Source organism: Pelobates fuscus, chromosome 9 (assembly GCF_036172605.1).
Source record: "Pelobates fuscus isolate aPelFus1 chromosome 9, aPelFus1.pri, whole genome shotgun sequence".
Classification (NCBI taxonomy): domain Eukaryota; kingdom Metazoa; phylum Chordata; class Amphibia; order Anura; family Pelobatidae; genus Pelobates; species Pelobates fuscus.
The window spans coordinates 142,300,803-142,372,891 of NC_086325.1; the positions used below are offsets into that span (position 1 = coordinate 142,300,803).

At 42.3% G+C, this 72,089-nt stretch overlaps 1 protein-coding gene across 2 annotated transcripts; it reads left to right on the forward strand.

The window, feature by feature from the left end:
• The first annotated feature begins 8,482 nt into the window (after positions 1-8,482).
• LOC134573123 (volume-regulated anion channel subunit LRRC8A) lies at positions 8,483-57,380 on the forward strand. 2 transcript variants are annotated; one of them, XM_063432630.1, is made up of 4 exons: positions 8,483-8,676; positions 10,569-10,678; positions 32,297-34,448; positions 55,735-57,380. In XM_063432630.1, the coding sequence occupies exons 3-4, from the start codon at positions 32,304-32,306 to the stop codon at positions 56,008-56,010; spliced, it is 2,421 nt and encodes an 806-aa protein (XP_063288700.1). In that variant the 5' UTR covers positions 8,483-8,676; positions 10,569-10,678; positions 32,297-32,303; the 3' UTR covers positions 56,011-57,380. The 2 variants fall into 2 exon arrangements, with proteins under 2 accessions (XP_063288700.1, XP_063288701.1); XM_063432631.1 differs by lacking the exon at positions 8,483-8,676 and adding an exon at positions 8,780-8,849.
• The last annotated feature ends 14,709 nt before the right edge of the window (positions 57,381-72,089 follow it).

The window sequence follows — 72,089 nt, forward strand, 5'->3', positions numbered from 1 at the left end:
AACATGATGGGATTGGTAAATTTGTGGGTAACTTTCGCGCAGGTTATTGTAGTACATATAGAACTGTTCCTGTACGTTTGCTGCAGCAGCACACTAGGTCACTGGGAGATATTTACTGGTTGTGTGGGGATTTACAGTTAAGATCCAGAATGGACACAGAGTGGTGGGGGGAGTGTACATTGGCCAAGGCCATTATGCCTATACACATTATTTCTGACACACACACCAACACCCATGAGTCCAGCCACACTAAGGCCAAGCGTGAAGCCCCAGTAAAAGGAAGTTTTGACCCTCACATTTACATTGATGCCATTGGGGTGCCTAGGGGGGTACCCAATGAATTTAAAGCAAGAGATGAAGTTGCTGCAGGATTTGAATCAATTTTTACCATAGTTACTGCAAACAAGAACTTAAATTGGATAAACTACATTTATTACAATCAACAGCGTTTTGTTAATTACACCAGAGATGCCCTCCAGGGATTAGCCGAACAATTGCAGGCAACATCCCAAATGGCCTTCCAAAATAGAATAGCCCTGGATATGATCCTAGCCGAAAAAGGAGGGGTATGTAAAATTTTGCCCGACACCATGACATGTTGTACCTACATCCCAGAAAACACAGGTCCTAATGGTAAAGTTACATTAGCCATAGCAAAATTAAATGACCTCTCAGAAGAATTAAAAAGGAATTCTGGGATAAAAGATCCCTGGGACAGATGGTTTAGTTGGATGACAGGTTGGAAAAAGGCTTTAATGTATATTGGTATGGCAATACTAATTTCTTTTTTTATCTTTGCTCTTCTCTTTTGTTGTGTCTTCCCCTGCCTAAGGAAAGCTCTCACGAAGACTATTGACCAAGCGGCACCCACTTTCACACTACTTGATGTTTATGACCAAGATTTCCAGGATCTCAACTCACCCTGTTTGCCGCTGCAATCCATCCCTTTTGATGATAAAGTGCAGGAATTCTAGGAAGGGACTAACTTAGGGACAGCATCTGTCAGTGAATGGTAAAGACCCCGTGTTGGAGAAGTGGTGGATTAGCTGCCATGGGATACCCATGGGTGTGAAGTGTTCGAGAGCCATACTGACGGATGAGTTAGCCTATCAGGGTCAGAACTAGGGACAGCCTTGCACTTTGCATTAACACCTAGCTAGCGGCCACAGGGTTTCTGTGCCTTTGGGTTAACACGTCTTCCTGGTACTAACTTAATAAAGTTTTATCTCTTAGAATCTAACATTTCATAGGGGGGACTGATGTAGAATTATTAAAAAACCTTATTGTACTTGTATTCAATTATTGCACTAACTCCATTTTAACCTTATACTGTGACAATCCTCCATTTTGTCCTCCTAACCTGACTTGTTCATTTTAAAACTACATTACATGACAGTATTTCTCAGCACATCTAATACAATAGACAAGGACAGTATTCTCCATAAGGATATGACTAACCCAGGAACTGTTGAATTTCCCCTAACTCGCAACATAATATAATTTAAAGGCCATGAGAACACAGTAGTAATGAAATGTTCTATTCATAAGAGACCTTGCACCTAACCACGAGATTTGACATCACCGACCGAGTAAAATGACGCTCAAGACCCCTTGTCCCCCACCCGTGTCCGGAAAAGTACCACCTCTTGGTGGGTGGACACGGAACTAACCACTTAGCTTTTGATCCAATTAATTATATTGATAGGTGGACACTAACCCAGACACTTAACAATTAATCCAATTAATGATGTTTATTCACTGATATCTTGATAATCAATGATGACGAAAATGTCTCTTAAAAGGGCCTGCGCGCCCGCTGATTCTGCACTTGCCAATAAATTTCCTCGAAGTTATTTTAACCTGAACTCCGTGTGTCAGACTGAATTACTTCAGCGTATATACGCAATTCAATTCTCTTTAATTTGGACAGGAACAGATAGACACTTAAACATTTTGGTTTACTGAAAAAGTACCATAACAACTTTATCCTAAAATTCTGTACTTCCCCCTGGAACACCCCATTGCTGCCTCTTCAAAAGCCCGGTACAGATGAGTATCGACCTGTGCAGGACTTGAGAGCAGTCAATGATGCGGTTGTTAGTATACATCCAGTTGTACCCAATCCGTATAACCTGCTTGCTTTAATTCCGGGCGGGGCAACCTATTTTACAGTCTTAGACCTCAAAGATGCCTTCTTTTGCCTCCGAATTGCCGCAGAAAGCCAATGTATCTTTGCTTTCCAATGGGAATACGCTGTGACTGGCTCAAAACGCCAGATGACTTGGACAAGACTGCCTCAAGGGTTTAAAAATTCACCTACCCTATTTGGTTCAGCTCTAAGTCAAGATCTACTGGATTTCGAGTCCATCCCAGGAGAGTGTGTACTATTACAATATGTAGACGACTTGTTGATAGCAGCAGTTACAAAGGAAATATGTCAGCAAGCAACGCACGATCTACTCCACATTCTCTGGAAGGCAGGATACAAGGTGTCTAGAAAGAAGGCTCAGTTGTGTTTGCCAACTGTCAAATATCTGGGATTCCATATCTCTGAAGGTCAAAGAATTATGGGGCCAGAGAGAAAAGAAGCTGTGTGCCAAATACCGATACCCAAGAATAGAAGACAAGTGCGAGAATTCTTGGGGGCAGCAGGCTTCTGTAGGATATGGATTCCCAGTTACGCGATACTGGCAAAACCTCTGTATGCAGCTATCAAAGGTACAGAGCACGACCCCTTCTTATGGACTCAAGAACAACAAACGGCATTTGAAGATGTGAAGAAGGCTTTGATGAGTGCCCCGGCATTAGGTCTACCTGATCACACACGACCATTCTACCTGTATGTACATGAGCAAAGAAGAATGGCTGTGGGAGTATTGACACAGTACTTGGGATCATGGCAAAGACCTGTTGCCTATATGTCTAAGCAATTGGATGCAGTGGCCAGCGGACTTCCACCTTGTCTAAGAGCCGTAGCTGCAGCCGCCCTGCTGGTAGCTGAAGCCGATAAACTCACTCTGGGTCAAGAACTTTATGTACGAGTTCCACATGCAGTACAGACGTTGTTGGATTACAAAGGAAATCATTGGTTAAGTAACAGCCGTGTGACCAAGTATCAAGCAATGTTGTGTGAAAACCCAAGAGTGCATTTAGAGACTGTAAATACCTTAAATCCAGCTACCCTTTTGCCGCAACCTACTGAAAGTCAACATGATTGTTTGGAAGTGATGGATGAAGTATTCTCAAGTAGACCAGATCTTCGTGATTTTCCCATCCAGAACCCCGATGTTCAATATTACACCGACGGCAGTAGTTATGTGAAAGAAGGGATCCGCTATGCAGGATATGCAGTAACAACAATAGACAAGGTGATAGAAGCTCGGCCACTGGCGAAAGGAACATCAGCACAAAAGGCAGAATTGATAGCACTGACACGAGCGTTACAACTGGCTGAAGGTTTAAGAGTGAACATCTACACGGACTCCAAGTATGCGTTTTTAACCACTCATGCCCACGGAGCTTTGTATAAAGAAAGAGGACTATTGAATTCAGAAGGCAAAGAAATCAAGTACGCAGCTGAAATCCTACAACTATTGGAAGCAGTGTGGGAGCCGAAGGAAGTTGGAATTATACATTGTCGAGCGCATCTGAGAGGAGATGGTGATGTAACCAAAGGAAATCGGATGGCAGATAATGCAGCTAAGCGTGCCGCTGAATCAGAAAGACAGGAATATGTGGAGCATATAGCTGCTCTTATACCAACTCCACTGTCTCAATGGACTCCAGTTTATACAGCTCAAGAAGAGGAGTGGTTAAAGACTGAACCTGGAAAGTATTTGGAGAACAAATGGTATCAGTTAGAAGATGGGAGAATAGTTATTCCAGCATCACTAGCGGTAGAAATTGTCCAAAACTATCACAACGGGACACATTCTGGGAGAGACAGCACAGAAGAATCTCTCAGAAAACATTTCTACATACCAAGATTGTCCAACTTGACTCAGGCCATTGTACGAAGATGTGTAACGTGTGCTAAAAATAATGCAAGGCAAGGACCAGTAAAGCCACCAGGAGTTCAGTTTATGGGGGGACTCCCCATGTCCGATCTACAGATTGACTATACAGTAATGCCTAAATCTGGTGGACATCGCTACCTACTAGTAGTTGTGTGCACCTATTCAGGCTGGGTAGAAGCATGTCCTACTCGTACAGAGAAAGCAGGAGAAGTTGTGAGGTTCCTGTTACGAGAAATAATACCCCGATATGGACTACCCTGCTCTATAGGATCGGACAATGGTCCAGCTTTTGTTCATCAGTGCCTACAACAACTGACTCATATGCTTGGTATAAAGTGGAGGCTTCATACGGCATATAGACCTCAGAGTTCTGGTAAGGTAGAGAGAATGAATAGAACTATTAAGAACCAGTTGGCTAAAATGTGTCAGGAAACCCAACTTAAGTGGAACGTTCTTTTGCCGATAGCTCTATTGCGAATCCGCAGTACACCTACCAGAAGGATGGGCCTCTCTCCTTTTGAAATCATGTATGGGCGACCACCTCCCGTACTTGGTAACTTAAGGGGGGATTTGAGTCAGTTGGGAGAAGGAATTACCCGGCAGCAGGTTGTAGAGTTGGGTAAGACTATGGAGGAGGTACAGAAATGGGTACAAGATAGATTACCTGTGAATATTTATCCCCCAGTTCATAGTTACCACCCAGGAGACCAAGTGTGGATTAAAGAGTGGAATAATGTACCGTTAGGGCCCAAGTGGAGAGGTCCTTATATTGTTCTTTTGTCTACCCCTACAGCGATAAAAGTGGCCGAAGTGACTCCGTGGATACATCACTCCAGGGTTAAACCAGCAGCGGTCGATTCTTGGCAAGCTACAGTAGATCCAGAGAATCCCTGCAAGATCCGGTTAAAGCGCACGACTCAGTCGGAGTGACGAGGAACCTTGTGGATTACAAATTTTATTGTTTCAGAGATTGGTAAGTGAGTGAGAAGGCCATAATAAAGCCTGTCCGCTCACCAACGTGTAGTTTAAAAGCCAGGAAAAGTCTCGAAGGGACCCCTGTGAAGACGAGCAGAACTCCATTCCCTGCAGCCCTTACATCCTGGAAGCTGAGGTGCCATCGCACGGACGAAGACTGAGGATGACGACGAAAGATGTGTTTCTGATAATGTTTTTATATGTGTATTTTTATATTCAGGAAGGTAGAGGTACCGACACTCCTAGCTGTGAGGTATGCATTAAGACTACAAGAACAGGTAACCATATTTCCCAGACCCTAATTTGGCATTCGCAATACGAGTGTAAAGGAGATGTATCAAGATGTAGATACTTAAATATAGAATATAGTGTGTGCCATTTAGGAGTAGGAGAACCTAAGTGCTTCAGTCCAGAGTATCAACCCCGTACAATTTGGTTGACTCTCAGGAATGGAGATCCTCAGGGGACCCTAATTAACAAAACGGTATTAGAATCCGTACATTCTTCGGGTGTTCTGCTATTTGATGCGTGTAAGGCGATATCAAGTGGTAGAAAGCCGTGGAATGTATGTGGGGATCTTAGATGGGAGAGAACGTGTGGGTCTAACGATAAATATATTTGTCCCAGCAGTAAAAATAAGTATGTGAGTCCTAGATGCCCAAATAGAGATTATAACTTTTGCCCATATTGGTCTTGTGTGGGGTGGGCAACTTGGGGACAGACAGCAGACAAGGACATGATTGTGACTAAGTTGCCTACCAATCCATACTGTAAGTCTATGGAATGCAATCCAGTCCATATTCTTATAAATAACCCCGACAAGTTCTTAGATAAATATGGTAATTTATTTGGGTTTCAAATATATGGGACGGGTTTAGACCCTGGGACAGTATTGTTTATAGGGATAGAGACTGATACGGTAACCTCCCAGACTCATCAGGTATACCATTCCTTCTATGAAGAAATGAGTATAGATAATAAGATCCCCCATAATGCTAAAAACCTGTTCATTGATTTAGCTGAAAGTATTGCCGGTAGTCTTAATGTTACCAACTGCTATGTGTGTGGAGGTACTAACATGGGAGACCAATGGCCTTGGGAAGCAAAGGAGGTAATGTCCGGTTCTGAGGCAGTTGACCAATTAATATCTTCACAAGCCGATTATCAGATGAGTGTTAGAGGTAAATCTGAGTGGAGATTAAAGACCTCCATCATAGGTTATGTTTGCATAGCGAGGAAAGGAATGATGTATAATACTTCTGTAGGAGAGTTAACTTGTCTAGGGCAAAAAGCTTATGATGATGATACAAAGAATACAACTTGGTGGTCGGCTTCAAATGTCTCAGAACCATCTAACCCGTTTGCAAGATATGCCAATTTAAAGGACGTATGGTTTGATTTATCCATCACATCTAGTTGGAGAGCCCCAGCAAATTTGTACTGGATCTGTGGTAAGAAAGCCTATCCGGAGTTGCCACAGGACTGGGAAGGGGCATGTGTGTTGGGTATGCTCAATACCATCCTTCTTCTTGTTACCTATCGAAACAGGTGAGACTTTAGGTGTTAAAGTGTATGATGTGAATCATAGGAAGAAAAGGGGACCCATAGAGATAGGCGCCTGGGAAGATGATGAATGGCCTCCCCAGCGTATTATAGATTACTATGGGCCAGCCACGTGGGCAGAGGATGGTACCTTTGGTTATAGAACCCCAATTTATATGCTCAACCGTATTATAAGATTACAGGCGGTGGTTGAGATTATTACTAATGAGATACCAGGATGAGGACAGCAGTGTACCAAAATAGATTAGCCTTGGATTACCTATTGGCAGTAGAGGGAGGTGTATGTGGGAAGTTTAACCTGAGCAATTGCAGTCTTCAAATAGATGACGAAGGGCAAGCAATAGCTGAGCTTACTAGCCATATGGTTAAACTAGCGCATGTGCCTACTCAGGTATGGAAAGGGTATAATCCAAGTAGTTGGTTTGGTAGCTGGTATGAGCAGTTTGGAGGGCTTAAGGCATTGGTAGGCGGAGTCCTACTGATTTTAATGTTGTGTCTACTCCTGCCATGTCTTATCCCCTTAGTAGTTAGGTCTGTGCAAAGCCTGATAGAAAATATAGCAGAGAGGAAGGCTGCAGCACAGATAATGGCAATTTATAAATATAAGGCTCTAGATCAGGGAGAACCAATGCAGGAAGATGAGTGTTGAGGCATTCACATCATAGACAAGTCTGGTCTGGTTCATGGTAACTTGCGGTGTATGCAAACCAAGGTTAAGTGATGCCTCAAGTAATTGTGAAATATCAAGAGGCATCAAAGGGGGGAATGTGGTGGAATCTTGGTAAAAATAAATTTAGTAGGCCGAGATTACCACGTGGCATGTGTACGTGCATATGCTGACGTATCGATCAGTTGGTTGCACGACGCAAGATACGATCAGTAGTGTACGGAGCATGTGCAAGAATACAGGATGTAGTATTCCCCTCCTCCATTGTGCTGGACAAGCCATGCGGTCAAGCAGGAAGTTAATTCTTATTTGTATTGATTGGTCAAGAGAATGTGCGGGTGGAGCTTAATATGGGAGGAGTTATGTGCCTATATAAGGAGCCTGCACTATTGTCCGAGGCTCAGAATTTGCTGTATTTTGGTGACATTAGTCCCTCTGAGTCCCGATCGGTGAACCGAATAAAGAATCTCTTCCTTCCTGAAGAAACCTGTGTCCATCTCTCTGTGCTTGGCTTCCGTCAGTTTCTCCGGTATCAGCAGAGCCAGCCCAAGTCAAACACAGCCTATGCCAATCAGCATCTCCTCATAGAGATGAATTGAATCCATGTATCTCTATGAGGAAAGTTTAGTGTCTGCATGCAGAGGGTGGAATGGCAGTGCTGCACATTAGGCAGTACTGACCCAGGAAGCACCTCTAGCAGCCATCTGAGGAGTGGCCAGTAGCTGTAATGTAAACACTGCATTTTATCTAAAAAGTCAATGTTTACAGCAAAAAGCCTGACGGGAATGATTCTACTCAGCAGAACAAATGCAATAAGCGGTAGTTGTTCTGGTGACTATAGTGTCCCTTTAATATCATCGCCACTGATGATTTTTTAAGAAGGAAAGCAGATGCCATAGCCAAGTTTAAAGCGTTCCTTTAACTTTAGACTACATCTTTATTATGTACTTGCCAAGACTGGCTAGATTAGCTCTGTAAAAAGTGCACCCACATAACTGGCCTTGTAATAACTCGCTCTGTGTGTGTAAACCATCACAGTACTACTATATATGATGCCACAGCTTGGCTAATTTAGCCTGAATTTAGCAATTCGGGTTTCTGTTCATATTATAGTTGGAAACTCTGTAAATGAACCTCACATGTTGTCATTTTACAGCATAATGGGACAGAAAGGAACCAAAATAATAATAATAATTATTGTGCCTTTCTTATTGAGCACTGCCAATAACAAAGATGGCGGACACTGCTGCTGTGTCTCTGAACTCCCCTCCTCCTTACATCTGTTTGTCAAAACACGCGATCCACCCTCAATGCTGCCGGCCGGATACCGGCTGAATGATCCACCTCCGGGATACCGGGCAGATCCCGGGAGGAATCGTCATTTCCTGGGTGGGAGATGGCGTCTGGTGCAGTGAGGGACAAAGAAGGAGAGGAAAATTCACCCTGAGGCTGAAAGTGCGTACCAAAAAGGGGTGGGAGTACCAAAATGGTGGGTGGGAGCACCAGCAGAGGAGGTGGTAAAGGAGGGGTAGGGCAATAAGGTTTACACGAGGGGGGGGGGGGGGATAGACCATGCCTGAAGACCACCATACAGCAGCAGATACATTGTTACAGCCCATGGAAGCAAGGTATACATACTACATATCAGTAAAAAAAAATAAAAATTATTTACATGTATTCTAACACCATGTTCTAGAATTGGAACGTATCCCCAGATTCTATGATGCTATGTTACTGCATGCATTCAGATTCCTGTACAGTTTATTAATGTCATGGGGTTTAAGTACACTGGGCAGGGAGTAGTTGGTAAGCTCTGAGTTTCTGGCCTGGGAATGTAAATATCATTTTAACAGTGCAGTCAGTTGCTGCTATGCAGAGATGTAGGCTTTCTCTGGCTTTCCAGCTGCTGTGGACTGCAACTCCCTTCATCCTGGGCCAGTAAGTTTGTGAGTGGATGGGTTTTTCCATTGTGGTTTCTCTTTAAGCCTATTCACTAAACTCCGAATTGAAGGCCAATTGGGGGAAAATGTAGGGGGAAATTAGATGATTAGGAAATATTCTTCTAACATAGCTGTGTTGTCACAGGTTGGCTATTCTTGCCAGAATTTTGCTATTTAGGTTTGTTTTTACCACAATTTGTCATGCTAAATGGATAATAATAAAGCAAATAACCCTTTGTTTGTGCCTAACGTCTTGAGATTTGGGATATGCTGTTAGGTTACAGAATGAAGATATGACATTTTTTATTGTGCCGAAGAAGTTATGCATTAATCCCAGTATTTACATGTATTATGAGGTAATACCTCTGTAAATACGCACTTCATAGCCGTAATTTATACTTTTTTTTTTTTTTTTTTGGCATATCTGCTCTTTTCGATTAAAAAAAAATAAAAATAAAAAAATATATATATATATATATTTCTGACATGCTCGACCATTAGTTGGCCAAGACACGTTGCCAACTATACCTGGCATGTTAACAGGCTATTATTTACATAGAGGCAGAGGTGCAATTTGTGTGTGAGGTGAGCTGGCAATTTGCATATTGGGTTCCTTTCTCTGCAGTTTAGTATTTAGGATTAACCCTGAAGATCCCCTAAAAACTAAAAGGATTTAATAACGAAATACCCTCCTAATTCTAAGTTTAAAAATGGCGAAGATGTATAACCTACATCATATTAATTTGAGGGAAATTTTTGGGCAGTGTTTAGAACTGATGTGATAGACAAAGGTTGTTATACACATAGACCTTCGGTGTATATACACTTCATCGGTGTTCTTCATCCTTTTAAAAAATTTTTTTACTGCAAAATAGCCATAAAATGGGATCCAAATACCTAAAACCCCCACAAAAAGTATGACGTGTTCAATATAATAATGAAAATGTATGTATTATCAAATATTCTCACTTTGGTGACTCTGGAGAAAGTGTGTGGTATTCATAAGGGTGTCCTATACACAGGGGGTTAATTTGTGATTTAAGGGTTTATCTATACTATTGTGCAGGTTTTTTTTTTATTGCATGTGTTATCTATATGATATAAGTGCCTTGCACACTGTTTAGGATTGCAATTTTGATAAAACAGGATCCTCCTTTGCAAACAGTGATAGAAATCAAGGCTTGAGGCCATGCACTTTGATTGTCTCACTACCCTGCTACTACAATACCAGCTGCTAGGGGAAGTCATTCTATAGGAACTAGTGTAGGTTTTGTTTCTTGGCTATTGCAGGTTTTGCTTTTTCCTGATATTTGTACTTTTCATCTTGGAGTAGTATGGGGTTTATGAAGTCTTTTATTACTGGATTGTTCATTATTCATGGTGGTTAATTAATTTTTTGTATTTCAGGTGTAGCTGCCTCCATGGATCGGGCATTCCGTGTACACTGCTGTAACACTAGTACCCTTCACTTGTGGCAAAAAGAGACAAACCACAGATAGCACCCGCTCCACAACAAGGTGAGTTTTGGCAAAAAGTGTTGAATTGTCTCGCATAGGACACTATAGGCACCATAACCACTTCATCTCATTGAAGTGATTATGGTACTGTTTTACTTACTTTTAATAATTAAATTAGGTGTGACTTACGGTCACTTGCAGCCCTGCACACTACAAATGATAATATGGCCAAGATGTCAAGGATAGCGGGTAGCGATTGGCTGAGAGTCTACTCATTGCCCACTATTGCTGTTATGATTTGGTATGGTGTTAGGCAGAGCAGTACCATGCTAACCCTTTTGTGTCTTAAGTGTTGTTGTTTTTTTCTTGTTTTTTTTCGAAAAGCACCTTAGACACAACAGGGTAATCCCTAAATCCTAGACTGGTTTGAGGACTAAGTTGGGAGCCACTGGTACAGGCCATAATATCCATGCAGTTCATACAATGCTTTGTTAAAGGGAAACTATGGTGTGAGGAAAGCAAACTAATTTTCCTGGCACTATAGATTCCCCTCTCTGTCAAGGCCCCCATACTCCCTTCTCCCTCCCCCTCCCCCTGTAGTGCAGAAGGGGATAATAACCCCTATTGTCACTTATCTGCATCCAGCGTCGATGTTCCTTTGGCGCTGGCTCAGCTCTGCCCACCAGTTTTTCCTCACCTCGGGGCCGCCCTTAAGACCCCTTCAGCCACTTACCTTAATCCAGTGCCGGGCTCCCCCGGTGACCTCTCCTCCCCCTGACGACGCTAGCTATTACTCACTGCTTTCCTATGAGGATCTTATTTGACGCTGGACTCTGTGAGGACGTCCAGCGTAATTTCTGTGAGATTTACTTACTGAAAATCGCAGAAGCGGCCTCTAGTGGCCCAAAGGAGTGTTTGTCAAGAGACACGCACAGAGAAGGAGTTCAAGAGATCCTCACAGTTGGGGCTGGTTTAAGAGACACACAAAAGGGGGAGGTGCAAGAGACACAAAGAAGGGGTGGGTTCAAGAGACGCACAAATAGGTAAAAGCATGGGTAAGATGGGCAAAAGTGTGTTAAGAAAGGCAAAGACACATTGTTGAGGGGGGAGGGGAGAGGGCCTGGCAAAACGCATCTGTGCCTGTGTAGCCAGAAATCTTTGCACTGGCCCTGATTGTATCTAGTAGTACACTTACATTTCTATGACTAATTCTACATTACCTGTTTGGGAATTGTAGTCTGAGAACATTGCAGCTCTTTACCCTCTGTTTCAGTAGGTCTGTGCCTGTTCTGTCACTAGTTACTGGTGTATGTTTTGATTTGTATGTTATTTTTTTTTTTTTTTTTTCGGTTTGGTTTTTGGAAAACCTGAAATAATTAGGGCAGGATTAAGTAATTGTTCTGAAACCCCAGGAAATCTCACACATTATCTGTTGTGCATTGATTTTAAGCTGTAAATTGCGATTCCCTTTAGAATTTGCAGATGAGCATGCACATCGAGAAGCTTGTTTTTATTTTGTTGTTCAAGACAAAGATTGTGCCACAAAACCCACACATTTTAGAAAAATATATCCCTGTCCAACACAACTGCTACAACTAATATCTGCAAACAAGTAGCATATACTCCATAAACAACAACCTTATTCTAACAATATTTTTGTGGTTTGTGAACTGCTGGTGGGGCATCATCATAGGAATGACAACTAAAAGAAAATTTGAAAACAAGATCCCTACAGCAATACAAGGAGCATTGCCGTAGCTCAGTCAGCTTTCATGTAGCTGGTAAGTTACCTAATGGCCCACTGCCTGCCTCTCTGCCACAGTTAATGACTTGAAGATCAGAACAGTTAAGAGGTAACACCACAGTGTTGACTTGGCTAGGAACCAGGACCTCATTGAGGTGGCGCCAGGGAGGCCTGCATGTGCTTGGGCACACAGGTATTGCAGGTCCCCAACAATTGTTGAGTTGGTGGACTGGTAAGATGGTGGCATTGCCTCCAGCAGTGGACTTGAAAGAGAATTTGCTGAATCTGCCTGGGTAATGACTAGAGACTGTTGAGCAAGGAGTTGCTCTTTTGCCATATAGATTGAGGTGTGGCCACCAGGCTAACACCCTCAACCTCCTCTCAGTGGGCTGGAGAGACTTTAGCTGATTAGGGCCACATAAAATAGGCACCCTGCTATATAACAGGGATGTCTGTACAGCCTGGCAATATGTATTATTAAGGAATATCCATGCAAAAAGATAAAACCTGATTAATACCTAGCTTTATATCTTGGTTCTGTTGCTTAGGAGCGATCTTTGAATCTCGGATCTCTCCGTAACTGGTTTATTGTGTTTTTGAATTGGTATGTGAATTAATTTGCTGATTCAGTCCTGGACTTGGGTGTATTATTAAATGTCATCGTACATCTTGATCTTGTATTTTGTCCTTAATTAAAGCCATTCTGCACTTTCATATTTTCATTTTATTTTTTGTATTTATTTGCTTTTCACATTAGTAATACAGTAATTAAAATCCATATTCATTTACATCTAAATATATGAAACCTGTGTGTGTGTGTGTGTGTATGTGAGTGAGACGAGAGAGAGAGAGAGAGAGAGAATATGAATCCCCAGCAGATTTACCCTGAATACTTAATTACTCATTGTGTCTTCATATTAAATTTCGATATTTGTAAACTGGATTTACCAGCTTAGCACTATAGAGCATTGTTATTTTGTTTTTTCATAAAACACATGAGCCATATATTTCTTACTAGTTTATGCTACAGCTTATTGGTTTTGTTTTTTTGTACGATAAAAAATATATTGTTTGACTTACTTTGCACAATTATTTTTGCTTGGAGTGGGCAGGTTCTGATAAAGTTATCTCACTAGAAAACAGCATGTGTCCCAGGTCTGGCACTTGTAGTAATTGTGATAAATTGTGACAATTTATCTAGTTTTGTTTTTTTGTTTTCTGTTTTTGCATGATCTGCAATGCAGAACATCTAAAATCAGTCGTTCTTTTTTTTTTTATTATTATATCATCCATTTGTACAGAGGCTTGCATACAAAGGTGTGATTTTGTATGCATCTTTTTTCCTAGTGAATGTATTTACTTTCCTCATATTTATATTGCTGTGTGTCAACTGTACATTGATTTTGTAATACTTACAAATCATTACTCTATAGCTGTCAGAGTAGATCAATTAGAAAAATAGAGGCATATCACCGATCCTTCGAATGGTTGAGTTCAAAGGGGAACTAGCCCTTTCCCGGATTTGTAATATTCTGTTTTCTTATCTCTGTTTTTAACAAGTATGCATTTGTGTGAAAAATAAAACCAGATCTTTAAATCCACACCTCTTTATACTGCAATTGGGTGCCTCCATCTAAGCTCCCTGTCAGTCATTGTTATAATTTGTCTTTGTACCCAGTACAGCACGTATGCGTTTATTCTCTACAAATATCTGTATAAGTAAAAAGGAGACAAAAACACACTTTTTTTTTTTTTCAATTTGGCAATATTTTTAATTTTTTTTTGCTGAGCGCTTTCAGAAAGTAGGCCGCTTCTGTCAGAGAGGTGAATCTAAGTGTGGCACCATTTTGAACCACCGTCGGAGTCCTACGTATGCCCCATCTATATTCGACTCCAGCGGTACGCAGTTGATTGGTGATCGGCGCCTAAGGACCTTCTCAATTGCAGCGTGTTTCTGGTTGAATCCTGGAAGAACGTGATATGCGATGACTCAAAATCGAGCGGGGTTTTGTTTCTCACTGCTGTCATGACGTTTTTGTCAGAGATAGAGTGGCTGCGTATGATCACGTCTCGGGTGACTGTAGATGGCGCCTGTGCAGGCTTGGTGACCCGAAAGCAGGTATTAAACGTTAGCTTTTTGGCCTGAGCATGCGGCAAGACAGTGTTTAACAGGCGCCGGAGGTAGTTCCGCTGGGCTGTCGTTGTCAGAGACCCCTCTTATCTTTGAATTAACTCTTCGGTTGTGATCTTTTGAAAGATCTAGCTTGGTGAGCATCATAGCGTGGGAGGTTTGTAGTTGGAGCACAGAATCTTTGAGGCCCTGTACCTCTTGTCTCACGTCTGTGACATCCTCCTCAGAGGCCTGTATCTGGGCTGTCACTGCCTGAACTTCGGTGCGTTGCAGGTCCACATCATCTGCGATCATCTCTCATCTCCAACATGATATTGCGGATATTATCTTCTTTCATGGCGCAATTCCGCGTTTCCCCTTCCGACGATGTTGCGGAGAGTGCAATGAGTGTTGCGGGTTCCGCCATTGTCTCTGATGGTAAATTGGAGCATATAGAGCATGCCTCCGGGTCTGGGTGTGCCGGGGCCCTCTGGGCTGTGGAGCGTTGTAGCAGGTCCCTAATAGCACGAGTGTCTTTATTCCAACCCACTTGTGGTTTTTGGGATTGCGGCCCATTGTGTCAGTGCTGCGCAGTTAATTCTCGTCAGGTAGCTGGGGAGGGCTCAATGCCTCCAGGACAGGCGTCCGTCAAGCGTGAAGGCCTTAACAGGCGAGAGAGCAGGGTAGGACCCCGATCGTCTGCAAGTTCTCCTGCCTGGCAGACTGTACAGGAAAGGCGTGTGCTGGTAGCCCGCTTCTTCAGGCTGTCTCTTTCCCAGTTTTTCTCTAAAAATCTAGATTTTTTGCGGTTTTGTGCCCAAGTCGCTGGAGCTCAGGAGAATGGCGTCCGTGCTGTTAAAGTGTCGGTCTCCGCCCCTCAATTTGACAATTTTTATTGTTTTCGGGGTACAGAAAGGAAAAGGGAGGTGATGAGGGAGGAACGTAAAAAAATCACATTGCCAACATTAGCATTTCAGTAAAAGTAGTTTCACCATATCTTTTCCATAAATACATAGGTCTCATCCAGTGGGTATCGAATGCGGAGGGATACTGTCAACTTGGAACGAGAAACATTTGAATAACGCTCGCAAATAGAGTAGACAGGGAGACAACTACTAAATGTCACCAAAAGTATGACAGCGGTATGACAGTCCATAGAGGAGGACTTAACCCTGCAATTTCTAAAAACAAAAAACAAACTGCGCTGTGTGACTTTAGTGTTCCCTTACGTAGAATGAAACTTGGGAAAGCTATAAGAATCAAAGATATAACTTTTATTGGCGTATTAATGGCTCTGTTCACTTTTTATTTCATAGTTGAAGAAAGCTTTGAAGGAGCATGTTTGAAGAAGTAGGGATTTGTGTGATCTTCAACTGTCCTAGAGGCACATCAAATGCAGGAGATAACATAATTGTAGATTATGCTAGCTTTAGTGTACCTATAATCTTAATTTTATTAATGACAGGAGGCGAGTATTTGCTTAAGTCTCTCTTTACTAGAACTCCACAGCAGCACAGAAAAACAACCAATCAGAAAAAAGTTAGGTACTATAAAACTCCCCTCCTCATGCATCATTTCCTCTTTCAAGCTGCGACAAAAACAGAACAAAAAGCAGAAAACATAATGGGGAGAAACGAAGTCCTAGATACGATGAATACAACGATGTCCACCATCCGAGAAGAACTGCCAAACCAGATAGTGTTGATGGACTGTAAACTGAAACGAGAGAAAAAACAGAACCAAGCAAGTTGATTATCCAATGAAAAGTACTCTGAATAAACATGTGTGCACCCAATGTAACAACCAAAATTACCTTAAAACGAAAATATCCCAACCCTACTTATGAAAATAAACATAGATATAAGAACAGGCGACAGGTAGCAGAGACAACAAACAGAGTTGCATACGTACCTGATTAATCCAATTTTTTAACATTAAACAAGGGTGGGAAAAGAATGGGTGGGAAATACTCGCCTCCTGTCATTAATAAAATTAAGATTATAGGTACACTAAAGCTAGCATAATCTACAATTTTATAACATGACAGGAGGCTTCGTATTTGCTGTTTCAACGCTCAGACAACAAAACCAACGCTGTTTGTTTCGCTGGTACCTATGCTCGGAGCTATCCGAGCAATCCTAAATGGACTTTCCAACTGCGATAGATGACAATACATCGATCGATGGAGACGCCAGCTGGAGAAGTATCCCAAAAACTGAAAAAACAACGTCCGTTGACAGATCCATTGTACGTGGGGATGCAACCTGTTGCCTACCAGCTGGTCCATGAGCTGACAAGCCGCCCTATTAGCCATTTCCCTGCAGTGAAAAATTTTTGAAAGTCATATGCGGACTTAGGGCCGCGATAAGACACTGCCACCATGTCTCAACTCTTGATGTGTAAGGTTGCTCCACCGATCGTGCCAGGGTCACCCGGCAACGCGGTCTTGCAGGTAGATCTTCAATCTCAAGGAATGCGCCTAAGTCCACCACCAAATCGCAATAGAACCAAGTAGGATCTTTCGTTCCCTCCTGGCCTACCCGGTGAGATGTCTCATCCGAGAATACATTTCTAATGCACACCAGAGTGTGGTCAAACTAGCCGTATCCTAAGTGATTCCAATATTCCAAGTGGACTGTGTAATCCTCGGATGCGGTAGGGGAAAGACTCCAAAAGGACGTCCATTCAGGGTTCCGAATTGAACTCGTGAGGAGGAATGGTGGTCGACTATTCTGGGAATAGTGAATCCCAGAAATGGTCAAAGGGATGGGAAATGCAAACCGGAGTGCAGATTTCCACCCATATATGTCCTTGTCTAAGCGTGAAAGATGTCTATGTAGGATTCGGGGTACACCAGGTATCCCCATAAGGTCTCGTAGGTCTCCTCGACTGAGTTAAAAAGTAGGTCGGCGCAAATCCAAAAAACAAAACGGCTCCCGTGAGGGATAAATAAAGTATAGACGGAGGATCCACCATCTCCGAACCCTGTTCACCAGGTATGCGCTCTGAGGAGACGGGGCAGTCCTGCCCTCTTATCCCAAGATCGTAATGACCGGGGGGGTCAAGACAACTGGGGTTTCCGGTCTTATCCTGTGACCCCTACGTACGGTTTGCCTTCAGACCGGATAATAGACCTTCCTTAATCTTGTTACCCGAGCAAAGCAGTGCCCGTGTGCTCCATGAAGGTCTCCGTATCTCCTGACATCTCGACATGGGAGAAACTGTCTGCGCAGTTTGTACGTAATGGTCTGGATATCCAAAACAGAAAGCAATCTCTGTATTATATGGTGCAGAATATGCCAAAAAACCTGCACTCATAATACCGGAGGACCATCCGGTAGCCGTACCATCTCCAGGAGTGTGTGTAAATAACTCCCCCCGTTATACCTCCGAGTATTTCTCGCGTGTTTTATTGCGGTCCGGCTCCAGTAGATCCATCACAGGAGATAAAATAGAGGGATCTAGTCTAAACATGTAATTCCTGCATGACAAGGCTGTCCTCTAGAACGAAGTTAATAGCGTGGATGTCAGCTCTAATTGAATGCAGGAGGGGCGCCCCTCTATGTAGACATCAATGTCTCGCACAGGCACAAGCCTGTGAGATGAACAAATGGCCGGTACTGTAGAGCGTCGAGTGTATGAGAGAGCCGCGCTCTCTACTACTGTGATCGCATATCGTGAGAGCGTCCGGCTGTTAGCCTGAGTGGGCCGCCTTGTTAGTAACCAACAACAGAGTCTACATCCGTGATCGATTCTCTCTATGAGAATGGGTCCACCCAATCTGTCCTCTGAATCCAGCCCAGTATCTGGTTGAGGACGAGTGAGGGGCTGCGCCCTCTAATAACAAATCAGTATCCGGTTCTGTATGAGAGGGTTCGCCCTCTGTTCCTGAAAGTAAATATACTCGGACCTAGGTGATGGAGGGCCGCACCCTCCTGTGGTGCAAACTAGAGTCCCCAGAGATTCAGGGTGACCAAACTGTAGGGCGCACCAATTATAAATGTCAGCATAAGGCTGAGGGCAATCTGGGAAACAACGATGGAAAAACTATCAACCGACTATCCGGATCCCGTGCGCGCGCGCGGGGTCCAGGTAGACCGTTGGTAGTCCGAGGAAAGCTGGAGACGTTCTCCGCAATCCACTAGTGTCCGGGAGGTCGGAGGAGGCCAAGTCAGGCCTCACGACGACCCGAGCGAAAAGGAAAAAGAAAGTCATGAAAAAACAAAAAGCAACAATAAACGTAGATAAGAGAAATTAAACCCATTCTATCTCGGATAGAAGGCAAGCAGCAGGCCGGAAGGTAAGAAAAGTAAGTCCCACTGGACAGGGCCAGGAGCTAACCTAACGCAGGAAAAAGCTACCGAACCTATAAGGATTCCGGGAAGCAGGTACGGAGTAGCTGGTAAAGACAAGGAAAAAACACCGCTTTCTACTGGAGGAGTCCGAGTACCGGCCCTCGTCTGTGCGAAGTTTTCCTTGGAGATGTGCCGTCGCCGGTCTGGAGTAAAACCGTGGACGTGTCCGGGGTCTTTATAAGAAACTTCGCCCTTCAGGCCTGAGGTTTAGGGCCTTCACCCTTCCCACCATATTCAGGTGGCCGTATACTGGTGCCCTCTTGAACACTATGGCAATGGTGTTTTGTCTGGACACCTGCCTATCTCCATGTCACTGGTGCGCACTGGGTTTTCCACAGTGATATTACCCATCAACCCGTCAGAAGGCATAGGCCCAGCAGGCCAAACGAATGGACACCGAAAGGTTAGCCAAGCAAATCGTCACAGACGTAGCCGGCCATTGAAGTAGGCACCGACCCAGCAGGCTATTCAATGGGGCACAGGCATAGCAGGCCGTTCTTATGGGCACGGGCATAGCAGGCCAATCTTATGGGCACAGACACAGCAGGTCAATCTTATGGGCACAGACACAGCAGGCCAATCTTATGGGCACAGACACAGCAGGCCAATCTTATGGGCACAGACACAGCAGGCCCATCTTATGGGCACAGACACAGCAGGCCAATCTTATGGGCACAGACACAGCAGGCCAATATTATGGGCACAGACATAGCAGGCCAATCTTATGGGCACAGACATAGCAGGCCAATCTTATGGGCACAGACATAGCAGGCCAATCTTATAGGCACAGACATAGCAGGCCATTCTTATGGGCACAGACATAGCAGGCCAATCTTATGGGCACAGACATAGCAGGCCAATCTTATGGGCACAGACATAGCAGGCCAATCTTATGGGCACAGACATAGCAGGCCATTCTTATGGGAACAGACATAGCAGGCCATTCTTATGGGAACAGACATAGCAGGCCGTTCTTATGGGCACAGACATAGCAGGCCGTTCTTATGGGCACAGACATAGCAGGCCGTTCTTATGGGCACAGACATAGCAGGCCGTTCTTATGGGCACAGACATAGCAGGCCGTTCTTATAGGCACAGACATAGCAGGCCGTTCTTATGGGCACAGACAAAGCAGGCCAATCAATGGGGCACAGACAAAGCGGGCCAATCCATGGGTTGTGTATTACCATAATATCATTATTAACACGTATTTATATAGCGCCTTCCAATTCCGTAGCGCTTACGGTGGGTATTGAATGAGTAACGGGGACCTCTGAGTTCGGGTAAAGGTCCCTAAAAATTGTAGATCCACAGGGCATCTGTGACATAGGACTCTTAGACAATCAACCCTATTAGACAGCGTAATGCCGTGTGAATAGCCTGGACCGGGACTGGCAGTCCCTAAATGCCCAGCAGGAAAATAGTGGTATTCCAGCTGTATCGGGTATAAGCGGAATTGTTCCAGTTACCATCATGTCCATGAGTGTAAGATCCACTGAACAATACTCACCTTAAACTGTGAGTTGGTATGCACTTGCTCACAGATCCGTTTGAAATTTCTTAGCATCTTATGGATTACCATCACCATACCACCTGAAGGGTACTGTAACCATGGACTCTTCCAGGAGTAGGATTAGACAATAGCCAACTCAATGACTCTCCCCAAGAACCCGATAAAATTGTATATTATCAGCGTAGACTGATCTCCCCTACCAGTTGGAGTCAGAGTCGGGACTGGTAACATATATATGCCATGGACAGAGAAACCATACGAGAGTAGTCTCATCTGAGGCCTCAAAGGTGGGCCGGAAAAATAAATACTGAGAAGCACATGAATCCTAGAATTAGCTGGCGCTGAATACGCCCTGTACAGAGCCTGTATAACAGTTCCAATATACCTGTAACACACAGTAAGCTGTGATATATCCTGATAGCAGAACTCGCAGTAATGACTGTCTGGGTAAAATCTGACGCAGGGTCAAGGAAAATATATAACTGCCTGATATGGGCACCTGAAAATTGCCCCAATAGAATGAAGTAGTGATTAATGTAAAAAATGGTGACATAAGTAACTGGGTGCTTTAAACACAAAGGAAGAGCAAGTACATAAAAAACCAAAACACACTATAAGAAAAAAGAAAGCCTAAGCTGTAAACCTATATAGGATATATACATAGATGTGTACTAAAAGGCAAGGTTGAGAGTCTACTAAGTTTTATTTATTGCAGGTATAAACAACAAAACCGAATGCCTTTGAGGCAGGATAGAACACAAAGTCAGGCAGCAGCCCGACTTCCATTAGGGCAACAAACCAGAAGGCAGATCTCCATAGAAGCATGCACAGCCGGGGGGGGGGGGGGTCGCGATCTAAGCGCCCCCTCCTCCACCGGTCGGACACACGCGGTGCGGAGGTGGCCGCGACATGGGGCCAAGTGAGGAAGAAGATCCGGCCGTCGGGTACTCGCGCTCGATCACGAGTGCCCCAGGGACCGGCCTGAAAGGCACGGGACTGTCGGAGGAGACTCCGCGGTCTCGGAGCCCAGGGGGTCAGAGGCGGTAAGCCCACATCTGAGGGAAGGCAAAGCCCGGGAGGTCGGAGGGGGTGAGACAGTCAGCCCCCAGCCGACCCCGGGGGGAAACTACAGCCCGCCAAGCGGGGCAGAGGCAACAGGGAAAACGCAAATATAGTATCTGGGGGGTAGCAGAGGGGGAGAAACACGGGTACAGTAAGGGTGAAAAAGCCCACCAAGACCCCCGAATCCATGCACAAACATATAAGGAATATATATATATAATAGAAGCCATAGATAGCTGACAAAACGAATACAAAGATGGCTATCAGATAAGAATGCAGGCAGATGATAATAGGGCATCTGCCATGAAAGGACAAGAACACCTTACAGAGAGGCATGCTATGTAGGAATAAAGCTACAGAAAAAATTATAAGCTCCCAGATAGATAAATACAAATTACAGCAATAAACAAATAAATCCCAAGGCCACCCACTAATATTAGCAGGAGGCAGTGGTACTCTGACCTGTACTGATGCGGAGCAGCAAAGAAAGAGGAAATGATGCATGAGGAGGGGAGTTTTATAGTACCTAACTTTTTTCTGATTGGTTGTTTTTCTGTGCTGCTGTGGAGTTCTAGTAAAGAGAGACTTAAGCAAATACGAAGCCTCCTGTCATGTTATAAAATTATGCTTTCATTTCTCTGAGCTTTTGGGTTGGGCTTATAGTTGTTGCTATGTTGTGTGTTTTTTATTTACCGCAGTTTTAAGCAACAGAGTACAGGACGACAGGGGACCTCTATGCACCATAACCTAGGCAAACAAGTTGTTTAAGTACTATGTGTCCTTTACAGGCTTCGTATGGCTTTGTACAGCCACAAGCTGTTTCAGGTATGGGAAAAAAAGCAATGATTTCACTAATCTAATCCGTGCTGTACAGAGGCTGCTATACATTTTTCAGGTAGAATCACTTGTAGAGTGTCTATTTAAAGATATAAAATCAAAACCGTAATAAGACATGTAAGCACATGTAATTAGTATGTGTAATTTGGCTCTGTGTTAGCCCTGGAAACATCTGCAAGATGTGGTGTATATTTAATTATAGCCTGGCTTGTGAGAATTTGCTACAATTTAGGAACCAGACCCATTCTCCATCATATACCTTAAGCTCTATTCATTAGAGCTTGATGCATGTGATGAAGAATATGTGGCTAATACATTTCAGCCGGCCTAGAGAGCCCTTCTGGCAGCTTGCGGGAGCCTGTGATCTGCAGCGGGTGCAGCCCCATAGGTAAACCGCACTCCGAAACTTATTGGGGGAGGGGGGAGGGGGAGGGGGGGGGGAGGCACGATGGCAGCACTCTGTCTCATCTGCAAAGCGTGGAAACAAAGAAAGATAGAGGCAGAAGTGTTCTGAACCCGTGGAAAGTAGAAACCACAAGATCCACGGGCCAGGTCACTAGAAATAATGAACATTCATGCTTCCTTAGTGGCATTACAAATGTGTGCGTGTGTGTGTATATATTTCTGAACTGGTTAGCTGAATGTTATATATTCTTTATTGTTACTGCAAGAGCATGCATATTCGTAGATATTAAGGGATACCACTTAACGATATACTTTGAGGTGTCTGACATTGTGCCATATCAACAACAAGTACTATAAGCAACTTGCATAGACACATTAAACATCACAGACAGGCCACACACCTGCATTACACAACAGGCAGCCACATAAACAAACGCAACACTACAAATGGATTACATACACACATCAAACAAAGCTCCCACCAAACACAATACCACAAACAGCACACGCACTTTACTTCACATACAGCCCTCCATCCGTAAGACCACAGACAACCCACATACACGCAATACCACAAATATCCACATAAAACACCACACACATAAGTACCACAAACAGAACACACACATAACACAACAGGAAACCCACATACACACAATACCACAAATATACTGCACACATACATGAAATGCTGCACACTTCTTCACTATAAACACTCGCATAACACCACAGGCATCCCACACACATACATAAAACCTTGCAGAGCATGTGTACACCTACATACACAAAATGTAGGCATTCATAATTATAGACAATAACACACACACACAGATTCATTCATACATGCTCACACCCATAGACACACTCACTTGTCAGTTTTTATAATTATCCCTCTCCTCCCCCAGCTTCTCAACTTATTTGGTTATAAGGAGGGAGATGTGAGATGAATAGCGTTGTCCCTGGCTGATCTTTGTGTGCATGAGGTCACACACATACACACCACATATCATGTTTACATTTTAGCAAGTGTATAGATTTTGAGAATTTATTTATAACTATGATCCCGCTCCCACCTGTAAACTAATGGTAGGAATATAGATGGCATTGACATGACTGTCGAGTGACAGAGGAGAGCAAATAGTAGTCTGTTGCTCTGTTGGGAATATGAGCAGCATGGTAGGGGGATCACTAAAAACTGGGGCTCTATATGCCCTGCCACCACTTAGCGATCGGGGCTACATATTCGTGTGTGTATGCATATCTAAATATCTGATTAATGATCTTAGCCAATCCAATGCTTTCCCATAGGAAAGCATTTTGAGTTTAGTGTGCACACGCAGAAAAATACTGCTGCACCAATCAGATGATCTCTCTGCTAAGTTCTACTTCACTATTTCGACGGAAGTGCCACTAGAGGCAGATTAACCTTGCAATGAAAACATTACTTTTCAAGCAAAATGGCAATGCATTCAGCTGCTGCGTTAAAAAGCAGGAGGGGATATGGCACCCGGACCACTTCATAGAGATGAAGTGCTCGGAGTGCCTGTAGAGTCCCTTTAATAGTTTGTCAGGTGTTTGTGTTTTTTTTTGTTTTTTTTATTAATCATTTTGTGAGCTTTGATGTTGAGCGAGTGTACTGGATCTTGTAGGTTGTATTAATTGGCCCCAGCAGCACCATTATAATATATGCATGTTTAGGTGAGTCCAGCCTTCTTGGCTTCATATGGAATAGTCTATCACTGCACATACATTTAGGTTTGATGTCGTAGAACCACTTCCTGTTGGCAGTGAGACCACAGCTGAGAAAAATTGGGACTTTTAAAATTATTATAAATTATCAAAGTCATCCTTAAATAAATTGTTCCTGGAATTTCCCATTTTAAAACATGTGAACAGGGACAGGTTTTTTTTTTTCTCTTCTTCTATTCCACAGTTTCCACCTATACATCCTTTTCTAACCCAAATTAGCCTGCAGTGCTATGTATAGTGCCCTATAACACATTATGGTTTACAAAAGGAGTGCTGACTGTCTGATGGTTCTTGGTTTGAAAGAGCTCTCTGTTTGTTTCTAGTCCCAAGTTTTTTTTTTTTTTTTTTAACAGCAAACCGCAGTGAATAGAATTTAGCTTTTTGTTCCAGGAATGTTTCTTGCGTGTGTTGGGTGTGTGTCAATGCCGAGGTGTGTTTGAACCACTTCCTCCATCACGCCCCTGTGTCACTACCCAATTTTCTAGCCTTGCCAACAGTCTGCTTCCTATGCAGATCCCTAACTCTGTACAAGTCAATGGTCCTACTCCATATCACGGGCCTTTCCCCCAACTCCTCCCCAGATCTTTTTATATATATATATATATATATATATATATATATATATATATATATATATATATATATATATATATATATATATATATATATATATCTATATATATATATATATATATATATATCTATCTTTTTATTTATTAACTCCTTTTTTTTTTGGGATTGAGGCAACATGCACTGAGCTGTCCTTTAGCTAGGTTGGGTCAGCGCAGCTCCCGAGCTGGTTGCATTGTAGTAATGAACTAATTGAAGCATCGCTTCATGCTGTTGGTTCCACCTTGCAGAGGATCTGGAGCCTCTGTGAAACAGAGTGCCACTATTGACTTACCCGACTTCATAGCATATGGTGTAATTATCCCCATAGACCATTTTCCATAATATTGCACATCACTGGAGCCGGCCTGGCTTATGTCAGCAGAAGCTGAGCAGCTTCTCAGTCTTCCAACTACGGCCAGTGTTTATATTGTCAGCCTACTGCTTTGTCATTGTTTCTATTATCTCATAACAAATGACAGAATCTGAAAAGCTCAGAGACTGCAATATAAGGCAATGTGGATGGGTTTGTACCTTTTGCCAAAACGTCATTCTCAAAGACCAGACCCTACGCAAAACATCCTTCTACGCCTACATTTTCATAAATATCCATAATCTGAACCAAGATCCTCTCCATGTGACCAAATTCTGGCTAAGGTCCGTAAGAGGTGTAGTTTGGTATTTTGAGATTCACTTGTTACCTACCTGTATTTGATCATGACATGCAGCCACTGCTGATTGTTTTGTGATTTCTTTATTTATAGATAAGTGTAGATCTAATTTAACGGATTTGAAATTTGAATCTGTGTGTCTGCATGTGTGGTTTAGGTTGCGTATATTCCACTTTGCTGGCTATCTTGGTGGAAGGTCATGTGTCATGTCTGCATATTTACTACAAGGTCGTACAATGTTTCTCTGGGGCTGGTTTCATGAGCAAGCCTCAGATTTCCATTTACTGTAAAGCAGTAAGATAAGATTTGTTATTTTATATTTGTCATAACAATGAGCCTGAAGACGCTCAATGCAAGATGTTCGCAAAGACAACCATCAAACAGTGTTGGTATTGATCTGAAAATGTTGTTGTGTTTTTTTTTTTTTTACAAATGCGGGTAAAGCTAACGAGCACAAGTTATTTATATATTACTCTTTAAGTTACAAATCATTAGGTAGAAAAGTTTACCACTAACTCAATTGATAAATTGTGCTGGAATATAATCTGTGATTCCTGGAATTCGGTCAATCGGCATGCTAGATTTAACACCAAACCTAGATTTTTGGTATCTCCTTGTGAGCAACTGAGGAAGGGGGAGTGGCCATTTTGCAACAATTCAATTCTGCCCACTCTTAATTGATGGCCCCTCACCCACCACCGATGTTTAATGGAATTGGGGGGGAGCGCCTTTTGGCTGGATCTTCTATTTATTTATTTTTATTTTATTTCTAAAGAGATTCCACTTACACACACCACGGGATAGAGGTGTGAAGTTGGTGGGTAGCTTCCATTCACTCCCTGGTGTAAGCAAATGTTGGGGTACGGTAATCCATTTTCGTAGGTCCTAAAATCTCAGGATTAATGTATTGATTTTGTGTGTGTGTGTGTTTTTATTTTTATTTTTTTCTTTCTTTCAATTATTGATGTATTTTTCAATAAAACTGCATTAAAGTGACATTCTAAGCATCAAAACAACTTTAGATTAAGAAAGCACTTTTAGTGTATAGATCATGCCCCTGCCGTCTCAATATTCTGCCCTTGAGGAGTTATTATTATTATTATTATTATTATTATTATTGCCATTTACTCACTGCCAGTAGATTCCTTAGTGCTTTACAATATTATAAGGGGGGGGGGGGGGGGGATTTAACTATGAATAGGACAATTACAAGAAAACTTAAAGGAACGATAGGTTAAAGAGGACCATGCTCAAACAAGCTAAATCACTTTGGTTTTTGTTTATGCAGCCCTAGCCACACCTCCATTGGCAGTGAATTGAGCAGTGAGACGCCATGATATGTACACCAAAACCACTTCATTAAGCTAAGGTTGTGTTTGTGCTGAGTGTGTTTCATGAAATCAAGAATAAATATCAGTTCACTTCCTATACCAAGCATTTAGACACACAAAAGATGGCTCCTTCCTTTGCATGTTTGGTTTAGACTATTTATGAAGGTGATAAACTGCTATCTCTTTTAATTTGTGTGTGACTGTTTCACTAGCACAATTAGTAGGTTAAATTTCAATACAATGGGGGGGGTATGTGTAAAACTTGCTCTATTCTGAAAAATGATCTAAAGCGGTGTTTCTCAACTGTTTACAGTGAAGTACCCCCTACAGGTATAAAAAAATAAAATAGAAAATTCCCAAGTACCCACATTGAGAAATTTCTATTGATTTCAATTTCAAATGAAACCTGTAGATATTGATATTTATGTTAATCCCACATTGGAGAACGAGCCTGATCAAAGGTAGTAAAGAATTTGTTAAAATGTATTTTGTTTTTAAAACTAAATATGACATAATGTGAATATTGTGTATGTATGGAGGCGTGTGTGAACTATTAATCTTAAGTATAAAAGTCACAAAATTAAATTCTAATACAGAGAAACCATCAAAAGCATGCAAATGTATATAGCCATGAATGCGTATACATGTGGGTTCCATGATTTATTTTTTCTCAATTTTTTTTTTTCAATGGCACCACAGAGGACACAGACGTACACACAAACAAATAGCTTTGCGGCAAAATATAGACTAAATCTGTTAACAGAACCTCTTTATTTACAAAAAAATGTTTTGTTTTTTTTCGTATTTGAAAATAAAACATCCTCAATTTCTTGAGTACTTGGCATTTTTGTGTGAAACCAAATTCTATCACCATGGCTCAAGCTACCCTATAATACCTTGATTAGGGTCAAAATTTACCAAGATGACAGGAGTCCTTCCGTCATATGCAATTCGAGCCGAAATACCAGCGGTATTTCTCAGGTAGATCGCAAAGGCTTTTCCGGTGTAAACTGCTTGTCTGGTGACTTAAATACTGCAGATCTCAGCTATGCGGTGTGCTGGGATTCCACTTCACTTGTTGGGTGAGTGTGACCAGGCTTATGGCCGCAGTAAATGGCAGAAATACAGGAATTCTCCAGGAGCTCGTTCCATGTGCAGCCTTCCAGCATGGTGGTCAGAACCCGCCCCCACATTAACTTACTGTATTTTAAACACCCTGAACTAAATTTGTCCCTGTATATGCAAATATTGGGTGGCAGGCAAAAAGCTGAGCCCTCTTACGTCACATCTATAACCAGCCAAGGTCAATGTGAAGCTGGCCTCACCAAGAAAATTGTCCTTCTTAGACCCCTGGGACCCAACTCGTGGGCGGACTAAGAAGATGACATCACAATGCCAGTCTACCAGAGACTACCAGAGAGAGTTTAAAATGGGGCAGTGCATGCATCTGTCATGCCAGAGTTTGACAGCTCTCCAATTTGGCAGCTCCGGGAGACTGCCTAACTTCCCTAATTAGACACCCATCTTTGCGTTGAGCGTTGGTGATGGCAGGGCCAGTGTGGACTATTTTGAGCTGCAGTTGTATCTGCTTCTGGGGTATACCCTGCTTTTGGTGTGCGTAACCCCTTGGAAACGCTTGCCACAAGTTGAGAAAACAGCGTCTAAAGTACTTGAAATGTGCAGTCGCCATGGAAACCAGTGGAATTGTCCAGCACATTGCTTTTGTATCTCCTCTGCTTTTCAGAAAAGACACTTTATATACACAACTCTCTCACTGTGACTTTACATGTGTACTTTCCATACAAAATACATTGTGGAAGTGAACTGATTTTCTTGCAGAGACTCTGATGCAAAGTAAGGAAAGATTGCGGTGTTTCTCTGTTTCTGTTTAGGTTGTTGTGTGGGACCCTTTTTCTGTGTATGTCCTCACGTCTCTGGATCAGATCCTGACTGTGCCTGGCTTACAGCACTGAAACTTTTACGAGCCTCAGGACAAACGTTCTACCAGCAGTAGTATTGTTTCTAAACACAAAGCCAGCTCTGTTTATGATTTATTTATTTTTCCACTCTGAACTATTTTTTTTTACCAGTTTCCATTAAGTGAATAATATTTTTTGTTGATTCTAGATGCAGTATCTTTTATCTGATTTCATTCTGCATGCGTCTTTGTTTTCATTTTGTATGTTTGTGGTTAGAGCGGGGCTGTCTTGTTGTTTTACCTCTGTTATGTAGTTGCTTTTCTCTGTCTCTGTCTCTGTCTCCGTCTCCGTCTCCGTCTCTCGCTCGCTCTCTTTCTCTCTCTCTCTCTCTTCCTCTCTCTTAATAAATGTCTAGTTCTTCTGAAACTTGACCTTGTGTTTGTCTCCTTAATGGAATGAATCAGCAGGAAGTATGTGTGGTGTGTGTGGGCTGTGTATTTATTAGCTAGGCATGCTATACATCTATACCATGGACTAATAGAATCCGATTTCTGACATTGGAGCAAATACTGATACTGCTATATATACCTAGTGGCTAAAAAACAGAAAATGTGTTCATGTTCCTGCTTAATTTTTACAGATTGGAGCTGTGGTTACATTTGTGTAAAACAAAAGGAAATCGTTGTATCTGCATTAGATTTAATTTTATTGTTGTCGATGTTGGTGTTTTGTGTGAACTTCTAACACACTGGCCTGGTAATGGTTAGATCAGAACTGTCTTAATACTCTTCAGCAGGCCACTAAGCGCTCTAGTCCAGGAAAATCAGAAAGTACATTGCTACATAGATCACAGTTGTCCCCTTTAATAACATATTATTTAAAGTAAATTAAAAAAATGTGTACCATTTCTTTAATGACCTGGGTGAGTAGCCTGCACATCTTAAAGTTTTAACTTCTGGGTTCCTCTCTCTATTGTTAAAAAAAAAAAAAATTGCTGTGGCAAACGTTCCTATGCCACAAGCTCCTGGAGGAGCCTACTAGCTAGAAATAAATAAAAATGAGACAGCGCTAGGTAACTAGAAAGCAGCAACCTATTAAAAGGGGATCCCTCAGACCCTTTAGAGCTAGATAAATAAAAACAATATGGCTAGCCAATACTAGCTAGCCTCCTGCCCAAGGACTGTGGGCCATATCCAAAGACCCTGTTCGGGAGTTAAACCTCCCCAGCCACCATTAGCAGTTTTCCCTGGGTGCCCTTGGTTCGACACTTTCCCTTCATTCAAATGGAACCGAACGCTGGCTCTGTGGCAGCTGTTTGCTTAAAGAAACCCACAAATTGTCCTCAGCGGTACTTAGCCGCAATCGTTATGGAACTAAAATTGGCATGAGGACTTCAGGGGTTCCCGGTCAACTCAAGCGGGACTTGGCTGCGAATGTATGGAACTGTTTTTGGCGTTAGGTGAACATGGGGCTCCTGAACAACTTGGTCTGGGATTTTGAACGACTTTGCAACCAGCCAGGAGAGCGCTTTTTGGAGGGAAGGTGCCTGAGACTAAGGGGCACAATCGCTACCGAAGAGCCAGGTGGAGCACCCTATATTTCGGAGCTCCCAAAAGTTTACCTGCCAAGCACCAAATGCCCTGGAACTGTTTTTGGCATAGGCGTTTCCGCTACACTGCATGGATTTGAGGGCTATTTGGAGAACGTAAGCGCTCAGATCAGGGCTATTTGGGGATGTATTATTTGTGGGGTTATTTCATGTTTTTAGTGTTTTTTTATTTATTTTATTTTTTATGTTCGCCTCTCTGTTCCTGGGAGATAATTAGCTTACCGGTCCTTAATGCAGTTATCTCCCAGGCACCGTGATTTATGGGAGGGGCTTGTCTTGCATTGAATGGAGACCCTTTGCTGGGGGCTGTGTATAATAGCAGGCAACTTGGCTGTAATAAACTGGTTACTTTACACCCTTCACTCAGTCTCGACTAATGTTTGGGTGTACCAGCTATACTTTAATCACTAGAAGCTGGATCCTTGTCTCTGTTCCAGGGTGGGAAGCGACGACGAGACCCCGGCCAAGCTGCGTGAGAGGCGCTTCATAGATATTCTCATGATGAGCAAGGTAATGCCTTATTCTCACCGACGTCGCTAGCGATGACTGTGGGAAGTAATGAAACTTGAAGGCAATAGCTGTCAGGTTTTATCAACCTGAGAAATTACCATAAAACAAAGTAATTCCTACTTAAACTTATATCTTTTACTGCACTGGAATTGTAATGAAATTCCTACACAGTCTTTTGGAGCATTTCATAAATTAATAAACTTGCTTGATACACTATTATATTTATTGATATCCTACATTTTTTTCGCACATGTAGGTGATATTTGTAAGGAAATTGAAGGTCATTTTTGGAATTCAATTTCCCTAAAACACAAAATGTTTATGGTCATAATGGCCACAGAGGAAGTACAGTTACCTAGCTAATTCTGGATATCTATACAAGAAATAGGTTTAAAGGATGCTGTTGCAGGTAGGATAGAAGCCCCTAGGTGTGACCATAATCATTCTATCCCCCTTCTGGCTAATATAATAATGCCATTCATTTTTAGCCATGATGGGCCATGGTGTTTCTTAATCAGATGACAACCCGGACTGGAGGGGAATGTAACTGATACCTGACAGGTTAAATTTGCGTTTTAAAATAGATTTAGCACAGTTGTTATTTTGGGTGCTGCCGTCTCGCTCATAGGCAATTCTCCACCTGGGATATCATTTCCATCCATCTGATTTTGCTTGGTGGAATTGCTAATTAAATGCCTGTGTGCTCCATATGTCTCCTACACCTCCCGCAGAAACCCACAGCCTCACGTTTATTTGTATGAGTAAACAATGCACACACTTTGTGGAATAAATTGTCTCTAAACATCCTGAGTGAAGGATCTTTGTTCCTTTATTAACACTATGCTTTTGTAATTCTATCTGACTAATTTATTTTGCATTATTCTGTGTTAGATGCATGTTTAGAAACTTGCTGCTTGGAGAGTGTCTTCACGGAGTCTCCAGTGTTTGTGTGAAGGGAATTTGCAAGTATCATCATATTTCTCGCTGCGGGACCTTTTGTCTTTGTCTACATTCCTCTGGGTGTATTTTGTTTTTTGTTGTTTAGTTTATAAATTCTTGCGATTATATATATTTTTAATAATCTATTTTTAGCTTTATTGTATTATTAGTTACATCCTTTTCCTGCTATTTCCCCCAACTCTCCCTCATTTTTCACATTTCACATCTGCCTGCACTATTTTTTTACTTACCCATTCTTAGTGGAATTGGTTTCAGGAGCACATTCTGATGTGTGTTATATTTGCTTTATTTCAGGTGAGCCATGATTCCAGTCACGGAACTGCGATACTTTGCTGATACCCAACCGGCTTATCGTATCCTGAAGCCATGGTGGGATGTCTTTACAGACTATATCTCCATTGTCATGCTAATGATAGCGGTGTTCGGAGGCACCCTTCAAGTCACGCAAGACAAGATGATTTGCCTCCCTTGCAAGTGGGTGACTAAAGACGGCTGCTACGATTCATCTGAGGCCTGGACCCCCATTGATTCCCAATATCCTAACTCCAGCATTACACCTGCATTTGAGCCCACAGGCATTAAATATGATTTGGACAGACATCAGTACAACTATGTGGATGCTGTCTGCTATGAGAACAGATTACACTGGTTTGCCAAGTACTTTCCCTACCTCGTATTGCTGCACACTTTAATATTTTTGGCTTGCAGCAACTTCTGGTTCAAATTTCCCCGTACCAGCTCTAAGCTAGAACATTTTGTATCCATACTTCTAAAGTGTTTTGACTCCCCATGGACTACACGAGCTCTGTCTGAAACTGTTGTCGAGGAGAGTGACCCCAAACCTACAGCTGGCAAAATGAATGGTTCTATGGACAAGAAGTCATCTACTGCCAGTGAAGACGTGGAGGCCAACCTCCCCATGCTCCAGAGAAGCAAATCTAGAGTGGAGCAGGGAATTGTGGACAGATCGGAGACGGGTGTTCTTGACAAAAAAGAGGGAGAGCAGGCAAAGGCATTATTTGAGAAGGTAAAAAAGTTCAGAACACACGTGGAAGAAGGTGATATAGTATACAGACTGTACATGCGTCAGACAATTATTAAAGTCATTAAGTTTATAGGAATTCTCTGTTACACTGTTTACTATGTTAACAGTATTACTTTTGATTTGGATTGCAAGGTCGACATTCAGAGTCTCACTGGGTATCAAATGTACAGATGTGCTCACCCACTAGCAACACTCTTCAAAATCCTGGCTTCTTTCTACATTAGTTTAGTAGGCTTCTATGGCTTGGTATCTGTGTACACACTGTGGTGGATGCTGAGACGCTCCTTGAAAAAATATTCCTTTGAGTCTATCAGAGAAGAGAGCAGTTACAGTGACATTCCAGATGTAAAGAATGACTTTGCTTTCATGTTGCATCTCATTGATCAGTATGATCCATTGTACTCCAAACGCTTTGCTGTCTTCTTGTCCGAGGTCAGTGAGAACAAGCTTCGTCAGCTGAATCTCAACCATGAATGGACGTTGGAAAAGCTTCGTCAACGCATTACCAAAAATTCTCAGGACAAGCTAGAGCTTCATCTCTTCATGCTCAGTGGAATACCTGACACTGTATTTGACCTGGTTGAGCTGGAGGTGCTAAAACTGGAGCTCATTCCAGATGTCACAATCCCTCCAAGTATTGCCCAGCTCACTGACTTGAAAGAGCTGTGGCTGTACCACACAGCTGCTAGAATTGAGGCTCCAGCCTTGGCCTTCCTTAGAGAGAATCTAAAATCGTTGCACATCAAATTCACGGATATCAAAGAGATCCCGTTGTGGATTTATAGCTTAAAAACGCTCGAAGAGCTGCATTTGACAGGTAATTTAAGCGCAGAGAACAACAGGTACATTGTTATTGATGGCCTCCGTGAATTAAAAAGGCTAAAAGTGCTGAGGCTGAAGAGCAACCTCACAAAGTTACCCCAAGTGGTGACTGATGTGGGTGTTCACCTTCAAAAGCTGTCCATTAACAATGAGGGTACCAAGTTGCTGGTCCTCAACAGCCTTAAAAAGATGGTGCATCTAACAGAGCTGGAGTTAGTACGATGTGACCTGGAGAGGATCCCCCATGCTATTTTTAGCCTCCACAATCTACAGGAGATTGACTTGAAGGATAATAATTTGAATACCATTGAGGAGATTATAAGCTTACAGCACCTTCACCGTCTCACCTGTTTGAAGCTCTGGTATAATCACATTTCCTACATACCCATTCACATTGGCAGTCTGATCAGCCTAGAGCGGCTGTATCTAAATCGCAACAAGATAGACAAAATTCCAGCCCAGCTGTGCTATTGTCGCCGGCTCCGGTATTTGGACCTGAGCCACAATGACCTAAGTAACATCCCACCTGAAATAGGACAACTGCAGAACCTTCAGTACTTTGCCGTCACTGCCAATCACGTGAGTGTACAAAGTGTTTTGTGCTTTTTGTTGTTGTTTTGTTTTGTTTGTTTTGTTTTTGGAGGGAGGAGGGGGGATTGTTTTACTAAAAGCAGTTACAGATTAAAACCTGTAGTAACTTTAACCCATTTACTTTTATAGAGCTGCAACTTCTGTGAATGTCAAACATAATATTCTTTGTTGTTTAAGCTACGAAACATTCTTTATATAGAGTCTTCTAATTGTGGAACTAAGGGATTGGCTTTATGTCTTTCACAAAATCTTTTTTGTAATTTTTTTTTGTATAGAATATTTTTAAGTAGAATTGGTGAATGTGCTTAGAGCTTATAAACAAGTTAACCCCTTAAGGACACATGACGTGTGACATGTCATGATTCCCTTTTATTCCAGAAGTTTGGTCCTTAAGGGGTTAAAGGGACACTCCAGGCACCCAGACCACTTCTGCTCATTGGAGTGGTCTGGGTGCCAACTCCCAATACCCTTAACCCTGCAAGTGTAATTATTGCAGTTTTTTATAAACTGCAATAATTACCTTGCAGGGTTAAGTCCTCCCCTAGTGGCGGTCTACTAGACAGCCACTAGAGGTCACTTCCTGCATCATAGCACAGATTATCTGTGCTAGAGCGTCGCTGGACGTCCTCATGCTGTGTGAGGACCTCCAGCGTCGCTCTATTCCCCATAGGGAAGCATTGAAATTCATTTTCAATGCTTTCCTATGGGGTGCGCCAATGCGCATGCACGGCATTGCCGTGCATGCGCATTGGAACTCCTCGGCCGGTGGGCAGGATCAGTCTCGCCCACCGGCCGACGGAGGAAGAAGGTGGAGCAGCGGGGGAGGAGCAGGCAGCGACGTGGGACATGTCGCTGCCTGGGGTAAGTGACTGACTGAAGGGGTTTTCACCCCTTCAGCAACTGGGGATTGGGGGGTGGGAGGGAGAGGGGCCCTCCAGTGCCAGGAAAACGGATTGTTTTCCTGGCACTGGAGTTTCCCTTTAAGTAAAAAAAAAAAAAAAAAATCAGCATTAGTGTGTTTACTGCACCATCTGGAAGCATATTTGTTGATATTTTATTAAGTTAGATGATCTGCTATAAAAAGACTCTTAAATAATTAATGAATATGTACTTTATTTTGCTCATCACAAAGCAATTATGCACATTCTCCTTCCTGTAAGAGTGTAGATGTAAAATTCAATTTTTATATACCTTTAAAAAAAAATATTTAATTATTGCTTTTCTTGTGACTTTGCAAATGTGGCTCAGCAAACACATGTTGTGTTTATATTTGTTTTGCTTTGAAAGTTATCTTTCTTTTCAGACATGGAATGTGAACCCTGAGGCTTTGTGGCTACAGGGCGTGGGTTTAGTTGACTATGGTCATACCAAGTGACAATGGGAGATATCCTAGCTTACCAGACTACTGAACTTACAACAATGGTTTAACCCTTTCCTTGCCATACATGCTCTTTACCTCGACAATCTAGCTAGCAGTAACTTTGTTGGAAAATGTCTATCTATGTATGCACTATTTAGCTACCTACAACATTTAAACCACTGACTGGTGTACTGAATACTATTGATTATATTGTTAAAAAGGCACGTGTCAAGGGGACGGATATATGAGGCTGCAAGTGAACAGTCAGTTCTTGGACTTCATGTTTTAGAAGCCAGAAAAGTGAAAAGATCTAAATGACTTTGATAAATCCATGATGGCTAGATGACGGAGTCAAAGCATCTGCAAAATGGCAAGTCTTGTGGGGTGTTCCTAGTATGCAGTGGTTAGTATGTACCAAAAGTGGTGCTTGGACAACATGTGTCAGGATCATGGGCGCCCAAGGTTCATTGATGCACGTGAGGAGCAAAGGCTAGCCGGCAGGTCAGATCACACAGAAGAGCTTACTGTAGCTCAAATTGCTGAAAATAACACTTTAGTGTTAGGAATACAAATATGTATTCCTAACACTAATGTGTTCCTCTGCCCCCTTGACTATGGATGTCTTCATGCAGAGTGTGAGGACGTGCAACATCGTTTCAAGGAGTCAAACTCCATTAAACTTCAGGAAGTGCCTTTAGTGGTTTTACATTGTATGACTAAGAGGGACGGGGACACTGCACCCAGACCACTTCAATGAGATAAAGCGGTTTGGGTACCTATCGTGTCCCTTTAATACTGGCCATGAAAGATATTTACAAGATAGAAATACAATAAACAAGTGAAAGTGGCGCTAATTACAATAATAGTGACCTAATTATACACAGCAGCACCTATCAGTGTATTGGCTCTTAAAACACAGACCTACAAACCAAACAAAAAATATAAGTGCGCTAAAACTTAAAGTGCCAATTTTCTCACAATATAAACAAAGTGAGAGTAGTGCAAAACTTGTTCACTCTTTACAAAGTGCAATGTGCATATACACTAATAGTGTGACAAAGTGCAAAATGCAAAAAACACTTGAAGTGATCCAGTATACACAAATAGAATAGAGTTCACTTACTCTAGTTACATATCTGAAGTGAACCTCAATTCCAAATGGTAGTACATGGCAAAATAAAATACAAAACATATATAGTGAAGTGTGCCTTTAAATAGAAATAATTTGAAGTGTGTTTAAAATTGTTCACTCACAAGCAGAGAGCAGATAAGCCTGCTCTACTTCAAACAGCCCCAATATGAAAGGATGTCCTCTCTAGCCAATAAGGTAAAACGATTTTGTGACGGAACGCTAGCACTCCGACTGAGTACTTCCGCCAATCGATGCGCCTAGTGCTCGCTGAGGACTCCAAGCACTCCAACCGACACCATCGGCACTGCAGACCCGACTTCCAGCGATACAGCTGCGCCGGGGTCTCACCGTCTCCACCCACCCTGGATCCACGACCAGGATCCAGATCCCAGTGGGTGAACCTCTCCTAAATCCAGAGAGCGTAGCAGGAACAAATCAAGCTATTGCAAGAGCTTACTCTGGGGAGTAAGTGATTATAGCAATCCCCTGAGTGTAGGTATCCCTTCCCCCAAACATGAGCCAAGGCTTCAAGAAAGGTACAAGATGATCTGACTTTAATTAACATACACAGACTTTTATGCAAGTCCCCATGCAAGGGGACATCCCACAGGGAGGGACAACATGTAACCAATCACGTACAGTAAAACAGAAGGCACACCCAGCACACACACACATAAAATCCTCCCCTCTGCCTGTGATATAATTACTGAACACAATGGGTTAATGTAATTTATCACAGGCAGGAAAAATTTACTTTTTACAGCATATTCATAACTTCTAAAATATAAATCACATTCACATAAAAAAAAAAAAAAAAAAAAAATAATCTATATATATATATATATATATATATATATATATATATATATTCACAATCAATCCATTCAGGGGAACAACATATCAAAAAATGGCATGAATCAGACCAGGGTTTCTGAAGTTAGTAAAGTATCTTTTGGGGCCTGGCTGGCAGCATGGCTATCTGGCCCAAACCGGTTTTACAGAGCCCTCTATCCTGGAGACAATGGGGAAAATAATCCAATTATATCCAGGGATAGAGGCAGACTCCATTGAGCACATGTTACCAGTAAAACACAAAAGGATACAAAAATACATACCGTATATACTCGAGTATAAGCCGACCCGAATATAAGCCGAGGCCCCTAATTTTACCCCAAAAAACTGGGAAAACTTATTGTCTCGAGTATAAGACTAGGGTGGAAAATGCAGCAGCTACTGGTAAATTTCTAAATAAAATTAGATCCTAAAAAAATTATATTAATTTAAGATTTATTTACAGTGTGTGTGTATATAATGAATGCAGTGTGTGTGTATGAATGCAGTGTGTGTGTATGAATGCAGTGTGTGTGTATGAATGCAGTGTGTGTGTATGAATGCAGTGTGTGTGTATGAATGCAGTGTGTGTGTATGAATGCAGTGTGTGTATGAATGCAGTGTGTGTATGAATGCAGTGTGTGTATGAATGCAGTGTGTGTATGAATGCAGTGTGTGTGTATAATGAGTGCAGTGCGTGTATATGAGTGCAGTGCGTGTATGAGTGCAGTGCGTGTATATGAGTGCAGTGCGTGTATATGAGTGCAGTGTGTGTATAATGAGTGCAGTGCAGTGTGTGTATGAGTGCAGTGTGTATGCAGTGTGTGTATAATGAATGCAGTGTGTGTATAATGAATGCAGAGTGTGTGTATAATGAATGCAGAGTGTGTGTATAATGAATGCAGAGTGTGTGTATAATGAATGCAGAGTGTGTATATAATGAATGCAGTGTGTGTATGAATGCAGTGTGTATATAATGAATGGAGTGCAGTGTGTGTATATGAGTGCAGTGTGTGTGTATGAGTGCAGTGTGTGTATGAGTGCAGTGTGTGTGTATGAGTGCAGTGTGTGTGTATGAGTGCAGTGTGTGTGTATGAGTGCAGTGTGTGTATGAGTGCAGTGTGTGTGTATGAGTGCAGTGTGTGTGTATGAGTGCAGTGTGTGTCTATGAGTGCAGTGTGTGTGTGTATGAGTGCAGTGTGTGTGTGTATGAGTGCAGTGTGTGTGTGTATGAGTGCAGTGTGTGTGTGTATGAGTGCAGTGTGTGTGTGTATGGGTGCAGTGTGTGTGTATGGGTGCAGTGTGTGTGTATGAGTGCAGTGTGTGTATATGAGTGCAGTGTGTGTATATAATGAATGCAGTGCAGTGTGTGTATGAGTGCAGTGTGAATGCAGTGTGTGTATGTATGAATGCAGTGTGTGTATATAATGAATGCAGTGCATGTATGAGTGTGTGTATGAATGCAGTGTGTGTATGAGTGTGTGTATGCAGTGTGTGTGAGTGCAGAGCATTGGTGGGGGTGGGCATTTTATTAATTATTATTATTTAATTATTATTGTAATATATATATTTTTTTAATGTTGTTATTATTTTTTTTTTTATTATTATTTTTTTTTTTTTTCGTCCCCCCTCCCTGCTTGTTAGCTGGCCAGGGAGGGGGGCTCTCACTCCCTGGTGGTCCAGTGGATGGGCTGTAGGAGGGGGGCTGTCAGGAAGCTGTAACTTACCTTCACCGCAGCTCCTGTCAGCTCCCTTCTCTCTCCTCCGTCCGTGCAGCTCCCAGGTCAGCTTCCTCTGCAACTCTCGCGGCCGTGCGGAGCGTTGCCACGGTAAACCGTGGCAACGCTCTGACCCCGCGGCTCTCGCGAGAGTTGCAGAGGAAGCTGACCTGGGAGCTGCACGGACGGAGGAGAGAGAAGGGAGCTGACAGGAGCTGCGGTGAAGGTAAGTTACAGCTTCCTGACAGCCCCCGGTCCTTGTCTGTATTATGGCAATGAAAATTACCATAATACAGACAACTGACTCGAGTATAAGACGAGTGAGTGTTTTTCAGCACAAAAAATGTGCTGAAAAACTCGTCTTATACTCGAGTATATACGGTAACTCCTATCATACTGAATTGAACGGGCCAAATCTCCCAGGGTCCATAGTCACAGGGCAAGAGACGGGCAAGCAGTCCTCTACAGGCCCAAGTGGCGAAGGGCACTTCGTCACAGATTTATTCCACAATCTTAAAACAGCAAACATTAAAAATCACCGGATCCTTGTTGGAACTGTCCTTGTATGAGTTTGTGCAGCCACCGGTTAGGACAAACAGTACGTGCACGCTCAAGTTCGGCAATGTCCACAGGATACTTCCGGGAGGCGGGAAGGACGTGATGACGTCACGTAGCGAGTAAGATGACGCGTTTCGCCGAGAGATCGGCTTCTTCAGACCTGACTCATATCTTCTATACTAGTCTTTTATACCACCCCCGAGGGCGTGGTGTGATATACAGGTGGCTCCTTATTGGCTAAAATTCACAAGTTATTTGCATATACACAAAGGACATTACAAAACCAACTTGTATTCATCTAATGTATTTAAAGGAACACTGTAGTCACCTAAATTACTTTAGCTAAATAAATCAGATTTAGTGTATAGATCATTCCCCTGCAATTTCACTGCTCAATTCACTGTCATTTAGGAGTTAAATCACGTTGTTTCTGTTTATGCAGCCCTAGCCACACCTCCCCCGGCTATGATTGACAGAGCCTGCATGAAAAAACTGATGTAATTTACCTTAAACAATTGTATCTCAATCTCTAAATCGAACTTTAATCAGGAGGCTCTTGCAGGGTCTAGCAAGCTATTAACATAGCAGGGGATAAGAAAATCTTAATTAAACAGAACTTGCAATAAAGAAAGCCTAAATAGGGCTCTCTTTCCAGGAAGTGTTTATGGAAGGCTGTGCAAGTCACATGCAGGGAGGTGTGACTAGGGTTCATAAACAAAGGGATTTAACTCCTAAATGGCAGAGGAGTGAGCAGTGAGGCTGCAGGGGCATGTTCTATTCACCAAAACTGCTTCATTAAGCTAAAGTTGTTCAGGTGACTATAGTGTCTCTTTAAATACCTTTTATAGGCTATTCCTCATATCCATATATACATACCCTTATGGATTTTATTTATAAGCTGAACTAAAAATTATACACAGTGGTGTCCTAATACAGCAACACCTACATTTAAAGGTGTAGTAATCCACATTAGAAAGACCATAACAACTATGTTACAGATAGCATAATAAATGTGTATACATTCAAAAATTGCTTAAAATTATACATTGTATTATAAACATTCTGAAAAGGGATATACCCAATTAAAAATGGGCTAAAAAGACAGACATTAAGGTACCGTAAAAGTACAATAATCCTCATTAGAAACACCATAACAGCTACATTCAGGAGAGCATAGTAAATATATATATTCATTCAAAGGTTACACAATACATTATACACATTCTGGACAAGAATATACCCAATTTAGAGTGGGAGAAAAAAAAAAAAAAATATATATATATATATATATATATATATCCTGCTCAGGGGAAAAAAGATTTAAAAAAAAACATAACTATAAAATAATAAAATACCATAAAACACACATTTTATAAAAAATTAAAAAGATCAAATTCTATATTGAGTCCTCTTGGCTCCAGAGTATCTAACTTGTAAACCCATCTCATCTCTTCTCTTCCAATCTCGTTAATATGGTTCCCTCCTCGCCAGGACTTGTTAACTATTTTAATCCCCAGAAAAGTCAAACCTTCTGGGTTTTGGTTGTGGTATTTTTTTAAATGGGCTGACACGCTATGATTCTCATAACCTTTCCTAATATTATTTACATGTTCATAGATTCTTTCATCTAAAGGACGGATTGTGCGACGTACATATTGCAGGCCGCATGGGCAAATTAAAAGATAAATAACATTCTTACTAAAACATGTAATAAAATCTTTTATAATAAAATCCTTACTTTTGTATTTAGTCTTAAATTTGCTTACACCTTTAACCCTTTAACGCCGTTCTATGCCGTCCCGGCTTTAAAGGGCCTTAAAGCCGTTGCGGCGGCATATAACGCCGTAACGGCTTAAGCCCCCAGGAGGTCCGGCGTACTCACCTCTGCCGCGATCCTCTTCTGGAGGGCTGCCTCACAGCCCAGGCAGCCCTCCCCCGGCAAATGAGGCCCCCGGGGGCCATGTGATCGCTCTGTTTTTTAATTTTATTCATAATAAATTATGTTTCATATATAAATATTTGATATGAAATGAAAGCACTGTTTCTCCTGAACAAAATGATATATAATAAGTGTGGGTGCATTTAATATGAAACAGGTGAATTACGGTTGAACAGACATATAGCGCAAATTCCAGTTTTTGTTTACGTTTTGTTTTGATCAGAACATGTACTATTGACTCCGTCCTGAAGGGGTTAAGAGTCCTATACTTACTACATTTGCAGCCCATACATAAACCACATGAATAAAAACCTTTTTTCTCATTTAAAAAAGTTTTCTTTACTTCTCTTTTAGGGTGATTAAAACTTAAAGGACCACTCTAGGCACCCAGACCACTTCAGCTTAATGAAGTGGTCTGGGTGCCAGGTCCAGCTAGGGTTAACCCATTTTTTTTTATAAACATAGCAGTTTCAGAGAAACTGCTATGTTTATAAATGGGTTAATCCAGCCCTCAAAGCCTCTAGTGGCTGTCTCATTGACAACCGCTAGAGGCGCTTGCGTGATTCTCACTGTGAAAATCACAGTGAGAGCACGCAAGCGTCCATAGGAAAGCATTGATAATGCTTTCCTATGTGACCGGCTGAATGCGCGCGTGCGCATTCAGCCGAATGGGAGGAGAGGAGGAGGAGGATCGGAGGAGAAGAGCTCCCCCGCTCGGCGATGGAGAAAGGTACGTTTTAACCCCTTTCCTCTCCCCAGAGCCCGGCGGGAGGGGGTCCCTGAGGGTGGGGGCACCCTCAGGGCACTATAGTGCCAGGAAAACGAGAATGTTTTCCTGGCACTATAGTGGTCCTTTAACATCTGTTTAAAATTTGGCGCCCCTCTAAAAGTAATAAAAGGTTTATCCGGAAGAAGTTTACAGAGTTCATTATCTTTTTTTTAAAATATGCCAATGCTTCTTTACAATAGATTTGACCTTATTACAATCACTATTGTAATTAAATACCAGCGTGACGTTATTATTTTTATCACTTACATTTCTCTTAATGTCCACAATTAAATCATCCTGGTCTTGTTTTAAAACTTCCTCATATGCTTCCTCTATGAGTTTAGTGGGATATTTTTTTATCTAAGAATTTTCCTTTTAATATATCTGCTTGTTACTTAAAAACATCCACCTCTGTACAGTTTCTTCGGACTCTTCTAAATTTTCCTTTTGGGATGTTATTAAGCCAGGCTGTGTAATGTCCACTGTTGTACATTACATAGCTATTCGCGTCTACTTTTAAAAAAAAAAATATTTTTCATTAAAATCACATTATCCACATAAATATTCAGATATGAAAAGTTAATGCTGGAGGTACTAAAATCACTTGTAAGACATATTCTCCATTCATTGATATTCAAATTATCAAAAAACTATTTTAAATAACCTTCTGAACCCTTCCATATAAAAAACAAATCATCTATATATCTACAGTAGGAGACCAGGCTTGCCCCCCATTCTTGGCTAGTGTATATATACTTAGTCTCCCCGCCTGCCATGTATAAAGATTGTGGAATAAATTGTTTTACCTTATTGGCTGGAGAGGACATCCTTTCATATTGGGGCTGTTTGAAGTAGAGCAGGCTTATCTGCTCTCTGCTTGTGAGTGAACAATTTTAAACACACTTCAAATTATTTCTATTTAAAGGCATACTTCATTATATATGTTTTGTATTTTATTTTGCCATGTACTACCATTTGGAATTGAGGTTCACTTCAGATATGTAACTAGAGTAAGTGAACTCTATTCTATTTGTGTATACTGGATCACTTCAAGTGGTTTTTGCATTTTGCACTTTGTCACACTATTAGTGTATATGCACATTGCACTTTGTAAAGAGTGAACAAGTTTTGCACTACTCTCACTTTGTTTATATTGTGAGAAAATTGGCACTTTAAGTTTTAGCGCACTTATATTTTTTGTTTGGCATGATAGAAATTTGTCAGAACATGCAGTGCGTTGCTGTTTGCTGCATATGGAGCAGTGTAACTACAGACCAGTAATGCCTTGTTTCCACTGAGCGGATCGGTTCGGGTCGGTACAGTTTGGAAGGTTTAGAATGGACCAGCCCATTCTGGTGAGGGTTTCCACTGAAAGTCAGACCTTCAGGGCCCTGCAGGGTTTAGAAAAAATGCTCTTCCTGTCCACCAATCAATGGATTGTATAGTAGCTCCGCCCTAACCGAACCGTTTCATTTCCTATGGCCCTACATCTGAAGCAGGACCCTGAATGGTGCGGTACGGTTCACTTGTATGGACTACTTTCATAATCGAAACACCCAAAATAGCGAACCGAACCAATCCGCTCAGTGGAAACGAGGCATTAGAGTACCCATGATGACCCCTGTCCACTACTGAAAGTGCCTTCAATGAGGATGTAAGCGTCAGAACAGGGCCATGATGCAATGCAAGAATGTTGTCTGGTCTGATGAATCACATTTTCTTTTAGATCAGGTGGATGTCCGGGTGCTTGTACATGGTTTATATTGGAAAGAGATGGCAGCAAGATGCACTATGGGAAGAAGTAGAGGCAATGTTTTGCTGGGAAACCTTGGGTCCTGGCATTCATGTGGATGTTACTTTGACACATACCACCTACCTACAGATAGTTACAGACCACGTAACCCCTTCATGGCAATGGTGTTCCCTTATGGCAGTGGCCCTTTTCAGACACATAATGCGAAACTATAAAAAATATTTAGGAATGGTTTAAGGAACATGACAAAGAGTTCAAGGTGTTGCCTTGGCAGCCAAATTCCCCAGATCTCAATCCGATTGCGCTTCTGTGGGATTCTGCAATTCTGATCCATGGAGGCCCCACCTCACAACTTGCAGGATTTAAAAGATCTGCTGCTAATGTCTTGGTGCCAGAGACCACAGGACAGGTTCATAGGTCTTCTGAGGGACATATCTTGATGCATCAGAGCTGTTTTGGCAATACGAGCGAGACCTAAATGATATTAGTCAGGTGGTTTTAATGTTGTGGCTGATCAGTGTGTATGTGTGTATCTATCGATCTATTGTATGAGCTCTGTAGAGGTTTGTGCGTGACGGAGTGTAACATGTCATGGATGCACTGACTTATGCTTTGTTGAAACCGCATTGAAAAATAAATTACATTTGAGCAAATGTCTAGATTTTGTAACTATAACTTTGTTGGGTGTAGAGGCGGCATTTACCAGACAGTTGAATGACACAGAAGAGCAGCAGAACTATCCTACAAGGCAGTTGTCCTGCTCTGTGTCAGGGCATTTACAGTGCATATATTGTAGTTGCTGTGATTACTCCCCTAGTATGCACTTTTTGTACTTGCATAGAAACTGAGAGATGTTACTCCATTCGATGCTCCGGGAATTAAGCCAGCATGTTGGAGTCATGGGGGGGGGTTTGCTCCTCTTAGGGAAGTGTTCCCAAACAGGGACAATTCTGTAGCATGGGGCTGAAGGTGAAGCCAAGGGTAGACATTACTTGAGTAACCCACACACAATTGGCATTTGAATTGCTGAAGATAAATCTAGTTTTATATCAGAAATTCATGATCTAATTCCTGTCTATCATAAATGTTATATTACTTTTTATTTATGAAGGGCTTTGCAGTTTTGATATAAAAAGCCTTTTCAGTATGGTAACTTCTTTCAAATACTAGTATATGTTAGTAATGTAATCTAGCAGCGATGCCCGATGCTTGTTTCAATACTTGCAGGGATTGTGGGAAATGTCACTCTTGTAGTGCACAAGGGAAATAGTGGGACATAAAATAGAAGAAAAGGGGGCCCATAAAGATATCTGGGGATTATAAGAAAGACCCGAATATCTGGATCGCCGGGAGTAGATGATTAGTGTCTAAAAGGCTCTACTCCCATTACTTGTATGCTTATGCATTCTTCCTCTGCGTCTCAATGCCTAAAATGCAGTGTATTGTGACCCTGCCATCAGGTGGAGTTGGGGGTCCTACAACTCCAGTTTGTTACCAAGTGAAGTTGTCTGGTCTGTCCCAGCCGGTTGCAAGGGAAGCTGTGCGAGTGTTGGCATGTCTGTCCTGGGCACAGAAAGCAATATGTAGTGATCAGATTACCTTGTATTTCTATCAAGGTCAAATGCTAGACACTAATGGGAAATGTTGCATTTAAAGTGGTCTGACAAAAAGAAGGCAGTCAGAGTATTTAAGGAAGGTCACAAATAGAATGGAATCCAACTTGCCCGTGTCACTCCCAGTATTGGATTTCAAAATTGCTTTTCATTTCTGTCTGACCCTATATTTTACAGATACACACACACACCACACCAACCCACCCCAACAGGGACTTATATGATGTTGCATTCTAAAAACATAGACATTGATGTGTAGTTGCCCCCCCTTCCCTCTTCCCCTCTTATGCAGCTGTAACAGCTTCCATCCATTCTTCTATGAAGGCTTTCCACAAGTTTTTAGAGTATTTCTGGAAATATTTGCACATTTATCCAGTAGCGCATTTGTGAGATGAGGCACTAATATTGTACTAGAAGGCCTGGCTCCCAATTTCCGTTCCAATTCATCCAAAAGGTGTTTGAGGTTGAGATCAGGGCTCTTTGCGGGCCAGTCAAGTTCTTTCACACCAAACTCATCCAGCCATTTCTTTATGGACCTTGCTTTGTGCACTGGGGCACAGTTGTGCTGGAATAGTAAATGGCCTTCCCCCAACTGTTCCCACAAAGTTGGAAGCATTGCATTTTCCAAAATGTCTTGGTATGCAGAAGCATTAAAGGGACACTGTAGGCACCCAGACAACTTCAGCTCATTGAAGTGGTCTGGGTGCAGTGTCCCTATTGCACTTGGTGCTGCAATGTTAAACATTGCAGTTCCAGAGAAACTGCAATGTTTACATTGCAGCACTAAGTCTGTCTCCAGTGGCAGTCTACCAGGCAGCCACTAGAGGACTTCCTGGATCCAAACGCTCTACTTGAGGACATCCAGCGTCTGATTGAGGTAGAGGGAACTGTAGTGTCAGGAATACAGCTTGGTATTCCTGGCACTTATAGTATCCCTTTAACCCCTTAAGGACCGGACTTTTTTTGCGATGTTGTACATTTGCGACCAGGCATCTTTTTGACACTTTTGTGGTGTTTGTGTTTAGCTGTAATTTTCCGCTTTCTCATTTACTGTTCCCATACAAATTATATATTGTTTTTTTTTCAGGACAAAAGGGGCTTTCTTTACATACCATTATTTATATAATCTCATGTAATTTAATTTTTAAAAAAATGAAAAAATATGATGAAAAATTGAAAAAAATACACGTTTTTTGAATTTTATGTAAAAAATCTTTTACTCATCTACAAAAGCGAATGAAAAAAACTGCTAAATAGATTCAAAATGTTGTCCTGAGTTCAAAAATACCCAGTGTTTACATGCTTTTTGCTATTTTTTTGCATGTTATAGGGCTATAAGTACAAGTAGGATATTGCGGTTTCAAAACATACATTTTTAAAATGTACCAATAGTGACATTGTAACACTATTATCTGTCATAAATCGCTGAATAACACCCCACATGTACATATTTTTTTAAAAGTAGACAACCCAGGGTATTCAATATGGGGTATGTCCAGACTTTTTTTTAGTAGCCACTTAGTCGCAAACACTGGCCAAAGTTAGCGTTCATATTTGTTTGTGTGTGAAAAAAGTAAAAAAACTAAATTGAACGCTAATTTTGGCCAGTGTTTGTGACTAAGTGGTTACTAAAAAAGACTGGACATACCCCATTTGCAATACCTTGGGTTGTCTTCTTTTGCAAATGGTATGCCATCATGGGGGTAATTCTCATTCCTGGGCTACCATACGCTCTCAAAGGCAACGTAACCAACCTGGCCATTTTCAATGTAAAAATATTTGACCCATATATTTGACCCTGTAACTTTCAAAAACGCTATAAAACCTGTACATGGGGGGTCCTGTTCTACTCAGGAGACTTTGCTGAACACAAATATTAGTGTTTCAAAACTGGAAAATGTATCACAACAATTATATCAGTAAAAGTGCTGTTTGTGTGTGAAAAATGCAAAAAAAGTCACTTTCACTGACAATATCATCGCTGTGATATGTTTTACTGTTTTGAATCACTAATATTTGTGTTCAGCGAAGTCTCCCGAGTAAAACAGTACCCCCCATGTACAGGTTTTAGGGTGTCGTAGAACGTTACAGGGTAAAATACAGTGATAGCAAATTGAATTCTCTGGACTTTCGGCCTGGGTTGGCAGGCAGGTCCCTTAAATTGCAATCAATAAAATAACTTAATTATGTAAAAATATTACATAAATACGCACGTAGAATTTAAATATATATGCATATTTATATATTTGAAGTCTACGTGTATATTTATATAATTATTTATGTAATTTTGTATATGGACATATGAATAGTTTGCATTCTTTTTATTTATATATACATAGATATATACAATTTCATTCTAAGTGTATTTTGATATAAATATATATATATTAATATCAAAATACAGTTAGAATAAAATTTCGTATAGATATATAATTTTTTTTAATTTTTATTATTATTTTTAATTTTTTTAATTTAAATTATTTATTATTCGTATTTTATAATAATATATATATATACAATATATATAGTTATTATATATATTATATATATACGTGTGTAAATTAATTATAAGTGTATTTTTATATTAATATATGTACATATTAATATAAAAATACACTTAGCATGACATATTATATATATATATATGATATATAGACATATATTATATAGGTATAATATATGTCTATATCATATATATACACATATATAATAATATTTTTTTTTTTTATTAACTTTCACTTTTAATTTTTTTTATGATTTTACACATGCAGGGAGACTGCCTGTCAGCACAGACAGTCCCCCTGCAGGCAGAGACTAGGACACATATTGTGACCATGTGGTCGCCCTGTTAGGCGATCACATGGTCACAGGGGTCCTAAACCGCCATGGGGAGACTGTCTGGGCTGCAGGCAGTCTCCCCACACCGGGAGCACCGCCGATCGCCGCCGGGGGAACGACGGCGATCGGGTAAGTACATTGGACGGTTAGGACGGTTCAGGACCGTCACCGGTCGGCAACGCAAAAATGCCGATGACGGTCCTGAACCGTCCTCCGTCCTTAAGGGGTTAAGATTTCCATTCATTGGAGGTAATTCACTCATCACAACTGAGCAAAAAAAGTAAAAACGACCCTGATTATTGGGTGAAAAATAACATTTTCCCATAAGAGAAACTGTCTCTTCTCTGGAACTTGAAACTTTGATTGTAATACTCACTTTCATATTAATGATTCCACAATTGACATCACAATTGTAGATTATACTAGCTTTAGTGTAACTATAATCTTAATTTTATTAATGACAGGAGGCGAATATTTGCTTGTCTCTCTTTACTTGAACTCCACAGCAGCACATTAACATAGAGAGAAAACACCAAAGACAAAAAACATATGCATCTATAAAAGACTCCTCCCAATCCACCATTTCCTCTTTCATGCTGCGACAACAAAATATACAACAAATGCCAAACAACTAAAACATGGAAAAGAGAAAAAACATAACAAGGAATGCCATCCGGACGAAACCTCGAAGAATGAATGTGAGCTTGGATTTCATCCGGCGAAACAGTTGAATCTTTGAACTGTAGACGAAACATTAAACTGAAACTAAATAAACCGAGTTGAAAACCCTGATTAGTGAACGAAATGTACTGAGAAAACGTAAATCCCATGATCCAAACTAAAAATATGACAGACCCGAGACACATAATCAACAACCGGAAATACAAAATACCGGACACCACCCCCAACCCCAGAACTCATCTCGACTACAAGTCTAGGCCAGGCGACCAGACAAAAAAAAAGCAGAAAACAATCAACACAATCCATCCAAACAAAAAAGGGGGGGAAAAACAAACTGGGAGGGAAATATTCGCCTCTTGTCATTAATAAAATTAAGATTATAGTTACACTAAAGCTTGTATAATCTACAATTTTATAGCATGACATGAGGCTTCATATTTGCTGTTTTAACGCTCCAACAGCAAAACCAAAGAAGCATGATCCGATGGTCTAAAATAAAATTGACAAAGTATCCTCACGGGACCAGTCTGCCGAACGTAAGATGTCCTGAAGGGAAGCCCCTGCCATGAAAGCTCCGGAAGCCGCGGCGCCCCTAATCGAATGCGCCCCGAAGGTCGCATTCACCCCTGCCAGACTCAAGAGCCATCTTATCCATCGGGCCAGGGTAGGGGACGAGACCGGCTTGTGGGGCCTGACATACGAGATCAACAACTGCCCCGAATGAGAAGGACGAAATGGAGCGGTAACCGCTACATATAGAGCCAGTGCCTTCGCCACACATAGTTTAGGCGCATCCCTAAAGTAAGGATACGACAGTCGTCGAATCCGACTTGGTACGCCTAACCACCTTGAAGGAGACCCCTTCTGGCGAGAATGTGAAGGCGTTGACATCAAAGGCCCGAACATCCGAAACCCGTCTGAACGAGACCAGACACAACAAAAGGGCAAATTTCGCCGAGAGCTGGCGAAGGGAAGGGTCCTGGTTATCCGGCCATTCCCGAAGGAATGCTAATACTAAACGGACATCCCAGAGGGAAGAGTACTTGGGCGCCGGAGGACACGCCAGCCTCATCCCGCGCAGGAGTCTGCAAACCAGCGGGTCCTGCCCGATGGGAAAACCTCTAAGCGGGACATGCGCCGCCGATATAGCCGACCTAGTAACGTTAACCGAGCGGTAGGACCGACCCATGTCAAATAGGTGGGACAAGAAGTTCAGTACGCTAGTTACAGGACTTGTAAAGGGATCGATATCCCGTTCCAAGCACCAACGACACCAGGAACTCCATGCTGAAAGATAACACCTCCTCGTCCCAGGGGCCCAGGAATCCCAGAGAAGGTCTCTAGCCGACTGCGATAATGCCTCGACATTCCAGGCACCCCTGAAACAGTCCAGGCCACCAAGAGCAGGTGGATGAGAATTGCCCCGGGAGTCCGAGAGGAGCATACGATGAGAAGGGGCTCCCGATAGGATAGATCTAAGAGCTCCGGAAACCATGCCTGACCCCGCCACAGCGGAGTCAACAGCACCAAGGACACATGCTGACGTCGAACATGAAGCAACACCCTGGGAATCATAGCGAACGGAGGAAACGCATACGCTCCCTGCGACGGCCACACCTGGAGGAAAGCGTCCACCGCTGTGCACTCCGGGTCCGGGAGCCAACTGAAGTACCTCGAAGTCTGGTGGTTCGTCCTGGAGGCGAAAAGATCCACGTTGAACGGACCCCTCTGTCGTTTGAGATTGAGGAAGACGTTCCGAAGGAGCTTCCAGTCGCTGGCATCCCTCCAATGTCTGGAGAACCAGTCCGCCGTCAGGTTCAACACCCCTGGAAGATATTCCGCTTGCAGGGTGATGTTGCGTTGGAAAGAGAAACTGTATATCTCCTTCGTCACCTCCGATAGTGCTCGAGACCGAGCGCCTCCCAGGCGGTTGATGTATTGCACTGCTGAGCTATTGTCCATCCGAAGGAGTACGCAGCAGTCCGACAGGTGATTCGCCAGGCTCCGTATCGCAAATGAACCCGCAATCGGCTCCAGGCAATTGATGTGGGAATCCGATTCCTTGGCCGACTACGGGCCCCTTGTGGACCCCCGTCGCGCACGAGGCACCCTAGCCCCAAAGACTCGCATCCGATTCCAACACGAAATCCAGGGTTGTCCCGAATATCGCCTTGCCGTTCCAGGCGGACATATGCAGGAGCCACCAGCGCAATTCGGTCTTCACGTCCGATGACCGGGAAATCATCTGATCGTAAGAGGGCCTCTTGCGTAGAAAATGCGCCTTCAGCCGTTGCATGGCCCTGTAATGTAATGGGCCCGGGTAGATCGCCTGTATCGAGGCCGAGAGGAGACCCACCACGCGAGCCAACATCCATATGGGGATCCGGTCCTGCCGTAAAACACGTCTGATCTCCTTCCGAATGGCCGCTATCTTTGCCACAGGTAGTCGGAGAACGCATTCCTTCGCATCGACCATGAAACCCAAGAATTCCACCGTCTGTGAAGGCTCCAAGGCCGATTTCTCCAGATTGACCACGAAGCCCAGGTATTCCAACAAAGAAATTGCGGAGTGCGTCTGATATCTGAGTCTGGAGGGGTCCTCGCAAAAGATCAGCAAGTTGTCCAGATAGATGATGCAGCGTACGCCCTCTGACCTGAATCGGGCGACCACCGGTTTCAAAAGCTTGGTGAAGCACCAAGGAGCTTCAGGGGGAAGGGAAGGCATGTGAATTGGTACGGAGCGCCTCTCCATATGAATCTGAGGAAACCTCGACGGGCCTCGTCCACCGGGACGGAGAGGTACGCGTCCTTCAGGTCCAGTCTCGTGAACCAGTCTCCCGGACGGAGAAGGTCCCAAAGAAGGTGAATGCCCTCCATCTTGAAGTGGTTGTAGACCACTAGCGGGGTAATGAGCAAACGGGGATTCCCGCTCGGCGCACGAAGCCGGCGGGCGGGAATCAGAGTCAGCGCACGAGGGACCGCAGGAGTCTTACTCCACGGTCCCGTCGGTCTGCACGGGAAGCGGTCGGAAGACCGCTTCTCGGCGACCACACTGAAAGCAAAAGACCCAGAAACAGGGCTTCTCGGCGACCACACTGAAAGCAAAAGACCCAGAAACAGGGCAAACACCAAAAGAAAAATCAGGGCAAATAAAATAACTAAGAGCTAACAAAAACCCCAAAGAAAATAAAAGGGGGGCACCAAACAACCGAGAATAAATAAACAGAAATAGCAGTAAAACAGATTCAATAAAATTACAAGAAGTAGAAAAAGACACCACCACCCTAAATAATAGGAGGTAGTGGTACTCTGACCTGTACTGTCTGCGGAGCAGCAAAGAAAGAGGAAATGGTGGCTTGGGAGTCTTTTATAGATGCCTATGTTTTTTGTCTTTGGTGTTTATCTCTCTATGTTAATGTGCTGCTGTGGAGTTCAAGTAAAGAGAGACTTAAGCAAATGTGAAGCCTCCTGTCATGCTATAAAATTCAGTCCAGACATAGCCATTTTAAAGCATGATTAACAGGGAGCTAAAATGGAGGTACACAGTTGCAGGATTAAGAGGTATGGGATTCTTCATTTACATTTTATTTTATGTTAAACTTGGGGGATAAGTAAACCTAATATTAAAGGGAAACTGTCACCCCCCCAGGAACTTTCCTTAAAAGTTAATTAATATTGGAGAATGTTTGAAATTTAAAAGGCTTACAAAAAGGTAAAACAAGTTAATGAAAAACAGGGACTTCAAGCCTAGCTGCATTTCTCTTAATTAACACCTACCAACTATCAAAACAGTCAATTAGATAATTAAATACAAAACTCTGAACAGCTCTCTACTGCCTTCCATGGGATGCTCTGTCTCAAACACACTGAGCCTCCTGGAGGCATCAATACATCCAATTTTAATAGTTATCTCCTTCAAAGCCAGAACAAGTACTCCAGCACTATGCATCACCACTGGCTTGTTCAACACCTGTATTATGACCCAATAGTCCCAGGTTATACCCAATGGTTAAAATGGTCAGCGTTGTGTGTGTGTATATGCAGGCTTGACAAATCCTAGGTCACTATGGTACCAATAGTTCTCTACTTCAGAGTTACATAATTGTAGGAACTGATGGAGTGGGAATAAGACTATAAAACTATATAAATCTCAGTTTCCCATGATGTACTAGTTCGCCAGTCCATGTGCAGTTGCAGACAGGCAACTCCTTTATCAGGAATGTAATCTAATCTACTCTAAATCCCTGCAAACTAGGGGTTTATGCAAAAAATGTATTTTTTTCCACTGGAGGATGGATCAGTGGTGACACTCTGTAAACCTATAACAGCCATCCCATGGCTGCTATCAATTTATGTTCAGATAATCCGGTATGCCCAGATGTCTGGGGCTCTGTCTCCTGCGGTCCAAACACTGCATGCAAAAACTGTAAAAAAAAAAAAACTTAAGCAACCTGGAACTCTTGCTGTGATTTTTGCAAATAGCTGTTGTTGAAGCTCTACTCAAAGCTGAGTAGAGATTTGTGCTGCATAGAGTGTCAATAGAAATTGTAAGCTCACCATCTGATTCCAAACAGTGCAGGGAGTTTTAATGGGTCATATCTTTCCTATTATAAGGGAGGGGGGAGAACGTAATGGACTCTACTATTTCACTGTAAACATATTAGCAGTCTATTTTTTAGAAATATGAATTGTCTGTATTTGCTGTATGTGGGCATTATGCTAAATTGAAGATAACCATTTTGTACTGCGATTGATGACTTCAGTGTCCTTACAAATACCTAAAATAAGTTATTTGACTATTTTAATCTAGTTTTGTCACACATACTGTATGTAAGGAATAAATCCATTTTTGCTTTAATAACAACGTAGACCCTGTGCGAAATAGTGCAAAATACAGGACACTGTATACTAGAAATGTGAAAAAAGGTTTTTTGTTTTTTTTAAAAGCTATTCATCCAAATCCTGGTGATCGTTGATTGAATTGATTCTGAATGGTATCACCGGCAGAATCTACAGTTGAGATTGATTCGGAAGCTATTTTTTCCACTATCAACAGGAATTTTATTCAAATGAATTGCTTCAAAATATTTTTTTTGTTCATGTCTACCCTATACTGTCTAAAGCTTTTAATTCCACAAATAGTTTTCTTTTACTGTAAGTTTTTATTTATGTATTTTAAGAGTATATACGTGTACCAGGGATATATGATATGAGAGCTTACATGGAACAAGCCAAAGGTAACCATTTACAACATATTAGGCTATACTTCTATGTGATCGATCTAGAGAGCATGAATTTCTGTATGTGTAAAAAAATTAATTAAAAAACCTCAGTTGTGTTAATTGCCAGATAATTGCTTGTGCACATCTCGTATAACGCTTGACAAATAGTTTCCAAATATTTTTTTAAAGGCTGAAAAAATTAGTGAATAAACAAATGTGTAAAAGTACATAATTAAAATTTTTACATTCCTCTGAAAAGCAATCTATAAGCAAAATTTCTGTTACAATATAATTACATGTTGGATATGTATCCTTACTTGAAATAACATGTTATACCAATTTCATTCATTCACAAGTGCTCTGTAGTAAAGGAAACACTCCAAGCACTATAACCACTACAAATAGCTGTAGTGGTTATGGTGCCAAGAGTGCCCTGTCTGTTAGTTGTAAACCAATTTAAGAATGATCCGCTACGTGCCTGCCACCACTGTTTCCTCTGTAGACGAATGCTTCTGTACTGAGCTAAGCCTGTAGGTTCAGGGCTGTGCTCATTGACTGAGAGCACCCTGCTGTGTTTTCAGTCAGTGAGCTGGCTCCTGCACTGTTGATCTTGGCTCAGTGGAGCTAACAGAGGCTGCAGGCAGGAGACCCTGGCTGAAGAAGGCATGCAGCAGACCACAGGTAAGTTGACAAACCATTCTTAGGCGGTTTGACTTCTTACGCTGTTGTGGTGCCAGGTCACTCCTTGCACTCTAAACTCTACAGCGGGCTGTAGTGGATATAATGCTTAGGGTGTTCTTTTTAATTTTCACTCCTTCTCTGGTGGACTAATCTGACCCTTCTTTGTTTTTCTGTTAAAGATTGAGAAGCTGCCGCCTGAATTATTTCAGTGTAAGAAGTTGAGGACCCTCAACCTTGGGAACAACACACTAAATTCTCTACCATCAAGAGTCGGAGAGCTCACTAACTTAACGCAGCTAGAGCTCCGTGGTAATCGCCTGGAGTGTCTGCCCGTGGAGCTGGGGGAGTGTCACCTCCTGAAGCGCAGTGGGCTGGTGGTAGAAGAGGAATTATTTAATACCCTCCCTCTGGAAGTCAAGGAGAAGTTAGCAAGGGCAGACAAAGAGCAGATCTGAGCTTCATTTTCAGATACATCCTGGGAATAAAACGAAAAGCAGTAGCGACGTTTCAAATGTTGGTAAGGTGCATGAAGAGGATCCGGATTTATGAGGATTATGCAATTATGAACTGCCACAAAGAACAAGTCGGAACACTATTTTTTATTGAGACTTACTGATCGTCCATTCTGGAATGTTAAAAGGGGTGAGAGGTCTGCACATTCTGTGCTTGCCAGCTGTGCACAATAAATATATAACTAAACCCTCTAAAATGTTACATGGAGCTTAGAACAATCCCAGTTTTGGTCCTTAGACCCGCAATCTGTTACAGGGTGTGTATGTATGCTGATGATCCCTGGATTAAAGGAAGGACCCCTCCTATTCCTGTTTGTGTACAGGAGGATACATTGCTAGCTTTGCTTGGGACATCCACTTTTAGTTATAGTCATAAATATTCATCCTGTACTTCCTCCTGCACTGCCTAAAAATAGCAGGAGTATAGATGCTTCAGTTTCATCTGTAGCTTGCTTGCTAATCCTTTTATCAATGTGCAGTTTCTCCAGCTGGTTCCAGACTACAGCTTCCATCATTCCAAGGAAGGCTGAGATTGATGAGAGTTGTAGCTCACGCTGGCTCTCATGGTACAAACCGGGAAAGTCTTAAGTTGTTTTCTTTTTTTTTTTTTTTTTTTGTAATAAAAGTTTTTAAGGCCTAAATATTTTGCATGCAGCTTAAAAAGGTGAAGAGCGGGGGGAGATCTTGGTAAACACTGGCAGCGACCTGGTTAGCTATGCATCCTGGGAGGACAATGCTATCCTTTTACTGTTGCAGAGTCTTATCACAACTTTCCTATCTCCCCACGAGATGGTGTAATACCCTCTATTACTTCTCTACTACACTGGTGATGTTGCCAAATATGCAGAAAAACAAACCATTTTACTAAAGTGTCCTATAAAGTATTGTACTGGTTGGACAAATATAGTGTCTGTGTGTGTATACGTATGTATGTACACATATACACAAACACTGTTTTAAAAATTGTTGCCTTTTTTAAATGAAATTTGTGTACACATTTTTTATTTATTTTAAATTTGTTTTTATATATTTTTTTCCTGTATTGGACATATAATAGTGAGATTTCCCCTTCTCTCTCTTTATAGGAAACCCTTTTCTTTTTCTTTTAACTTTTATATTATTAGTACTGATAATAAGCACATGAATTAGTCTTGTGCATTTTTCTGTAATAAAAACATGTAAGTGAAAGGATCACTATAGGGTCAGGAACACAAACATGTATTCCTGACCCTTTAGTGTTAAAACCACCCTCTATCCCCCCTGGGCCCTGGCCAATCAGCATCTCCTCATAGAGATTAATTGAATCAATGAATCTCTATGAGGAAAGTTCAGTGTCTGCATGCAGAGTGAGGAGACACTGAATGTTTGGATGCATTTTAGGCAGCCAGGACCCAAATTTTGCTTTGCTTTAGCAAATTTTAGAATTAATACTCGTACACATAAAGTTGACTCCATTATTTGGACGTAGTTTTCTTTCGTAGAACCTTCTGCTGGGTTCCATTCATCCCCACACTGGCCCGGTGTCAATGTCAGCCTGAGTTAGCTGCCGGAAGCACACTTGCAGAGTTGCTCACTAAAATGAGAATTGTGGGGAATTCAAAGTGAATTACAAATTTAAGGTCAAAATAGCTGAACTAAAACAAATCTCCCAGTCCGTTATTTTTCCAGTGCAGCTACTTTGGTCTTAAATTCCCTTTAAAGGGACACTATAGTCACCCAGACCACTTCAGCTCAATGAAGTGGTCTGGGTGCCAGGTCCCTCAGGTTTTAAAACACAAAAAATTGTCACTATATGCTCTGAGACACACAAGACACCTTAGGTTAAAGTATTCCCTAAAGACACTTAAAGGATCATTATAGGGTCAGGAACACAAACATGTATTCCTGACCCTATAGTGTTAAAACCACCATCTAGCCCCCCTGGGCCCCTCATGCCTCCATAAATATAGTCAAACTCTTACTGTATTCAAGCCTGAAGTTGCTGGCTCTGCCCTGTCTGCCTCAGAAAAACAAGCAGTCTGCTGACATCATCAGAAGTGGTAGCCTGATCCAATCACAATGCTTCCCCATAGGATTGGCTGAGACTGACAAAGAGGCAGATCAGGGGCAGAGCCAGCACGATTCAAACACAGCCCTGGCCAATCAGCATCTCCTCATAGATATTAATTGAATCAGTGAATCTCTATGAGGAAAGTTCAGTGTCTGCATGCAGAGGGAGGAGACACTGAATGTTTGGATGCATTTTAGGCAGCCATGACCCAGGAAGGATCTCTTACAGCCATCTGAGGAGTGGCCAGTGAAGTTATCACTAGGCTGCAGGGCCGCCATCAGGGGGTGACAACCATGACGGTTGTCATGGGCCCGGCGGACCTGGGGGGCCCGGACTGCTCTGGCAGTCCTGGGCCCCACTTTCCCTCCCTGCACACATAGATAGCGAATTTTGCTATCTATGTGTGCAGCCGCGGGCCCCCTAGCTCCCTGTTACCGCAGAGGGGGCCCAGGCAGCACACAGCTTCTTCTCTCTTGTAATAACTCTCGCGAGACCCGGTTGCCATGGCAACGCTCCGCGGGTCTCGCGAGAGTTATTGGAACAGAGGAGAGAAGAGAAGCTGTGTGCTGCCTGGGCCCCCTCTGCAGTAAAGGGGAGCCGGGGGCCCCCCCACCGGACCACCAGGGATCATGGAATCTCCCCCCTCCCTGGACAAGGTAAGCAGGGAGGGGGGAGAAACGTAATTAGATTTAAAAAAAAAAAAAAAAAATATGTAAAAAATGTTCCCCCGTCCTCTGAGTCCCACCGGGTGGCCCATGCACTTAGGGCCACCCGGAGGGCTTGTATCAGCAGGGGCCCGGTCGGGCGCTCTTTCCCCCCCATGACCGGGCCCCTTGCTTTCCGGCAGCCGGCTGGGAGGGAGTGAGGATGGGGGATCCTCACTCCCATCATCCTCAGGCACCACACTGGACCCCAGGGAATCCACCCTCCAGCAAAAGGTAGGAAACTGGAGGGTGGGTTTAAAAATGTACATTTTACATGTGTGTCAGTATGTCTGTGTGTCAGTATGTCTGTGTGTCAGTATGTCTTTTTGTCTGTGTGTCAATATATCTGTCTGTTTGTCTGTGTGTCAGTATGTCTGTTTGTGTCTCAGTATGTCTGTCTGTGTGTCTGTGTGTCAATATATCTGTGTGTGTCAGTAGGTCTGTCTGTGTGTCAAAATATTTGTGTGTGTGTCAGTATGTCTATGTGTGTGTGTCAGTATGTCTGTCAGTGCATGTGCATGCATGTGTCAGTCTCTGTATGTGTCTGTTTGTGTCAGTATATGTGCCTGGATGTGTGTCAGTATTTCTCAGTGTATATGGGTGTCAGTGTGTCTGTCAATGTGTGTGTGTGTGTCTGTGTGTGTCAGTATCTCGGTCAGTGTATGTGCCTGTGTGTGGGTGTCAGTATTTCTGTCAGTGTATGTGTGTCAGTATGTTGATCAGTGTGTGTGTCAGTATGTCTGTATATAAGCCTGTGTGTGTCTGTCAGTACGTCTACCAGTGTATGTGTCTGTGTGTGTCAATATATGTACCTGTGTGTCAGTATGTCTGTCAGTGTATGTGCCTGCTTATCTGTATGTAGTCAGTGTATGTATCTGTGTATCTGCTTGTGTGTCAGAGTATGTACCTGTGTATCTGAGCCGCAGCTTTATATACAAATACACCCCTCCATTCAAACTTCAACACTACATACAAGCACACTCCTACATTCAAAAACAAACACTACACATAAATGCACACTTGCATTCAAACTCCAGTACCACATACAAACACATTAACACAAACATACTTCATACAAACACATGCTTACATTCAAACACACAAAACAGTGCTAAATACAACCCTGCAAGCATGGGAAATTGGTAGAGCCCCACCTGTCAAAGCATTGTTAGAGTTGCACGACAGATGGGGTTCTACCTTTAGTCCAATCTTGCAATTGGGTGTCCCAAAAAAATTCATTCTATTTAATGCCGCCACTGCATTGGGATGGATGCCGTGATTGCATACCAGGGAGTGAGGGGCGACGGCAGCAGGGCCCAGGGGGCCCAAGCAAGCGATTGCCCAGGGTCCAGTCGTTATTAAAGACGGCCCTGCACACACACACTGCATACACTGACACAACACACACACTGCATACACTGACACAACACACACTCTGCATACACTGACACAACACACTCTGCATACACTAACACAACACACTCTGCATACACTGACACAACACACTCTGCATACACTGACACAACACACTCTGCATACACTGACACAACACACTCTGCATACACTGACACAACACACTCTGCATACACTGACACAAGACACACTCTGCAAACACTGACACAAGACACACTCTGCAAACACTGACACAAGACACACTCTGCAAACACTGACACAACACACACTCTGCAAACACTGACACAAGACACACTCTGCAAACACTGACACAAGACACACTCTGCAAACACTGACACAACACACACTCTGCAAACACTGACACAACACACACTCTGCAAACACTGACACAACACACACTCTGCAAACACTGACACAACACACACTCTGCAAACACTGACACAACACACACTCTGCAAACACTGACACAACACACACTGCATACACTAACACGCACACACTGCATACACTAACACGCACACACTGCATACACTAATACAATACACACTGCATTCACTAATACAACATGCACTCTGCATACACTACACACTAACACACTCACTGCATCCACTATACTGACACACACTCTGCATTCACTACACTAACACACACTCTGCATCCGCTACACACTAACACACTCTCTGCATTCACTACACATTAACATTCTGCATTCACTACACTAACACACACTCTGCATCCGCTACACATTAACACACACTCTGCATCCGCTACACATTAACACACACTACATTCATTACACTGACACACTCTGCATTCACTACACCCTAACACACACTCTGCATTTATTACACCCTAACACACACTCTGCATTTATTACACCCTAACACACACTCTGCATTTATTACACCCTAACACACACTCTGCATTTATTACACCCTAACACACACTCTGCATTTATTACACCCTAACACACACTCTGCATTTATTACACCCTAACACACACTCTGCATTTATTACACCCTAACACACACTCTGCATTTATTACACACTAACACACACTCTGCATTCACTAAACTATGCACACACTCTGGATTCACTAAACTATGCACACACTCTGCATTCACTATACTGACACACACTCTGCATTCACTACACTAACATACACTCTGCATTAACTGTACACACAGCATCCACTACACAAACATCCTGTATTCACAGTACACACACTACATCCACCATAAATTGAAACACTCTGCATTCACTATACACAGACACTGCGTCTAATACACACACTACATCCACTACAGACACTGCATCCACTAAACACATTTCATATAGTACATACAAACACTACATCCACTACACAAACACACACTACATCCACTACTCAAACACACTCTATGTTCACTATAGACACTGCATCCGCTACACAAACACACACTCTGCATTCACTGCACAAACAGTATCTAATACACACAAACACTACATCCATTACACACATTCTAATTTACTTCCACCATACACACCACATTCAGTCCTGCATCATTGTCAGCGGACTAGGTAGGGCGTGGGCGGGCCCGGGAGGGAGGGAGGGGGGGGGGGGCCCAGACCTTGTGCTTTGTCAGGGGCCCCAAAATTTCTGATGGCAGCCCTGCTAGGCTGTAATGTAAAGACTGCATTTTCTCTGAAAAGACAGTGTTTACAGCAAAAAGCCTGAAGGTAATGATTCTACTCAGCAAAACAAATTCAATAAGCTGTAGTTGTTCTGGTGACTATAGGGTCCCTTTAAAGTTACAAATAATACAAAAGAAAAAAAACAAAAGGCAAAAATGTGTGTACAATCACCAAAAGTGATAAGAGATAGTACAACCTGTATAGTAATCAGTAGGATCTACCATAAGCACCGTATATCTGGTGGAATAAAACACAAATATAGTGCAATACACTAGGCAGAAGCAGGGGGTGTGGGGTGGTAGAAAACTCACGTGAGTTTTGTTTTCCTGACACTATTTTGATCCTTTAAATTCCCTGCAATTCTCACCTTAGTGAATAATCTTGTGTATGTTATTAAACACAGTGCATTAGATTTTTTACTAGTTCCTCATAGCTGCCAGAATGTGATTTGCCTTATAACTATGTATCACTTTCATTTTTTTCTTTTGTGTGTTTTTTTTTTTTTAAATGAATTTTTGTTGCAAAGAAATTTGGATAGAGCTTACTTGTAGTCATTTCTGCTAAAGTTGGAGGACTATATTTTCTCTTCTGTTATTGTCGCTCTTTCACCAACAACAGCATGTTAAATTTTCGATATAAAATACTTTTTGGCAACACATTTCCTGCATTTTCCTTTTTTTTTTTTTTTTTTAGCACTGCCATTCATTTTTAATGCTCTTTTTGTGTTCATGGCTGCCAGTTACTGTAGCGAGCTGGACTGGGTATTCGTTTACACACTGTTACTTACCTCTGTATCTCACATGCTGTCTCCAGATACATCCTTAGAGAATCTGCCAGGGTGTGACATTAACACTTGAGTTTTTTTCACTAAACAGTAAATTGTAAAGTAAATTGCTAAATTTCGATAAAAATAGCTGGCTTGCAAATACTCTCCAAGTCTCCTGTAGTATCAGCTAGGTTATATTGGTGTAGAAGTGGCAATTCTCTTTAGTGTTTAATGAAAAAGACCCTTTGTATGTCCTCGTAGACACAAAAATAAACTGCACAAATTTAGCTGTATATCCTACAAATTTATCCTCTTAAAGACCATTGAACTGTGTAATCTAATATTTGATACAGTCTTATGTTTATTTTTTTGCTGCCTGTCAGAGGGCTGATGAGAATATATACAAGAGGTGCATTTCTTCTACACATCCCTCATTTCATTTTAGCCTTTATTTATGCATTGTTTTTTAAGGGGCCAGTTTTTAATTTTATCCTCTCCTATCCCTTTTTATTAATGAATATTTTCCAGGATTAGCACAGTGCTTGTTTACTGGGATTATTTTGTGTGGTGTCCCAAGAGTTGTGACTGATTACTGACATTGCCATATAAATCTTTGTCTTCCATACTTTGCTGGTGGCCTTCCACACAAAGCGACCTCGCTAAGGATTGTGTGACTGGTTGAGATCTATACTCTTTTTATTTTCTATGTATTCTTCATCTTTATGTTCCATGCATTGGGCTGCCTGCATCAGGTGCCATTTGGACTGCTCTGTTGCAATCCATAAACCAGGGGCCTCAAACTGCTTCCCTTCAACTCCCATAATGCTCTGCCAGTATAACTCCGCATAGAATTGTATCATAGGTTCAGTAACACCGCTACTAGAACCCTTTAACTCCTAAATAATGCAGTTTAGACTTCTTAAGGGAGGCTGCAGAAACACTGAAGCTATTTTGATAACTAAGCTTTTTTTTTTTTTTTTTTTTTTTTAATTTTTTTTTGTGCATGATCATTATTTATGAATTTATGAAACTATGTTAGAAAATGCATAGGGAAGAAAAATATTTATTTTAATATTACTGCCCTCCCTGTCTATGGCAATATTTACTTGGCCTTATATGTAAAATAACTGGATTGCAAACATAGTTGCTGATCATCTGGGAGTGGAGATTCCCTCCCCCATTAGAATTTAAACATTTGTTTATTAGATATGTTTAAAAATATTTATTAAAAGGGACACTTTAGACACTGTAGGTGCTTTATCTCATTGAAGTGGTTGTAGTGTCTGGAGTTCACTTACGACATTCTTTTGTTCAGAGTTACATTTTCTTTAATGATAAACCCCTCTGAGCTGCTTGGGCTAATGAGGAAAAAGCCTGAGTAATAGTGGGTGGCTTTGATTGGTTGAGAATGTCAGCTGAACAATTCCAGCCTATCACAGCGCTCGTTGCTGGTATGAATTGCTATGGCTTGCTGCCGTGTGGGCTGGGATTTGGGTGGCATGGGGTTGGCAATGTTAAACTGCTTGAAAATGGTCTAGCACTGAATGTAGGGACAATGCCAGGGGACTCCTGTCACTAAAACCAATGTAATAAAATGGCTATAATGTCTACAGTGTCCATTTAAGCTTTGCAGGAGGGGTTTTTCAAAAATGCAACGTTCAAATGTTGGCAAACTAAAACTCCTATGAACCTTTTTGCTTCCCACTTTTTTTTACTTTTTAATCTTTTCTTTGTGTACTTATTTTCTTTGCATAGGGTCATGGGAGTTAGTCTGCGAACATCTTGAGGTAATAGTAATTGATTATCCCTCATCTAACTCATTCACTTAAACATTGAATAACAAGTTCATTTAAAATCTTAACAGCTGTTAAATGCTACAGTTTGTTTTGTTTGCTTGTTTCCTAATGTTTTGTAATAAAAGATACCACCTTCCAACATTTGTTTCTGTCCATTTATCTTTATGCAGGACTATGATGACACTAATGTTTCAATCTTGATTTCCTGACTTCTAAGACTGCATGAGTGACTTTAAGATATACTGTATAACCACGTCTGATAAGTTGGCTCTGACTACATGAGAGTGTCTGCATTTAGGAATGTCCAAGTCTTGTCACTCACTGAAGTAGCTGGGAAACTCATTGCTGGGCAGAAACTGTCAGAATTCCGTGAGAGTGCTCAGAGTCCAAGGAAGCCTAATAGCTTTGGAAATCCTTATGATACAAATTATACCTGAAAGATCATTGTGTGGCATAAAAGTGACAAGTTACAATATGAAAAAAAATTGGCATAATCAAAAACAAGCAGCCACATTTTGTAATTCGAATGAACTGTGGGATGATTAAAGGGAAGTAAGAAAGATGGGGAGTACTTCTCAAGTCTGCCACCTGTAGGAAATCCAAGCCCCCAGGATATGTGAAAGTAAGCAGAGGAATTATGTAATAATGGAGAACGTTTATCCATTTGGTGGTTGTCTGACTGTTTTATCAGGACCTTCTGAAAAGAAGTCAAATCACAAAGGAGCTTGCACTCCAAGCAGCCCAAAAAAGTTTGCTAAATAATCGGTTCTTGAATTAATATAAAGTTTGTGTGGCCTGGATAGGGGAGCCCACAGGATCAAATCCAGGAGCATTCTTATCGCTTTTATCTTCAGAAAGAGAGGACATGTGATATCCCAAGTTTTAAATCAAGATCCAGAGAGACTAGTGTAGATGTTTCTGCCACAGATCTATTCCTCCACTAGATTATTATTGGCTCCTTCAAGGACTTCTCCCATGTAAGGAGGGTAATGGGGCAGACACGGACATCGCCCAAGGGAGGTGGAGTGAGTTAATACTCTTTTGTTCTCCCATGAAGCTCTACACCCATAGGTGTCTAAATTGGATATTCGAGACAAAATGCATTCTATAATATACTGTGTGTACACCAGCAATATAGGCATATCACAAGAGACCTACACTATCTATGCAATGGTATACTACCCTTGTGCTTGAGATGAAAAGGGATCCACATTTTTACAATTGAGACAAATGATGAACAAAAAAATTATAGAAAATATGTTTGGGAGGAGGAATAGAATATGCATTAAGTTTTTGCACTCTCTGGCATTAAAAGAGGATCTGCATTCTACTTTATTCAGTCAAGTTAGTGGACATATGCATTATCCAGGGATACCAGATGGAATTGTGACCATCAAATAATTCCATCAAGCTAAGCCATCAATTATTTGATAATCGGTATAAATGTAATCTTGGATATAAACATTTTAAAGTCCGGTGTACCATCTCTCCATTTTTTAGCAATGCATAGAAGATCAGAGGAACATATTTTATTGCATAATTTTTAGACGTTTCAAATGACGACTCGGGTAGTGTAAATTGGTGTTTAACCCCTTAAGGACACATGACGTGTGACATGTCATGATTCCCTTTTATTCCAGAAGTTTGGTCCTTAAGGGGTTAAAAAAAGCTAGGCCTGGGTCAGGATTTATAGTACTTTCTTTTTTTATAATTCTTTATTTTACTTGTGCACATAGTAACAAACAAGTGTGCCGAGCCACGACAGCAGCTGCAAGCAATTCATAGCATTTCACAGTGTGGCAGTTAAAACCGCACATTTTTTTTTCTTTTCAGTATCATGAGAATAACAGGTTAATGATTCCTCTGACGTTTATACTAAAGAGGCTAGGCTATACATGTAAATGACAAAATGTGGTTATGCTAAGGGTTAGAGGTATATGACAATACATTCTTAAGAAGGATAAACATTTATGTGTCATTTAGTAAGTTAAGACTTGCATTAGTATGTTATGTGTGTGTTGAAGCTGTGTTGTCCTAAATATGCAATTTGCTTGTACCCTTATATGCTTTGAGCTGGCAAAAACTATAACGTGAGAGTATATTCGATTGAACGAAATAGCCTAAGAAAGTCCCCTGGGGTCCCCCAGGTGTAAGTCCCTTTTCGTGCGTGCCATATCCAGGCTCTCCGTCTTGGGATCTGCTTACCGAAGCGTCTAAGGTGGGTTCACCCTATGCCGCGTTGGGGCTATGCACAGCCCTGCTGTGGGCGCCCGTTGAGCTTTGTTGTGGTACGGTGAGTGAGCGGGTGTGTTTGGGGTCGGTTGGTCGTGCCACTTGGCCTGGATAGGGTCGCCCATGAGGAGGTGGGTACTTGCTTCAGGTCGAGGCTTGTTTTGCGCGGTTTCCTCCCGAGCGCCGCTCTGCAGGAGCGAGGTGCATGCTTACTTCGCCGTCGCGTGTTTTTGGGCCCAGTCGGGTCTGCGGGCTGATGCTGCAGGTCGGGTGGCGGTGGTCGAGGTGGGCAGCGTACAGTGAGTAGTCGCGGAACACCTTGTTGCAGCCGGAGTTCGAGCTTGAGCCAGAAGTTTTGGAAAATCCTGTCTATGCTGGACAGGGGGTTCAGTGGTATCTCTCGGCTGTTTGCTGGCCGCGTGGTCTCTGCCATTTTAGGTTGGCCTCTCAGCTTTCTGGCCCTCTTCACGGTTGTTTCCGTCGTGTTGGAGGGGACCACCCTCACCGGTCCAAAGGGGAGGGGGGGGGGGGGTTGCGGGGTGTCTGCTCGTGGCAGTTGGTCTCCGGGTGGTTCCAGGCTGGGAGATCGACCGCCTCTCCCGCCTGGTGCTTGCCCTCACGGGTGTATTCTGCCGTCTGTCGTCCACTCACGGGCGCATCACCAGTTTACCGTGAAGGTAGAGTACTAGTAAGTCGCTTGGGGTCCTGTGGTGTGGTTTGTAGTGGTATAGGGGTGCCTTTATAGCCATTTTTGCAAGATTAGTGTGGAGCTCCAGCTAGGCACGTCTTCCCTCCATGACAGTCAGGACCCGCCCCTATAGTACTTTCTAAGATTTAATTTATACACTGCTCACACTGAGCACATGTGTGAACCTGCTTTCATCTGTGAAGAGCACAGGGCACCAGTGGGGAATTTGCCAATCTTGGTGTTCTCTGGCAAATGCTCAACGTCCTGCATGGTGTTGGGCTGTAAGCACAAACCCTACCTGTGGATGTCGGGCCCTCATACCACCCTCATGGAGTCTGTTTCTGACCGTTTGAGCAGACACATGCACATTAGTGGCCTGCTGGAGGTCATTTTGCAGGGCTCTGGCAGTGCTCCTCCTGTTCCTCCTTGCACAAAGGCGGAGGTAGCGGTCCTGCTGCTGGGTTGTTGCCCTCCTACGGCCTCCTCCACGTCTCCTGATGTACTGGCCTGTCTCCTGGTAGCGCCTCCATGCTCTGGACACTACTCTGACAGACACAGCAAACCTTCTTGCCACAGCTCACATTGATGTGCCATCCTGGATGAGCTGCACTACCTGAGCCACTTGTGTGGGTTGTAGACTCTGTCTCATGCTACCACTAGAGTGAAAGCACCGCCAGCATTCAAAAGTGACTAAAACATCAGCCAGGAGGCATAGGAACTGAGAAGTGGTCTGTGGTCACCACCTGCAGAACCACCCCTTTATTGGGTGTGTCTTGCTAATTGCCTATAATTTCCACCTGTTGTCTATCCCATTTGCACAGCAGCATGTGAAATTGATTGTCACTCAGTGTTGCTTCCTAAGTGGACAGTTTGATTTCACAGAAGTGTGTTACATTGTGTTGTTTGTGTTCCCTTTATTTTTTTGAGCAGTGTATATTCAAACACTTCCCTCCATAAAATTGCAATTTGTTTGCATTACCACCACATGTGGAAATCTGTTCCAGGAAATGAGCATCACTGTGAAAAATTTAGCAAGCGTGTTTGGAAAATGATGAAGGCTCGGTCCAAATACCAGCGAGATATGCATTTCTAGCGATTTGCTTTAACCCCTTAAGGACACATGACATGTGTGACATGTCATGATTCCCTTTTATTCCAGAAGTTTGGTCCTTAAGGGGTTAATCGAAGTGGATAAAGAGAATCTGTGGCATCTCAGAAATAGTTCCTTCCACTCTTGGCTTTCAATTTCTCAACCTAAATACGATTTTTTTAAATGTGACTTTAACCCCTTAAGGACACATGACATGTCATGATTGCATTTTATTCCAGAAGCTTGGTCCTTAAGGGGTTAAAATTAAAAATGGCAAAAAGCACAGACTTGACCAGCCTCCATTCTGCACAAAATGCAAACCTGTCCTGTCTTTCAAAGGGTTAAATAAAGTTTCCTACCTCTGTCTCCAAGCTTTTGTATGGCCATGTCAAATAAGAAATCACAGGTCTGGTACAAAGGGAACCATTTGGGGCGTTTAATTCAGAGATATTGCATGAGTAACAGTATGTGTCACTATGACTAAGTAGAAAATTGGAGGGTGCAAGCTTGCAGTAAACACTTTAATTATTACCAAAGAGAAGCATAGCTGGTTACATAAAGCACTGTCCACGTTCTAACAATGACTTTTCTTGTTTCCCTAGCAGGAAAAGGGCTTAAGAAAATTGCGTCTTCCTTTTCCCTTCGGGGCATCTTCCTTTCTTTTGATCGTTTTTTCTTTTTAAATTCAAGGAAGCTGCACTAATGACATTTAATTTCCCTTTTGTAAGTAAACAAAAAAAAAAAAAAAGAAATACCGAACATTTTAGGTTACGGTATTTAAAGGGGTATTATGTTACAAAATACAATTTATTTTTTAAAAATACTTTTGAATGTTTCATTTCTTAAAGAAGGACTTCATTATAAGCAAACTCAGTGAGTTGGTGTTTATATAGAGGATTTTGGAAAGCCTGTCTGCAGTAGGGGTTGGTTGGTGAGGCACTAGCTATTTAGTCAAATGCATAATGTAACACTTTGTTGCCGTCTCGTCCTACCACTTTAATGCCCTCTTGAAATATGGTAAGTTTGTTAAGGTCCTTACATAATATAATTTTGCAAATCAATTGTAAGACCCACCTTGAATACGCAGTGAAATTTTGGGCACCAGTTTTAAAGAAGGATATTGCAAAACTATAAAAAGTACAGAGGTGAGCTAAAAAAAAAATAGTAAGGGGGATGGAAAACATTCGGAGAGGCTAGAAAAAAAAAAGTTTTGTTTAGAAAAAAGGTACCTCAGAAGGGATACGATCGCACTATACAAATATAAACAGTCCGTACAAACCGCTATGTGCCAACCTGTTCATTAGCAGGAATATACATCATACACAGGACACACTTGATATCCCTCAGAAGGGATACGATCGCACTATACAAATATAAACAGTCCGTACAAACCGCTATGTGCCAACCTGTTCATTAGCAGGAATATACATCATACACAGGACACACTTGATATCCCTCAGAAGGGATACGATCGCACTATACAAATATAAACAGTCCGTACAAACTGCTATGTGCCAACCTGTTCATTAGCAGGAATATACATCATACACAGGACACACTTGATATCCCTCAGAAGGGATACGATCGCACTATACAAATATAAACAGTCCGTACAAACCGCTATGTGCCAACCTGTTCATTAGCAGGAATATACATCATACACAGGACACACTTGATATCCCTCAGAAGGGATACGATCGCACTATACAAATATAAACAGTCCGTACAAACCGCTATGTACCAACCTGTTCATTAGCAGGAATATACATCATACACAGGACACACTTGATATCCCTTTTCCTCAATGTACTACTCTCACTAAAATAGTGCTAATACTATACAATTAAGTCTCTATTAAAAGTATAAACTGTAAGCAGAAATAAAAAATAATAAAATAAAATTAATAATACAAGTGGTTTTCCAGTGCAGTAATATATCTTGAAACTTTTGGTAATCCTCATGGACAGCTCACTCCAAAGTAAAAACCACGATGTGCATACAAAATGAGGAAAAATAAAAAATACTTTAAAACTCTGTCCCACTTCAATAACCGAAAAAATACAGTGTTGGGGGCGGAGCTTGACCGCTGAGCCGTGCAGACGCATCTGCCACGAGCTCCGATCCGGCGGGCAGAAACCGGGGTACCAGCGACGAATCCTAAGCCCAAAAGTATCGGAGGGTGCACTACCCACGTCGGGGGTGCCCCACTGAGCCTACAGACACCACCCCGGTGCCTGTCAATGCCGGGAAAACGGAGTTCCACATGCGGCCTACTGGGGCTGAAGCAGGGGGGAGGCGGCCGCTCCCCTCAGCGAAAGACCCCACAAGCTACTACACCGCAGCAGACCCCCCCTCCCCCCCCCCCCCCAGGACCGGTGGGGGACATCCCGGTCTCCAAAGCACATACGGACCAGCATGGAGCAAGACCACACCAACCACCAGAAATGGCGGGGCAACAGACCACATAGGTACAGCCAAAATGGCCGACCAGCCCGAGCTGCGCAGGCGGAATACCCGCTCAGGGACGCACACATCCCCTATGACAATACTGGACCGGACCTGCGCTGGTCTCAGGGCAGCACTGCGAAACCGGGGAGCAACTCACCGCCAAGCTGAGCAGATGGTGGCCTCATGGTTGCGACCAACAACGCGACGCAGGCACTACATACAGGTACCCCATACAGGTACCCCACTACATACAGGTACCCCATCTGGCACTACATACAGGTACCCCATCCAAGATGGCCGTCAGACACAATAGATACCGAAGGGCATCGAGACGGGACCCAGCGCCAGGCCTCTCGGACACCCGCTCTCACCCACATACCAACAGAGCCAAGACCTCCAATCCAACAACGGTGCACATTTCTAAAAGACCATACCTGAATCCCGCCACCCCTCAACCAACACTGTGATACAAGTGAAGGGGACACTGCTCACCGTAATGCGACGGCCTGGAACTAACCCCCGAAATGGAGACACCGAGCCCTGCGACCACTACGACAAAAAGAATAGCGACAGACTGCGGATCCTACCAGCGCTGGGCATAGAATGAAGTGCCTACCACACTGCTTCACACGGGTGACAGATTGCTGGACTGTTCAGAGCACATGATCCAGCTGAGTACCCGGACCCTGAAGCATAACTCAAGCCACGACTGGACTCTAAATCTGATGACAACCGTTCCTGAGGTTCCTTTGGACACTGAAACTTGACAAAGCAGTTAATACCCATGCCTGGAATGCGTAGGAAAGCTATTTTAAGTGACAGGCTGGACATAGCAAAGTGCCACAGGGCAACCATCTCTAGAGAGAATAGTGATATTAAGGCATATTATAGGCAAGTTATTAGCAATGTTAATCATACTAAGCAGCCTCATCAGCTAAATACCCATAGCATAACGTAACTTTGTACCATTTGAGAATTAGCTACTGCTTCGCTGTAAAACAAGCACTCTATCTACACTAGCATAGGCGAACTAGCAATGTTAAACATCCTTATCTTAATCTTATTCAAACTTACTCTGAAGTAACAACTGTTTAGCTAAGCATGCAGCAAATATATAAAATGTGCGAATTATCATGCCACTGTTTATTTTTATGAAACTTG

Excerpts from the sequence above, each read along its gene's own strand:
- LOC134573123 (XM_063432630.1), top strand. The coding sequence starts at position 32,304 with ATGATTCCAGTCACGGAACTGCGATACTTTGCTGATACCCAACCGGCT. Across the intron at positions 34,449-55,734 it reads TTGCCGTCACTGCCAATCAC|ATTGAGAAGCTGCCGCCTGA; the intron begins GTGAGTGTACAA and ends TTTCTGTTAAAG.